This window comes from Vigna unguiculata, chromosome 6 (assembly GCF_037176805.1).
Source record: "Vigna unguiculata cultivar grain cowpea cultivar isolate G323 ecotype 2 chromosome 6, ASM3717680v1, whole genome shotgun sequence".
In the NCBI taxonomy this organism is placed as follows: Eukaryota; Viridiplantae; Streptophyta; class Magnoliopsida; order Fabales; family Fabaceae; genus Vigna; species Vigna unguiculata.
In genome coordinates this window covers 9,777,648-9,849,736 of record NC_140797.1, presented here as the reverse complement: position 1 = coordinate 9,849,736, position 72,089 = coordinate 9,777,648, and the positions used below count along the sequence as shown (strand labels likewise).

The 72,089-nt window shown below is 34.2% G+C and overlaps 1 protein-coding gene across 1 annotated transcript; it reads right to left on the bottom strand.

Moving 5' to 3' along the window:
• Positions 1–36,433: 36,433 nt before the first annotated feature.
• On the bottom strand, positions 36,434–37,108 carry LOC114188352 (AT-hook motif nuclear-localized protein 28-like). The gene has a single exon (XM_028076947.1). The coding sequence runs from the start codon at positions 37,106–37,108 to the stop codon at positions 36,434–36,436; it is 675 nt and encodes a 224-aa protein (XP_027932748.1).
• Positions 37,109–72,089: the final 34,981 nt, after the last annotated feature.

The following is a 72,089-nucleotide window of genomic DNA, read 5'->3' as shown; positions in this document are numbered from 1 at the left end:
ACACCCTTATCTCGTGCTTAATTCGTTTAAGTTCCCCATCCTTACCCCAAGTAAGCGGCCTGGGTCGAACACCCTTAACATACAATCGATTGCGTCACACATACAGCACATATAATCAAAAACCGACATACACAATAACATACAGAACCTTAATTGCATTTAAACATAAGTGCAAGAATGTACCAATGTAACAAAATGTACCAAATATTACAGACATAGGCTCATAATATTCTCGAATCAATTAAAACCGAAATCCTATTCTGCTACATCAGTTGCTACCTCCTCGGCATCGCCCGCCTTCTTCTCGTCCTCTACCACCTTCTCCTGCGCCTCCTCATTCCCATTCTCCTCATCCTCCTGGACCAACTTCCCGTCAATAACATCCTTATTTACATCAAACCTCGAGTCTGTTATGTCCACATCTTGATGGAAAAAAGCCGCCTGCCGTAATCCCTTCTCAAAACCATTGATGTGCTTCTGTATGATGTTGTTCTTCAGATCATCAAGCTCACCAACAGCTCCATCGTACTTGTCCTTCAAATCATCGTAGTCATCCTCCAATTCCCCTATACGTTTATTGAGCTTTTCCTCAGAATCCAAGCAACGAACCCTCCATGTTGCCAACCTTTTCCTCTCCGCTTCCCAGCCTTCCTTTGCCTTCTCCAATGCAGCCTTTTCCTCCTCCAGCTTATCCACCTTCCTCTACAACTCCCCCACCTTCTCCCGGCCACCCTCATTCACTTCCCTCCTATAAAGCGACCCAACACACCGGCTCAAGACTAAAGTCTTGCTTCCAAATTCGACCATTGTTCTCACAATGTGCTCTACATCTATGTTGTCAATAGAATTGACGATGGTATTTGGGAGGGTAATTGAAATGTCCTTTCTCACGGATATCTCTGGCAGCTCGATCAACCCAGCTTCCGGCCCCTTCTCTCCACTAGTCGACCCCGTTCCAAGCAGGGCCGCCCTTACTTTCTTCACATCTTTTGCCTTTCCGAGTCGAGGCGGAAGCTCAGCCTTCCTTTTTGTCTCACCGTGCACGTGCACCTCCACCATCGATTCTTGTAAGTTGGGAACATCAGTCTTCCCAGCCGCCTTGGCCTTAGCGGCCATTTCTTTCCTCAACGTTTGAAAGAGCGCCAGATTCTTCTTTCCAAACTGCGTCGTATGCCCTACAATAACACATCACAACTCGGATCAAAACAACTTAGCATTATTAACACAGTTTAAGTAATAAACAGATACCTTCGATATCTATTATCGGATGCACCGAATTATAAACTCTAACTAAGCCCTTAGTGGGCAACTTATCGACAAACTTCAACAACATCCTCACCACCTCTTTATCACCAGCCGACAACTCCTCCATCCCCATTCTTTATACCGGGAGGGATTGCTGGTCCAACTAAAGGGAAACTTGGTACTCCCATCCGCATTCAAAAAGTGAGCTTTGCCTCCTTCCTTGACGACGACCTTGAAGTACTCATCCTTTAAGTGCTTGAAAGATTGGGAGAAGGCATCCAGTCTACTGATGCTAGGACGACTTATCAAAGATAGCCAAGTAGCCGGTCGCCGAGGTCTGGTGTCGTAAAAATACAAGAAAGCGTAAGGAGTGGGCTCCAAGTATAAGGACTAACACAGAATGCGGAAAGCCTGCAAATAGGCCCAACTATTCGGATGTAGCTGTGTAGGTGCCACATTCAACGCCCGCAATACGCCCATAGCAAAATCATCTAACAATAATCGCACATGAAGTTGAGAAAAGTGGCACATATACATGTAGAAAAACTTTTCGGCAGCCCCCTCCTGCCCATGGCATACCCGATCGATAGCACTAACCCTTTCCAGAGAAACAATGTCCCCACTGACACCCTTTGAGATAACAGGTGTGCAGTTCAACCAAGAGTTCAGTAGACGGGACCACCTGAACAACGATGATTGATCACGAACGTCAGCAGCCACCCACCCATAGCCGCCTTTCGCCGTCCAGTTGCTCTCCTCCAACTCTTCGGGGGGATCCTCTCGAACCTCCCTAACAATCTCCATGGACATCCCACTTGTAACAACCCCAGAACTCGTACCCTCGTCATCAAGTCGCCTATCTTTACTCCTCTCCGGCTCGATACTCTCACTATTACTAGACGTAGACATGCTATCACTACTAGACATACCTAGTTTCATTTTTACGAGAAGATGTTGGTTGATTTTGGGAACTAGTTAGACTGTATAATGCGCACAAGATCTCTGAATTCAGGATTCTCACAAATGAAACAAGTAACCCCTCATCTGTTTTCAAATCCATATTTATAATCCATGATCCCAAACGACGAAAACTCTTCCCGCCAAAATAGTGCCCCAGACCAATCGACACCAACATTGCGAAGGATATGACACTTAAAAACGACGGCGCCAAAACTTTTTCGATTTGACCACTGACACCCCTTCACCTACCTTCTGACAGTTACCACTTTTTAGCCTTAACATTGTTCACCACACTTAAAGGCTGGGGGACTGGTGTATCACCTAGCCGTTTCCGCTAGCACACCAACACATATCACCCTTGACCGATAACCCATATCGGACAAGGCTGGGGGACTGGTGTACCACACCTAGCCAAACTCGACCAAATAAGTAAACAATGTATATATCAAGGCAGCCAAGTATCCAGCCTAGGCCGAGTTAGCCTAACTTGTACCGGTTTTAACCTATACATCTGAAAGAATGACCTACACCTCGTATAACCAATATAAGTTGTCAAGGTAGGTAGCCGGTCCGGGCCACCTACTCCAGGCCGACAACTCTAATAGACTTGGTAAAATAGAAGCCCTCACCTTCAATAGGTCTTAAGGGCCTGGGTTAAGGCCCAGGCTCACTCATGGCCCAAGCCCACTCATGGCCCAAGCTAGGACCCAAGTCAAGGCCCGGCCCATGAGGTAATCAGACATAATTAATGCTCTATAAATACGCATGGACCCCAGTAATTAAAGGTACGCATTCATTAATCATTGATTTGACTCTCTGAGAGCTTTGACTTACTTGAGCTTCGGAGACTCTTTGCAGGTAACCCCTCCTGGGTTCAAGCTAACATGTATCAACCAGGGAGAAACCAACCGAAGAGATAGTGGTCTACATGGTAAGGTGATGCTCGTGCCTAACTCATCTTATTTGTTCTCTGCAGGAACAACACTATTTCATCAAATTACACCATCAATTACACTAAAAATCAATGAAGTACAACGTCAGATCATCTCTTAAGACCTAACCCTTCATTTCCCTTCGAACAAAATCATGTCAAAACGCACAAAATAGCAAAAATTGAGTCACAGACCCATGCCGCCTGGCGGTTCAACCAATCCTACTAGGCCCTTCATCTAGAAAACCCAAATCTGGGTACAATACCATGCGTCGCCTGGCGACCAGGGATGTGCCGCCAGGCGATTCCTCATTGGGAACCCAAAAACAAGCCAAAATGCATGTGTCGCCAATTCTCCCTTGATCACCAATGACCCTCCTTGGTTCTTCTCAATTCAGCCCCAATGCTCCCTTCATGTTTCATGCTGATTAGCATACATAGGACTTGAACCCAAGTCTTCTCACATAACAAAAATACTCTCAACCATTTAAACCACTACTTCTCATGTCATACAAGTTAGAATTTAAACTCATAAAGGCTATCATTATCCGCATTTATTAATTAATTAATTATTTAATTAATTAAATTTCACGGATCTTACATTTAGAGTTTTTCTTCTAAATACGGCACACTTAATATTATTCTTATTATTAATTTTATTTTATTTTACCATTATTATTATTATTATTATGATTATTCTTATTCTTATTCTTATTACTATTTTATTTTACTATTATTATTATTATTATTATTTTTTATTTCTATTATTTTATTATAAGTATAATTATAATAATAATAATAATTATTATTATTATTATTTTTTCTATTATTATTATTATTTAGTATTTTATTTTATTTTACTATTATTATTACAGTTACTATAATTTTTATTCATTATTTTTATTTTGCATATTATTATTAATTTCATTGATTTTATTTTATAATTACATTTATTATAATAATTATTATTATTATTATTTTTTCTATTATTATTATTATTATTTATTTTATTTTATTTTATTTTACTATTATTATTAGAGTTACTATAATTTTTATTCATTATTTTTATTTTGCATATTATTATTAATTTCATTGATTTTATTTTATAATTACATTTATTAGTATTATTATTTTATTTTATTTTACTATTATTTAATTATATTGTTATTATTATCATTGTTTTGTTTTATTGATGATTTTATTATCATTATTATTACTTTATTTTATTATTATTATTATTATTATTATTATTATTATTTTATTTTATTAATATTACTATTTTATTATTATTGTTTCATTTTATTTTATTATTATTTTCATTATTAATATTTTTTTTTATTTGTATTATTTCGTTTTATTATTATTATTATCATTATTGTTATTGTTGTTGTTTTTCTTATTATTATCATTACTACTATTTTATTGCCCGTACGATATTTTGGGGCAATGGTTATGTGTTCTTCCTCGTTTCTATATTGTTTGGTTGTCTAGGATTGTGTGTTGGGTATAACACTTTGTTTTGATAGTTTTATGTGGATTTATTGTGATTCTTCGGGATGTATGAATGCAAGGATATGGTTGTGTTTAATGTATAACCATGTAATATTGTGTAGTTGAGTTCAACTTAATGATATGAAAGTGTGTTTACTTGTCATGGATGCATGTTTTGTGTGAACTGAGTGTCTTGTGTAAATAGGTTCATTGGAACCTATTTTAGAGTGCCAATACAAGTAAATTACCAGTTACTGGTGTGGCGTCTAGCGGAACGGTGTAAACCACCAAGAGATTGGCCACAAAGTGAACTCTAGAGTAAAACCTGAGAGTTGGTGTTTGGCGACAGAAGCGGTCCCGCCAAGCGGTGTGTTGTAGAATTGGGCCTAGACCAAAATTCAGTGGGTTGGTGCCCAACAATGCCAAGTGTTCCACCAGGCAGCCTGGAGCACAAGTTTGCCTAGCGATAGGGTGAGTGGCGTTTGGCGGTTCCGGGTGCAGAGTTGAACTACATGGAGGGTTCTACACCGCTTTGGATGAAGGTCATGAGGCGATGCTTTGTTGGAGGCCCAGTTATGAGTGTAACTTGTATTGGGGTAACACGTGGCCAGTCGAGGTTGTAGCCTGGTGGTTTTGGAAGTCCAGTGGAGTGTGCAAGATCGTGGCTCATACGACTAGGTTCTGGAAGATTGCCCTCTTCAGTGTAACTGATTGAGTTTGGTAGTCTAGGGACAACTACGGACTGCGGTTCGTTTTGGGAAACTCCACTTGGTATCACAGATTGTGGACGTGACAATTTATTCCCGTGTGTGGACTATTAGGTGGTGGCCTATAGTCGGAGGGGCAAGTAGACACTCATGCAACAAAGATCGATCAGTGTACTTATCTAAAGGCATAGAATCAAGATGCGTCAAACAGAAAGTTTGGAAGTGGAGGATTGAGGATTGGGGCTAACACGGGTTATGGTTATGAAATGCTTTAATTATGTCATGTTGTAATTGTCCTTCTTGTATTTGAGCTCACCTATCTATGTGTGTTTGATGATCATGTAACTTGTTACATGGGAGAATATGTTGATGCAGGTGAGCATGTGGATGCTTAGAGTCGGAGTGGGGACCAACTATGGGAGTTTTTACTAGTTTTCTTCATGAACTATTTTGTAATGAATATTATGAACAAATAATCTTTGTAAGAATTGAACGCCGTATGGATTTTATAATTGGCACGTTGAAATAAAGGTTTAAATTTTCTCGCGTTCTAGAAAAAGTAATTATCATAAATGTGGTTTTATACTTATATTCCTATTTTAATTATTTAATTAGAAATATTCGACCGGGATGTTACACATATGTCGGAAAGATGATTTAATATGGGTCGCATGTTTGCTTGGGCTAGGGGGCATATTTTCTTTTTATTCTTGAGTCATGATAAATTTTGAGGAGTATTGATGCAAAGGAGGAAATTTGGGAATGTTATAGTTCATAGAAAAATTGGATTGGGCAGAATTTCTTATCCTTGTGATGCTCATATTTTGGTTGTTGGAATGTGTGAAACATGTGCCTTATTCATGAAAAATGTTGTTTTTTGTTTTGTATTTTTGTGCAATGTGGGGCACTAAATGTTGGCTTCCTAAATTTAGGTAGTGAGTTACTGGACGTTGGGCGTTGGGTGCCAAGTTTAGGGGGCACCGGGCACCACTGATTTGTTTTTCTAGTCTGCGCAATTTTGTATAAACTGAGTTTTCTGGTTTGTTAACTGTTGGATTGAGATGATATTTTGATAATCGATAGATAACATGTTATTCTTCAGTATAACCGATGTGATCTTCGTTTGGAAGTCCATAGTTGGAGATATATGTCACACATGATTGATATTTTTTTCTTGTTGTATTGTGTTGATACTTTTATTTTGATAAATTGTGATAGGTCACAATGTGTAGTATATTGGACGTTTGGGCATGATGTGATATGATATGTATATGTGTACATATGTGATGGAACAATATGAATTCTTTGATAACTGTACATTTTATATTTAGCATACTTTCTTATTTAATGCCCGTTATGTATTTAATACTTTCATATTAGTGTCCATTATATTTTATTATGTATTTATGAATTGTAACAATATAATATAATATGACATTAAATATTTTGTTGTGTTTAATATTTTCATATGTAATGCCTTCAATATATTATTGGGTTGAATATGTTTTTAGTCTGTTTTTAAAACTTTGGACCAATTTAGTCTCATCATTAGAAATGTATGGATTTATTCATTTTAACAAAATTTTGTTAAGTTTACTTGATGTTCAAATGCGTTTCTCAGCTAATATTGAAGCAGAAATGTGTCAAACGATGTAAACAACTAAAATGCTATCATAATTCTATTGAAATATCAAATAAACTTAAAAAAAATTAGTTAAAAAGATTAATCTACACATTTCGAAGAGAGACTAATTCCAATTTTCAAGGAAAGTTAAGGAATCAAAAACATATTTAACCATATACTATTTTATTTTATGTAAGTTATTAATCACTACATGGTAATATAATATGAACTGGAATACTTTATCCTATATATTTAATGCTCACTGAATTATATTGCTTTCATATGTCATTTTAATTATAAAATATTGTTGCACATTTAATTTGCATAGGCCTATTGAAATATTACCAAACTTTTTTTTTTAATTGTCCTATTCTTTTACGATTTTCTGTATTGCAGAAACTATATATGGTTATACCTCAATCTCGGTCGAGCTGATGTATGAGCAATAAAGGATCCAAGAAGCCTAACTACATTATAGCCTCCTTGTCAACACCACGATCACTAAGAGTCTCCACATCTACTCGCACAAAAGATTTGGTGATCATCGAAAAAAAGAAAACCAAAAAGAAACACAGACACAAAGAGAAAGGGTAAGCTAGAGATAAAATAATTTTCACTATATATGTATACAAGCAGATTTTTAAACAAGAATTTCAGTAAGCACACAAAGCATGTGAAGGCAAACAACGCAAGATCCTAAACTCAATTATCCAGATTATACGCTTGATATAGAATTCTAAAGGAAGTTTCCATTTGTGCTGGTTTCTAAACTCTGCAAAGTCTAGACATAAGGGGTTATCACCCAACCACACTATAGGGTTAATCCCGTTATCATCTAAGGCCATTATCCTGCCAAAGGCTGGGACCTCCTACCACTCTCACCACATTTATCATTCTACTCTATGTGAGGGTGAACGATTATTAGAATTCAGGATACCTTCCTCAATCTCGCTCAAGCTAAAGAGCACTCACTTAGGTGACAGGAGCCTCTCGCTTAAGCTAAAAGCTCTCGTTTGGGCGAGATTGCAAACAGGGTGCATTGCAGGTTTCTGCGAGTTCTCGCTTAAGCGAGACCTCCTTGCTTGAGCGAGACTTCCCTCGCTCAAAACTAGAGCAGGAACTTGGGAGAGTTTTTATTATTCTCACCTAGGCGAGACTTGCTCACTTAGGCGAAAACACAACAAGATATTTTTACACCCACTCCAACATCATTCAAGCACCAAGAATATAAAACAGACCAAAAATGAACAAAATATCTTAAAATCATGAAACCCTAGCTTCCCTTACCTGGAAAAAGAAAACTGCAGGGGAAGAGAGCCCTAATAGAAGCTCACCATAGCACAACGACGACTTAAAAGCTGAAAATAGAACACAAGGTCGAGGATGAGGTTCTAGAGAAAACTCAAGACAAAAACTAAAGCACCTAAACTAGAAAAAGAGATAAACATAGGTTTGAGTTTAACTTACTTGGAGAAAAATGAGATCAACTAGCTCAAAGGGGGGACGAGCTTATGCCCTAGCAGAGCTCTCTGTTTCAGCACTGTGAGGGAGAAGTAGAACAATTTCTGAGAAGGGAGACAAAATGAGTGGGTAAGTCGTTGGAAAGGGATCTTGGGGATACTACGTGGGCTGACCCTTGGCCTTCTAATAAGGTCAGGCCCAAACCTTATTAGAGTAGAAAAAAAAGGGTCTTACAACAATTATAAAAAAGAATTGAAAATTTTGATAAATTGAATTTATTTTATGAAATGCAATAGATAAACAAGTTTAGTATATTTGTTATTAGAAATTAATTTTAAATTTTTTATGTAAAATATAAATTTAAATAAACTTAGTCTTGTTAAAAATATTTAATAAATATATCAATTTTATTAAAATAATTGTATATTGTTTATATAAAAATTAAATTTGTTTTCAATTAATCAAGTTAAAAATATCAATTTTAACAAAAATATTTGTATAATGTTTATATAAAAATTAAATTTGATTTGAATTTAGAGAATGACAAAAATATGTTTAGTTTTAAAAAAAAAATTAGGACTGAATTAAAACAAAATAAAAATACAAATGGCATGATAGTGACACGTGGCACTACCCTTGCCACATCAAACTGTCACTACCACGTGACACGATGTTAACTTGACAAATGACACATTTGTATTTTTTTAAAGTTGTTAGTATAGTACTAACAGAAAAGACCTATTTCAACCAAATTTCCCAAAATAGAGACCAAATTAAGATGCATAAAAAAAGGGGACGAGTGGAATGATTTAACCTATTTAAAAAGATAATATTGAGTTCAAAATTCTTATAAACTTTGTAATAGAAATTATTAATGTACAAATAAATATATATATATATATATATATATATATATATATAAAATTAGAAAACAATATTATAATTATACAATAAAGATGGAATAAAATGTAGTCTTCAATTTAAGAGTACATATTGAGTAAGATGAAATAATTTGTATTATTTTTTTAACCATGACAAAACGTGTTTGTTCTGATTAATAGGTACAAATTAATTCAAATATTTTTAAAAATAAAAAAATATTAATATATAATTGTGAATTTTATACATAACACTTCACTTTAGGATTAGACTATTAACTAAAACATTACAAGTTAGTATTAAACAATAAACAATCACATAAATATGTATTGTGTTATGTTTTTAAAAATGAAAACTCATTCATATGAAACTACTACTCCTTACAAAACTTCTAACCAATCTCATTGTTGTCAAATTTTCCATTTGTACTATACTCTATTCATGTATAATATATGATCATAGCAGGTGGACTAACTACAAGACAATAGACAACATGGTAAACTAGTTAAATTGTTAACCAATTACATGTTCAATCAACCACCAAAATGAACATTCCAAAATATATATATATATATATATATATATATATATATATATATATATATATCATCCTTAATATAACATTTATTAAGACATAAATATACTCTAGTCTCAATTTCCAGAATACGTATGTTTTGAGTTGAATACACATGAAATTTTGAACCTATCAAGGAATATCATACTCAATGCATTCCCTAACAATGGACTATGGGGTAATCCTTCTTAGAATTAACTACATTGATACAACACCTCCACACATATATTAAATAAAAAAGTTTAACCTAGTATTTTCATGGCATAAAAACCCAGTCTCTATTCCACCTATTTACCATTAGCATAAACTATCACCTTTTCCATTTCATCTAGTCTCATTCATTCACGAAAAGTTTTTATAAGTTTCGCTTAGCACCACCCATTCTCTATCCCACAAGCCATTATTGAATAAAGGCTCGCCCAATGGAAAATTAGCGCTCAAAGCAAAAGTTCAGCACTTAGTGCTAAGAAGCTAGTGTCGAACACGTAGGCCACTAGAGCTCTGAAGATATAAATTTCTAGGCGATGCTTATTTGTTCTTAGGTGGTGGCTAGTGCCCCAAAATCTTAGAGCTCACTAGAATTTAGTTCCAGTTGGCGGTCAAGGCTATTGATAAACCTCTTGTTGCCTAAAGATTTAGTCAAACTCAATTTCCTCACTAATACTAATTAATATAGCAAAGTGGTCAACAAAGGATTAATCCAAAGGATAGCCAAAGACAAATGAGTGATTTATCGAACTCATCTTGTGGAAATGAGGAAATCTAATAAAATGTATTCAAACCAAAGTTGAAACAAACTTAATATGCTATGCAAAATGAGGAAATGCAATTTTTCGATGAAATGCCTAAGTGAACTAAGATGCTCCTAAGGTGTTTGACGAAAAGCTAACACTAACTATGTATGTCAATGTACGAAAATGCAATGCAATGCTTCTTAATTCAATCTAATGATGCAAATTGTTTCTAATACCTATATGAAACCTAAATGAACTACTGGGAATGATTCAAACCTCAACTATCTAGAATTCCAAAAATTTGGAAATTCTCTCGAGAGCACTTCACTTGCACAGATACAGGGAACGTCTAAAATCAAATTCTAGTAAAAGCTTCATCGAGATTGGGTTTCATGATTTCATTTAAAGTAAAAACAACAAACAATATATTTCTATTTCCTTCTCTCACACTCACATTGTTTGTTACATGCCTCGATTATTTCGTAAACAAGCCTAAACTAGAATAATAAAAATGTCTAGCAATTTTTACTATTACGTTCACATTAATGAAATCAATAATTGTTTTATCCTACTCAGGTTTCCCAAACTATCTTTTGGATCAGTCGGTACTCCCACATATGCACCATATCTAGAACATGTAGTTAAAGATCATAATATGGGTTCCCAAACTATCTTTTGGATCAGTAGAGACTCCTGGATGTTGAAAATTCATAGATTATGCAGTTAATATAATAATATTGAATGTAGAATACAGATAGAATTAAGAATACATTACACCCAACCCCGTGAATGAGGGAGTTAGTTACTCTTAAACATAATGAATGTTACATTGATGATGAAATCAACCTTCTGAATGTCCTTCTACCTTCAAGTGTATAGATATCAAGTTTCTTTCTCTCCAAGTACGTGTTTCACCTTTGTAAAACCTTCAATTTATGGATTTTCCAAAACGCACAACTCGCTTGGTGAATTTATTCGTTGGGCGAATTAGGCATCATTCGTTGGACGAGTAGTTTTTCATTGGGCAAATGGCACCAAACTGAATGGGGCCTACAACTTTGTACTTCATTTTGCACTGGAATTTCTTGTTGGATTTATCCTTTTTAATCTTATAGAACTCCTTATTCACGAAATATCTTTCAATTTTGCTGACTTGTACTTGAGTAACCAACTTTGTGGATAATTGATATTGTTGATAATCTTCAATTAATCAATATTCAACTCACTTTGTTGATAATCTTCCCAAATCTTTATGATTTCCACTTATTTACAAAATATAACCCAAACATATATCCTTTCTACTTTTATTGAATAACACCTAAAATATTAAATAAAATCCAAAATAAAATAACAATTAAACATAAAAATAAATAAAATAAAAACATGATAATGTCAATTATGAGAGGCAGTTCCACGTGTAAGTGTCTTATATTAAATTTAGTCCCATATTTGTTATTTTTATTCCATTAAGTCTCATTTTTTTTTCAATGGAGCAATTTTGTCCCTCTCCAAATTGAGACCAAATTTAATGTTTATATAAATGTTATACTCATATTTTTATTAAATTCACATTTTTAATAAATATTTATGAAATTTGTTTAAACCAACTCTAACTACATTATTATGATATAATTGTTGAATTTATGTTTTATTTTTGCTACATGTAAAAAATAGGGTTAAAGTTGGTTTAAAAATAATGAAGAATTTTTCTTCTAATTTTAAACTAACTCTAACCTTTTTTCTTAACATAATGAAGACTTACATAAATCTTATAATTATATTCTAATGATATAATGAATTTTAATAAAAATATCAATGTAACATTTGAATAAAAAGTTAAATTTGGTCTCAATTTTAAAAGAGACAAAATCTCTCCATTTTAATCAAAATATCAATATAACATTTATATAAAGATTTAATTTAGTCTCAATTTGGAAAGGAACAAAATTGTTCCATTTAAAAAAATTGGGACGGAATTGAATCAAAATAAAAAATATAAGAACTAAATTGAATATAAGACATTGACACATGACATTGCTAGTGACATATGGCACGATATTGATTTGACATGTGGACATTTTTTTAAATACAAAAAATTAAAAAAAATGGAGTAAGCAATTATGTATTGATGCTCATAACACATACATACATAGATGATCAAAAAGTTGAAACTTCATATTGGACAAAACAATGATTACTACATTTAGTGTTGTCATGATTGTGGATGTTAAATATTATTGCATTCACTTATAAACATTATCAAATTGATGCCTTTTACAAATTATCATCACTATTTAAAAACTAATCATATTTATCATCACTATTTAAAAATTATATCTATTTTTAACTTCTTAATTTACTTCAAAATACTAAGAAAAACAAAATTCGTTTATTTTAAAAATAGTAATACTAGTGTAGGGACTGAATTGAATATAAGACGCTAACACATGGCACTACCATTGACATGTGGCACGATGTTAACTTGACACATGGACATTTTTATAAATTAAGAAAAATTAAAAAATTTAATAAAAAACAAAAACACCACAAACTAACATGTACCATACCTTGTTCACATGTTGTTAACTATTTAAAGGGCGTTAGCAAAAAAGAATAAAAATTGACCAAAATTAAGAAAAATTGGGACCTTATTGACCACGAAAAAAAGGACCACATTAAATAAACTCAACAAAAATAGAGACTAAATTAGTATTTAAGCCTTAATTTTATGAGTTATAACTTTAAAAAAATTATCTTATGATAATTACATTTTTAAAAAAGAAAATTATCAAGCATTCAAATCAAATGAAAATTAGAAAATAATTGATGAACGAACTATTTGATTGAATGTGAAACACTACTACTCTAACAACTCAAATGCAGAAGCATATTGCACAAAGTTTTCTTTACAAGACAATTGTGAACGTTGAAGCAAGAGCATAATTCAAATCAAGTTTGAGCTTATTCATAAAAGGAAAGAAAATATATTGAAGAGCCTTAGCAGATTTATATTGAAGTCATGAAGAATGACATTCAAGATTCAAGCTAAAAAATCAAATTATAGAATTGATTAAATCAATACATATCAAAAAGATTATGATGAAACACTACAATACAAATTCTCAATGGTTATTTAATGCAACAATTATATAAGGGATGCAGAGCCACACAGGAAGAACAACAAAAAAGAGCGAAGCTATTTTACAAAAAATCAAAGTGCTAAAAATTTTTCATATCATTATTGATTAGTGAATTGGGTTGAAAGCTTTGTAAATCCTTCACTGAGTGAAGTTGTAACTTGTGAGTGCACTCCTACTTTAGAGTGTTTTCTAATTATTCATTATAAATCTCAAGTGGGAGATTGAGAAGGATACCTAGAGAGATTGATACTCAGTGTAGTCTAGAATGTTTGGACTCATGTACCTAGAGTGTTTGAAACTCGTGTAACCCGAAGAGGTGATACTCCTTGCTTGTTAAAGGTATTCATTAGTTGAATTTCTTAAATAGGTTGTTTAAGAGACTTGACATAGCCTTAGGTGTAGGTTAACCAATATAAATCATTTGTGTGTATTCTCTTTATCCTTACTTTTTACTTTGAATAGTTTGCATGTTTGGTTGTTTGTGTGTGCATTGTTTAAATTTGTTACAACTTTATTCAACCCCCCGTTCTACCCACATTACACCAACATAACTTCATGGCACAAAATAACATGTAGTGGTAAAAGTAATATAAAAATGAACTAAAATGGTAAAACATAATTAAGGAAAGTGAATGAAAAACTAAATAACAAAATGAAACTTAGAACTATAGTGAAAACATTGAAAAGTAGTGAACTCAAATGCTAAACCAAGGTGTTTGATTAAATGTCTCAGTGAAACATAGTGTTGAATAAAACTGTTTGATGAAATGTCACAATGAAATTATGAATGCACAAAAGTGTTAGATGAATCACTTAATGAACTAAATTAGAAACTATAATATAAATGGCACAACATAACAATATAAGAATGAATCTAAAAGAGTAAAAGAGAACTAAATAAGCGAATCAAAACTGAAGAAAAAGGGTAGCAATGTAAACCACTGGCTGAAACACTAAAAATAATGAGTAATGTGTAAAAAATAAAAACTAAAACTAAGCAACTTGAAATTGAGTTTAGAACTAAATTAGATTGACTAAACCTAAGTTGAAAAACCAATAAAGAATGCCAAACATAATATGAAACTAAAAAATAGAACTAAAGCCAAGTGTAGAATTACAAAGCTAACATAAAAACTAAAGAAGCTAACTTTATAAATTATGTAAAATTGTAAAACATAAACAAAAATCAAATTGAAACTATGATTGAGTCACAATTACTAAAACAAAAAGAAAAGTAATGCAAAAAAATTGAAATTGAAATACAAAAATCAAAATCAATAATCAAGGACAGGGTTGGAATGAAAATACAATGGAAAATTGAATTAACTTTGAATGAAAAACATTCACTACAAAAAAATCGCGTAAATTGTGGATGTTATGTTTTTATATTACGACTATTTGAACCACCATAATTTACGCTAGTAGCGATTTCGAAAATTGTCATAGATCTTGATGCTAGAAAACATAATATAATAATTTGTAATGCCGCCATAGCAATCGCGATTTTATACATTGTATAAAGTGGCATTTTGTAGATGTAAATAACGACAATTTTAACTACCATAAATTTTTTCTTAAAAACAATTTCAATGTAAATAAAAATACTTTGAAATGACATTATTCTCAATATATTTTGATATTTTTAACTATCAAAATTTAGCAATTAGATTATTTATAATTGTTCACCTTCGTTTATAATTTCATAATATAATAAAATCTACTTTTCATCATAATAAATAATTTTTAAATGTACATCGATAATCCATTCACAATTACATATCCATGTCAATTTGTCTTGCTTGTTTGATCCTATTACGTTATTGGAGATTGTTAGTTTTGAAATGGTGATTTTAGCCAAGAAGGGGGGTGAATTGGCTTTATAAAACTTTTTTGAAAGCACAAACCTCTTTTCAATTGAATCTAATAGACTGGAAAGTTTGAATGTAAATGTTGCAAACCAATACACTTTCAGTCGATTAAAATATAAAACAGTTGACTAATTTGTTCTTGAAGCTATAAAACAGTCGATTAAAAAGACAAATCAGTCAGCTAAAATACTAGAGAATTATGCAGAATGCAGAATTCGCAAATTCAACTCCCACAACAACCTTTTACATACAAGACTTGTTCTAATCAATGTTTTTAACAAGTATATAATCTCATATTACACAAGAACGCATTAAATCACACAAAAGATCATATTGCTAGCTTTTCTTGAGTTTTTAAAGAGTTTCAAAGTGAGTGAGATGAGGGAAAGAGAAATGCACAACTGTTTTTATATTGGTTCACTCAATCACAAAGCTACATCATGTTTACCAAGACAACCTGAGCCTTGTTTCCACTATATTCAAAAGTTTTATAAATCAAACACCAAGATTACACTTTTGAACAACAAAACTCACAAGATATATGACTCACACAAAAATCTAGACACACACGCTGCAAGAATCACACTTACAGACCTGAAATCACATCAGGCAAACCAACCAGAGGCACAAAAACATCCAAACCTGATGGTGGTTGTCCCTAGCCAAACCATACATGTGTTCTTCAAGCTACTCACAAGCTAAAATGCCTCCAAGATCAACCAAAATCAACCAAGATCTTCAAAACACGAGTTGCAGTTGTGTATAGCAGAGAGAGCTTTTCAAAGATGAATGACAAAGTTTCGTGCTCAAAAACTCATATCCGTATCTTTGCTTGCGAAAACACAACTAATATAGTATGGTTTAAGTGAAAATAGTCGATTGAATTTTCTGTACAGTCAGTTGATTTCACTTGACTTAAGTGAAATCAGTCGATTGAAAAATAATTCAAACTGACTGAATACATTCATACCAGAAACTATATACAGCAAGCCTTTTAACCTGTTAAAACCCATTTTAACATATTAAAAGAGATACACTAAGGTACACAAGGCATCTAACCTATGTCATATAGCCTACCAACATGATATAACACTAAACCTTTACATTTATCATGTTATTTTCATATTTAACACACTAAAACATGATCTTTAAAAGGTTCTTCATCAATCTTCATCAAACACCTATGATCTTCATGCACACGGCTTTATCAATTCTTTGCTTCAAGCTTGCTTGTGCCAACAATCTCCCCCTGAATTGATGAAGTCAACATCCTTGAGTTAAATTGATGAGCTAAGATCCATAGAGAAACCTGAAAAAGCTTTTGCATACAAGATACCAATATTCGAAACACACAACCAAGAAAAAGCACACAAGCATACATACCTATCACATATGCATATGCTCCCCCTATCATTAATAATGTGATTTAACTTCAGATTTTAGATTAAGTTTGCAGTATTATATGATTCAAATCTTAACACAATTTTACAATTTATTTCAGATTTTAGAATTATTTCAGATTTTCCAATCTTAACACAAATTTACACATTTTAACTCATTTCTCTCCCCCTTTAGATTCATCAAATGAAAGTAAATGCATAGAGCATTAACATAGGGATGTATCAGAGCACCTGATACGAATACAAATACACTAGAACAGAAACAGAAATGACAGATACATCATCAAGCTGAAAACAGATATAATCAGTCGACTGAAATGAGAAAATAGTCGATTAAAAAACTGGAACAGACAGACACACAAAATGTAGCACGAAAATGCAATGCATGACCTATAAGCCATTCCCTTCACTCATTCCTAGGGTTGTCTTTGTTGTAGACATTGGAGAGGAGGTCATGAACATTGTGGAGTTGGTCATCCAAGTCTTGGAACCTTGTTGTGCAGTATGCATGATGTGCATTTTGTACCATGTTGAGGTCTTGAAGCTGGTTGAGAACCATTCTCTCAAACTAAGAGTATGCAGGTCCAGTATTTTCAAGAGGGTTATAAAGCTCAATTATCATGGGTTGTGGTTCATCTTCCCCTTGGTTTCCTCCACTAGTTCTAGCTTCATGGTCATTTTCTCCAACCTCAATATTAGCACCATGATCTCCTTCAACCAAGAAAATGTTGCCAATCTTGGTGAATCCCATCTTATGCATATTCAATGTTGAAACATGATTTAGAAGCCCAATAGACTCCTCAAGCTCTTCTTCCACATCCACACCAAAATGCTCAATAAACTTGGAGATGAGCACCACAAATGGAGGCTTAAAATCTGTGAGCCTCTTTGCCTTCATCATGTAGTCACGAATTATGTATGTCTAGTCCACCATCACACCATTTTGAATGCAGTACATCACCACAAGATCACCTTCATTCAAGGTTGCATGATTACTCCCCCTAGGCATGATGATTTTTTTCACCACCATAGCTAGCAACCTTTCCTCCACACGAAGCCTTCCCACATGGAAATTTCTAGTTTGCTCACCTTGATTACGTACACATTGGTTGAAATATTGCACTTTTTTTAATTCATCCACTACACTAGTTTCACCCTTACGAACTTGCACACCTCTTTGCCTTAGGCCAACCACATCCTCCCATGTTGGCCTAGTGATTTCCATCTCCACACCTTTAACACTTGTTTTGAGAATGCCATTGTTGAACTTAAGGTTGGCATAGAACACTTTCATCAAGTTCAGATACACCTTTCCCGAAAGTTCAAGGAATGTCTTCAATTTTTGGGTTTTGAGATGTTGCTCAATTGCCAAAATTCTCTGCCCTCAGCCATGACATGCGAATCACCTTAGGAAGGATGATTTACTTCCTATTGATCTCAATCAAGAAGGTCTAAATTTTGTCTTCATCGCCTTCAAACCATACCTCAAGCCTTCCTTGATTCATGGTATTTGGAGAGGATGAAGTAGGTGGGATAGAGCTTTCATCATCTGAAGGGGTTGTTCGTGATCTTTTAGGCATGGTGAAATGTAGATTAAATCATGCAGATATTCTGGTTTAATGTAGTACAGGAAATCACAGCAATTCAATGTGAGGGAATCTGTATCAGAGATGCAGTGATGTGTTTCCCATGCGTTTTATGAACAATCCACTCACAAATAGTTCACATCTAATGCATGCTCATTGGAAATCATGTAATTAAAACACTTTATGGTCAATGCAATCAGAAAAGTTGATTTTAGCTGATGTAGTAGTTGTTACATGTTGCTGCTACAGTCCAAAAATAGTCATGTGATGCATACTTTGACTGGGTGAATCAATTAAAATCAATTCAAGCAAATCCATATCAGCATAAGTGATTTTAACACATAAAAATACAGAGTTAGTCGACTAAAATTGTACCAGAAAATTGATTTTTGGTGCAATGACAGTTTTAAGCGAAATCTATCTGTTAAATTTACAGTTTTAGCTGACTAAATATTTCAGATTAGACAAAATTCACACCAGACCAATTTAAATGAAATATATATGCTGTTTTGTGAGATTTAACAGATTGAAACAATTCCATAACACAAATGATGCAGATTTTGACAGTTTAAGTGAAATCTGTGTGTTGAATTTGCACATTTAGCTGACTAAAATTCTAGTAGTTTGAAAATTATACAGATTTTTATCATTTTAAATGCATCACACATGATTTAATAAGATTAACAAGCCAAAAAAATATCAACATATATTCTTCATGTCAAGAATACCTAACTCAGTTCTAAGCTTATTAAATCTATCACGTGCAAGTGGTTTAGTGAATAAATCCACCAATTGATTTTCAGTTTTAACAAATATGATTTCAACATCACCTTTTTGAATATAATCTCTTATGAAATGATGCCTAATATCAATGTATTTAGTTTTAGAATGCTGGATTAGATTCTTAGTTAGGTTGATTGTACTTGTATTATCACAATAAATAGGTACCTTTTCTAGCTTTACACCATAATCCATAAGTTGATGCTTCAACCATATGCTTTGAGCACATGCATATCCAGTTGCTATGTACTCAGCCTCAATTGTAGAGAGTGCTACACATGTTTGCTTCTTGCTATTCCATGAAATTAGGCTTGATCCAAGTAGATGGCATGTACCACTTGTGCCTTTCCTATCCAATTTGCACCCTGCATAGTCAAAATATGAAAAACCACTAAGAACAATGTTAGATTCATTAGGATACCATAATCTAACATTAGTTGTTCCTTTCAGATACTTGAGAATCCTTTTGCAGCTTTGAAGTTCGATTCCTTTGGATTGGATTGAAACTTGCACACAACCAAACACCAAATTGTATATCCGGCCTACTAGCGGTTAGATATAGCAAGGAACCAATTAACCCTCTATATTGGGTTGAATCAACTTGTTGTCTAGCTTCATCTACATCTATAAGGCAGTTTGTAGCAATTGGAATGGCATCAATCCTCAATTTTGAACTTTTTCAGTAGATCAAAATACTATTTTGACTGGCTTAAAAATGTCTCATGCTTGTGTTGCTTCACTTGCAGCCCTAGAAAGTAGGTTAGCTCACCCATCATAGACATCTCAAATTCTCCCTGCATAGCTGCAACAAACTCTTCACACATGGAGTTATTATTTAACCTAAAGATTATATCATCTACATATACTTGAACAAGTATTACATCACTTGCATGCTTTCTAATTAAAAGTGTTTTATTAACATCACCTCTAGCATATCCTTTAGATAAAAGAAAGTTTTTTAACCTCTCATACCACTGTCGTGGTGCTTGTTTCAAACCATATAAAACTTTTTTCAATTTGAAAACATTATTAGGATAGAGGTGATCTTCAAAGCCAGGGGATTGTGATACATACACTTCTTCATTTAAGAAACCATTCAAAAATGCATTTTTCACATCCATTTGAGAAAGTTTGAAATTGCACAAGCATGCATATGCTAACAATAACCTCACAACTTCTAGACTAGCTATAGGTGCATATGTTTCATCAAAATCAATGCCTTCCTCTTGATTATAACCTTTAGCTACTAGCCTAGCCTTATTCCTAACAATGTTACCATTTTCATCCATTTTATTCTTAAACACCCATTTTGTACCAATCACATTCACTACATCAGTTTTAGGAACAAGAGACCACACATCATTCCTAGTGAATTGATTAAGTTCATCTTGCATAGCAACAACCCAATGACTATCACATACTACATCATTCACATTCTTAGGTTCAATTTGAGAAACAAATGCAACATATTGAAAGAATGCAAGTTTGCGTCTAGTGGATACTTCCTGTTCTATGTCACCAATTATGTTGTCCTTTGATAATCCCCTGGGTTTAATCCACTCCTTTGGTAAGTTGTTGTCTGCAGCTTTCTCAGCCGACTGAATTTTCTTTTCAGTTGACTCATTTTTTGCAACAGATTCTAGTTCTGCAGCAGATTGCTTTTCCTGCATTGTATCTTCTTCATCTGCAATCTTAGGCACATGATCTTGCAATTTTGGGTTAGTTTCATCAAATACAACATGCATAGACTCTTCAACAATCATCAATCTCTTATTATAGACTCTATATGCATGACTTTGTATAGCATAGCCTAGAAAAACACCTTCATCCGCTTTTGCATCAAATTCAAGACTTTCTTTGCCATTGTTTAAGATGAAACACTTACATCCAAATACTTTTAGGTCACTTAAAATAGACCTCCTCCTTTTTGAAAAGTTCATAGGGTGTTTTCTTCAAAATTAGCCTAATCAACACTCTATTTAAAACATAGCAAGCAGTGTTGATTATATCAACCCAAAAATACTTAGGTAGTGAATTCTCATTTAACATAATTCTAGCTAGTTCCTCAAGTGACCTGTTTTTCCTTTCAACAACACCATTTTGTTATGGGGTTCTTGGTGTAGAAAAATTATGCTTAATGTCATGCTTTTCATAAAAGTGTTCAAATTTATCATTTTGAAATTCTCCACCATGGTCACTTTGAATGGACATTGTCTTGGAACTCTTTTCAATTTCAAGCATCTTGGCAAGTCTTTTAAAAGCATGAAAAATGTCATTTTTGGTACCTAAGAACAAAGTCCATGTGTACCTAGAGAAATCATCAACTATGACTAATGCATACAGATTGCCACCAAGGCTCATGGTTCGAGATGGACGAAATAGATCCATGTGAAGCATCTCTAAAGGTCTTTCAGTTAAAACAACATTTTTGGGTTTAAAAGAGACCTTGATCTGTTTTCCTTTTTTACATGCTTCACACACTCTATCCTTCTCAAACATTGAGTTTTGGTAGTCCTTCAACCAACTGTTTCTGTTTAGCCGATTAAAATGTTGCATGTGTATGTGACAAAGTCTCCTATGGCATAACCAAGTGTCATCCTCTTTTGTAAGCAAACAATGGATGTTGAATGATGCATGATGTAGATCAAGTTGATATATATTGTTGACTCTTTTTTCTATCAAAAGAATACTACCATATGCATCATATATAAAGCAATTATTTGGTTCAAACATGACTTTAAATCCTTTGTCACATAATTGACTTATACTTATCAAATTATGTTTTAGCCCTTCTACCAGCAACACATTCTTGATGTTGAAAGAGGATCCATTGCCTATGACTCCATTTCCAAGGATTCTTCTTTTGTTGTTGTCTTCATAGGTTACAAATCCTTCCTCCTTCAATTCCAACTTTGCAAATTTGGTCTCCTGTCATGTGCCTTGAGCAGCCACTATCTAGGTACCACAGGTCCTTCTTTTCCTGTTTTATGACCTGCAAAACAACATAGTATTACATGGTACCCTTTGATAGTTTGGGTCCAACATGGTTATGCCTTTCTAGATCCTTTTGGGATCCATTTCATAAATCCCTTAGGTACATTATACTTTCTAGCATAGCAATTCTTAAGAACATGACCTTTCTCCATACAATAGTTGCAAGAAATGAAGGGCATAGCATTTGGCTCACTCTTGGAAAAGAAACTTGCCTTCTTTTCATGGATAGGTGTATAACCAAGTCCAGCCTTCCCAAAAACACAATTATGAGAGCTAAGAACAACTTCCAGGTTTGCTTTTCCTCTTGTGAACTTTGCACAAGTTTTCAAACAACATTTCACTTGATTTTTCAAAGTAGTGCAGTTTTCACAAGGTTTTATAGCTAGCTATTTTTCATAACAATCGACTAAATTATTGTAAATCATTTCCAAATGTTTGAAATTAGTTTTTAAGTCGACTATTTCTGATTCTAGTTGGCTAACTCTATTTTCTAGCCAGCTATTTAATCCTTTTAGTCGATTGTTCATGACAACAATTTTGTTTGCCTCACTATGCAACTCTTCAAAGTCATGCAACAATTGAAAATAGACATTTTTATCCTTAGATGACAAGGAACTTACTTAGCCTGATGACGATGATTCATATCCGGCCATGAGGCATAAATTTGCTTCCTCACTTTCTTCTTGAGATGAAGTGCTTGTTGAATCATCATTGTCCTCCCAAGCTTTGTAGGCACGTCTTTCCTTGGCCTTTTTCTCCTTTTTCCTGTCATCAACCTTCTCCTTCTCTTTGTTAACATTAGGACATTCAATCTTGATATGTCCTTGCTTTCCACAATTATAACATGAGAATTTAGAAGAATTACTTGAATCATTTTGTTTAGAAATTTACCTCCTTTGATTACCTTTGTTGCCTTTCCTCTTGAGATACTTCCCAAACCTCTTGACTAGTAGATTCAAGTTCTCATTATCACTTGATTCAGCAGCCTCTTCCTCAGTTTCATCACTCTTCTTGGAGCTAGCCTTCAAGGCTATGGTTTTTACCTTTTTCTCATTTGATTCAAGCTCACTTAGCCTTGGCATTTAAATCTCATGCTCTCTTAGTTTGCCAAACAGTGCAGCTATTGTGATGATGGATAAATCCTTGGATTCAGATATGGCAGTCACCTTTGGTTGTCAATTTCTATCAAGACACTGAAGCACTTTGATGTTTAGCTCCTCTTTGTCAAATTCTTTGCCTAGACCCACGAGATGGTTGACTATGTGAGTGAACCTCTTTTGCACTTCAGCTTTGGACTCTCCTTTTTGCATCTTGAAAAGCTCATACTCTTGAATCAAGGCATGCTTCCTTGCTCTTTTCACTTCATTCGTCCCCTCATGTGTAACCTCTAGAACATCCCACATTTCCTTTGCATTTTTACATTGGGAGACCCTAAAAAATTCATCCATACTCAAAGATGAAGTGATGATATTCTTGGCATTGCAATCATATTGAGCTTTTCTCCTTTCTTCATCAGTCCATTCACTCCAAGGCTTGTCCACCTGCTTATTTTCAACAACATATTTAGGAGTATATGGTCCATTAACTATTGCATCCCAAATTCCTTTGTTTATAGATTCAATGAAAATTTGCATCCTTATTTTCCAAAACTGATAGTTTAGGCCATAAAACATAGGTAGTCTATGAATAGAGGCACCTTCAGCAAAAGGCAGTTTACTTTCAACCATTTCAAAATATTTTTAATCAAACTTGAATACCTTTCAAGAACCTTGCTCTGATACCAATTGTTAGTTTTGAAATGGTGATTTTAGCCACATAAAACTTTTTTCGAAAGCTTAAACCTCTTTTCAATTGAATCTAATAGACTGGAAAGTTTGGATGTAAATGTTGCAGATTTAGTCGATTAAAATATAAAACAACAGATTAATTTTTTCTTGAAGCTATAAAACAGTCAATTAAAATAACAAATCAATCTGCTAAAATACTAAAGAATTATGCAGAATGCAGAATTCGCAAATTCAACTCAAACAGTAATATTTTACATACAAGACTTGTTCCAATCAATGTTTTTAACAAGTATATAACCTCATATTACACAAGAACGCATTAAATCACACAAAAGATCAAATTGCTAGCTTTTCTTAACTTTTTAAAGAGTTTCAAAGTGACTGAGATGAGGGAAAGAGAAATGCACAACTGTTTTTATACTAGTTCACTCAATCACAGAGCTACATCCAATTTACCAAGACAACCTGAGCCTAGTTTACACTATATTCAAAAGTTTTACAAAATCACACACTAAGATTACACTTTTGAACAACAAAACTCACAAGATTTTTGACTCACACAAAAATCTAGACACACGGTGCAAGAATCACACTTACAGACCTAAAATCACATCAGGCAAACCAACGAGAGGCATAAGAACATCCAAACCTAATGGTGGTTGTCCCTAACCAACCATACATGTGTTCTTCAAGCTACTCACAAGCCAAAATGCCTCCAAGATCAACCAAAATCTTCAAAACACGAGTTGCAGTTGTGTATAGCAGAGAGAAAGAGCTTTTCAGAGATGAATGACAAAGTTTCGTGCTCAAAAACTAATATTCGCACCTCTGCTCGCGAAAACACAACTTATATAGTCTGGTTTAAGTGAAAACACTCGATTGAATTTTTCGTACAATCAGTTGATTTCACTTGACTTAAGTGAAATCAGTCGATTGAAAAATAATTTAACCGACTTAATACATTCATACCAGAAACTATATACAACAAGCCTTTTAACCTATTAAAACCTATTTTAACATATTAAAAGAGACACACTAAGGCACACAAGACATCTAACCTATGTCATACCACTACTTAACTTTAGTAACTTCAGTATTCCCAAGTTAATAGTAAACAAACTAGTTAGGGTTAAGATAACCCTGAGCCGTCTCTCAATGAATACGGAATTGATTTCAAATATTTGAGTTTTATAAAAATATATCCTAAATGCAGTTAAAACTAGAAACTATAAAAATATGAGGTTTTGATATGCAAAGACTAAATGACATGCAAATAAGAGACTGTAAACACAGGAATAGTAAATAGGTCAATTCCACTGCTTTTTCAAAATAGGATTCTTCATCGGTTATCTAGAGATTATTGTTAAATTAATTATTGTTGTTGATTTACACATTAATCAATGTAAAGTCTCAATTAATTTGTTGTCATTCTCACTTTTAATCAAAGTACAATCTCAATTAAAAGTGAGAATTTTTAGATTATCCATAGTAAATTCAACCAAAGTATAGTCTCAATTAAATTTTACTATGCCTAATCATGTCTATTCCTTTGTTTCCTCACCAAATACAAAACTTAACTAATCAAAGTAAAGTCTTGACTAGTTTTAGTTAAAGTGATTACCTTTAATCAAAGTACAGTCTCAATTATTGACAAAAACTTATTTAATCACATGAAAATTTCTAAATAAAATCAAAGTAAAGTCTCAATTAAATTCAAAAACCCTTTCACTCATATGATTAGCATGCATGTAGATTTAAAATCATTATTTTCTATTCAATTAAGAAGCAAAGGACATAAATAAACAAAAACCACAACAATAATCAAAATAACAAATACATAAATTCATCTAACCTCAAAATCCAACTAATAAATTATAGTGGAATCAACCCTAAAAGCTTAGCCATCCATGGCTTTGATGGAATACATGATAATATGATGAAAGAAAGAAATATAAAAAGAAAGGAAGAATTAGAGATGTGGTGGATGACGGTATCTGCAAAAACTTGAGAGTTGCTTAGTGTCCCTCTTCTGCTCCCTTAGGCCTCTTTATATAGGCTTCAATTGGACTTGGACTTTATCTGTTCGGTTGCTAAAATATTTTATTTTTATTTAATTAATTAGCAACTTAATTTTTGTCCAATTTCCAATTCTGCCCCTCTCGTTTAACAATTTTTACAATATTAACCAAAATTTGACTAGAGTTGACTGCTGCTTTGACCAGTTGACCAGATTTGACTATTAACCAATTGACTGTCCTATCAGAGGCTGACACGTGGCAAAGTGTTCTCTCTCCAAACTAGGGTTTCTGCAGATGCAATGGAAGCTTGAGTGAGGCTGGAATGGTGACACAACGGCTGCCATAATGGATTGTGATGACTGCACTTCCGACGAGGCTAACGGCGAATGTGCGGTGGTCCGGCGTGGTGAGGAACGAGAGTGCAAGGACAACGTTCATGGAGGCTGCTGCGTGGAGGGTGGATTCGCGTAGTGCAGATCTGCAGTTGCAACTTCTTCGCATTTCTGGTGTTCTTTCGACGTGTGAACTGCTGTAGAGATGAAGCTGATTGCATGCTGCCATGGTTGCAGGATGAAGATTAGCGCAAGTTTCCATGGCTGCAATTGGTGTGTTGCTGGTTCGAACAACTGCTACTTTTGCTTTTTATAGGTGTGAAGATGCTTTCGTTGTTGTTGCAGTGTAGTGGTGAGCGTGGTGGAGGACGATTCTGTTACTGTTTCGCAGTTCAGGTGCATGAATCAATGGTTGAATGCATCATCAATGAAGATGATGGTGGTTCATTGCGAAGAAGATGCAGTTCTGGTTTGTTCTCGCTGCTTCCATGGTGGTTGTTCGAATAGCTTCGCGAAGAGAAAGGAGGAAGCTGCGTGAAGGTTACTGCCATGGTGGTGCGGTGCAGCTGAAAGGTTGACAGTGAGAGTTGTGGCTGCCGCGGCTGCCGGCATGGTGATGGTGGGAGAGAAGAAAAATTAGGGTTAGGGTTTCATTTTGGGAGATGGTGACGTGGCAAACTCTGATTGGTCAATTTAATGAGTGGACACATGTCATCATGTGGTTGGACAGATTTAGAAGGTGAGGATTGCCACATGGCATAATCTAGTTGAGATGGTTTAAGTGGTAGGAAGGGTGTAACTTAGTAAAAACTCGGGGTGCAAAACAGGTTTTTGGGGTCCACTTGCAAGAGGAGTGTGTAAAATAAAATTCGAGGTGCATTTAGCTCCTGAATTATTCTATTCAGAATTTGCTGATTTTGGACTTATTTTGTAACTTTGAATATTTCAAATCCACACCTTTAATGACGAAAATTAAATTTCAGCTGCATTAACAAACAATAGAATATCTAATAATATTTTATGCAACTAAAATCAATTTTTTTTACGCCATTTTTATCTTACGTACTCAATAAATCCAATAATCACAAATCCTAATTAAATCAATCTTTAAGCACAAAAATTTAATTAAATCCCCAAATTTAAACATTAAATGATGGCAAAAATTTGAAGTCATCATCTACCAAAATGATATAACACTAAACCTTTACATTTAACATGTTATTTTCATATTTAACACACTAAAACATGATCTTCAAGAGGATCTTCATCAAATCTTCATCAAACACATATGATCTTCATGCACATGGCTTTATCATTTCTTTGCTTCAAGCTTGCTTGTGCCACACAAATATGACACATCACTTTAAATTTCTAGTACCTGTAATAAATAAGAAATATAAGTAATATTTTATTGAAATAAATTAAGATAGAAATATAAGAAGTTTACGTCATTTTCTTAAGTAAATTATAACTCATTAAAATAGTGATGTGTCAAACCAGCAACAATTGTAGCAAGGTATTCTGGAATTCTTTAGAAATACTGTAAGCAAGTAATGTTTTCATTTGGTACTTGAGTATACATCTAGCATTCTTACATTTTTTAATGTTTGTAAAAGAAATAATTCTTTTACTTTTGACAATGAAAGCAAAGATGGCCTAAATCTTCCTTTATCATCTGGCCAAAGTATCTTCCTTATACCCATTACTTTAAAAACCTTTCAGGCTTTAAGATTATCTTTTGATTTCTTAGGATCATTAAGTAAAGTGTACAAATCATTGTCGCATAAGTTCTTCGCAATATGGATGACAACTAGACAATGACGCTACAAATTGGTTAAAAAAATATACTTCATTTTCTCTATTGATATTCTACAACAACCTTAATAGTGTTTCGTCCAGCCATATTACTTGTATTTGTAGTTTCTAATGGTTTTTCAAATGTAATATTCAGATCCTCAACTTGTTTAAATATGTTTGACCATAATAAAGGTATTGATGCATCCCTTAGTTTAGTTTTTCTATTAAAAAGAGTTCGATTCAACCTGAACCTATGGCCTTTTGATAAAAATTGATAATGTCCTATAAAACAAAATATGCCCCTTTACAGCCAACAAAAGTATGTATCAAAGATAGAAATAGGGCCAGTAAGACTAGTGTGCGTCTTCCATCCAAATAAACTTCTTATACTAGGAAAGTCACTAATTGTCCACATCAAAGTCGCTTGCAATATAAATATTTCTTTTTCCGAATAGTCAAATGTTTACACTTCTTTCCATAACTCTTTCAACTAAGTAAACATCAATGTCATTCTTGTCATTTGTTTACTAGGATTTATCATCGAGAAGATAAGGAAGTTTGCTTCATACACTCCCAATGAGGGTGATTGTGGGGGAATGAGGGCCACTGGCGATAGACTATGACTTGTACTCAAGTTCTCAAAAGGGTTGAAATCATCAATAAGTAACCCTAATCATACATTTTAAGGATCATCTACAAATTCTGGATGCAATATATCAAATGTTTTCCAAGCCTTTGAATCTCTAGGAGGCCTCATGAATCCATGTTGGTTATTTTTGGATGCAAGCCATGTCATAGAATTGGTAAACTTAGCATGTTCAAATGCGTTCTTTAACAAGTCTAGAATCATTGTCATTGCTTTGTTGATCATTCCACACATGCACTTAATATGATACAACTTTAGCATGAATGCTAATTTTGAATACTTTGTACAACCTTCATATAATGGTTGGTTATTTTCCTTCATCATGCACTATATTATTTTGCATATCATCATCTTTAGTAGCCCCATCAAAATCATTCACATTATGCCCCGTAAACCCAAAGGCATCATTCAAAATATTTGCCATTGGATTTTGAGATTTTAAAAGATTTTCAACCATATTTGCACTTTTAGCAACCATAGTCTCGCTTACACTTTGTTTTTCACCATGCAAATACCATTTTTGGTAGTTTTCAGGGAAAGTTAAATGTTTTTCAACTACATCCCTAGTTTGCCATTTTTTTAAACTACAATTTGAACATGGAAAGTTAATGATAAGACCATTAGCATGTTAAAATGAAAAACCCAATAATGAGGTTCAACCCATTTGCATATTCAATGGTTTTTTGTGTTTAGAAATCCATGATTTATCTATTGGCATGACTACAAAACTAATACAAAAACAAAAATTAATTATTTAGCAAATATTGGTCAAAGGTTGGTGAGTGAGAGAGAGAAAGAGAAATTTTGAGTGTTCTAACAGAAATATGCACATACTAAGAGAAAAACAAACCAATATCTTACGTACCAATACATAAACATATATATCTAAAGTTATGAGTCAACTTCTTTTTCTTAACTATTACGAACTTCTTTGAAAAGGTTATTTAAATCCAAAAGAAAGTATAATTGTGAGAATATTTAGTTAATAGAGTATGTTAGAGAGCGAGAATGGGTTGCAATATAAATTATAAATTAGGGATGTAGTTGATCAAATAAATGTTTTACCTTGTGTTGATGAAGCATTTCAACAATTTTAAGAAATTGAAATGCATTTCATTTGAAAATCTTGCAATCGAATTCCCTTCATTTTCTAAATAATTTGTTTAGATAAAGTGATTGGAATACCTTACATTTTAATTTCTTGTTTAGATAAAATTGTTGACATGTGAAGCCTGTATGGTGTGTTTCATGAAGATTTGATGAAGCTTTGTTGAACTAACTTGAAGCCATTGCTTTGGAATCATACTACATTGGTGGAGTTATGGAGATTTGATATTATTCATGTTGAACAAACTTTGAACATGTGCCCTCCACATGAATCAATCATTAGGAAAGAATGCTTGATGTTTGTAATTCACATTGTAGACCTTGTAGCATTAGTTTGGTGTATTTGGTCTTTATTGTGTTTTTTAATCTGCTGAATGGATTTTCAACAAGTTAAAAGGTTGGTTGTAGTAGTTTTAAACTGTGACTTATTCAATTAATTGATTTATTTTTTAATCGACTGATTTCACTTAAGTCAAGTGAAATCAACTCATTGATTTAGAAATCAACCTGTTGAATTTTGTAACAGTTTGACTATAAGTGTTGTGATTTTCGAAAGAGAGGTACCAAAATCATTTTTTAGCGTGAAACTGTTCTAGAAACGTGTGAATTCTCTCTCTTTCGTGATCATTCAGATTGCAGTTGTTGAAGATTGATCTTGGATCAATTTTTGGAGCTTTGTGCTTGTGTTTGAAGCTTGAAAAAGGTGTTTGTGGTAGGAAGAGTTGTGCTACCATTGAGGTTTGATCTTTCTCAAGTTTTGTGTGTGTGTGCCTAGTGGTTTTCCAAGTCTACAAGAGGTGTCTTGTTGTGCTATTGTGATTCTTGTGTGATTCAAAAGTCTTTGGTGTGTGTTTTGCTTATTTTGAAAGTGTAAGAATGTAAACTTTGTAAATCTTTTGAAGTAGTGGAAAGTCAGACTCAGGTTGCCTTGACAAAATGGATATAGCTCAGGTTTGAGTGAACCAATATAAAAATCTTGTACTCCAATCTTTTCTCTAACCCTTCTCTATTGTATTGTGATTTAAAGATTAAAGAAATTGGATTTTAAACCATCTTTTTTATATTCTTGACTATTTTGATGGCATATGCAGTATTGAGCATCTTTGCATAATCAATTAGAACTTGTCTTGATTGTTCTTTTACATTGTTCATGCTCTAAATCACAAATTAGCATTTTTGCATTTTTTCTAGTATTTCAGTCGACTGCTTTTTTGATTCAATCGATTCATTATACCAGTTCAGGTTCTGTCTAGTAAAATCAATCGACTAACTCTATTTTTGACGGATTGAAAGTATATTGCCCAAAGATTTTTGCATCCAAACTTGGTGATCCAATTGATTCAATTAAAGATAGTTTTTAGCCATTAAAGATTGTTTTTTTAAGTAGCCAATTCAACCCCTCGCCCCCTTCTTAGCATTTCAACCATTTCAAAATTTACAAAAATAATTCAATTTCTCTTATGAGATAAAATTTTATTTTAACAATATTTATTTTAATATATAAAATTTTGAAATTAAATTTAAAAAATATAATTATCAGCTTAAAAGGTTTTAGTTCGGTCAAATTTTGATCGAATCGACTAGATTGAATTCGATCAAAGTTTGGCCAGCGTAAACCTAGTCCAATTTGGCCAAAATTAGGTCAGGGTGGATTTGGCCAAATTTGGTCAAATCTTAGTAAGGCCAACTCCGTCACATTCGGCCAATTTTGGTTGGGGACGACTCGGTAGGATTCGAACAAGTTAACTCGATCGAATTTCGATTTGGTCTACTTGGCTGAATTTCGGTCGTTGTAGACTCGACCAAATTTTGACTAGGCTAACTCATCTAAATTTTGCCAAATTTCAGCTAGGGTGAATTTTGACTATGGTGAATTTTGACGAATTTCAGATGGTGTAGCCTTAGTCGAATTCGGCCAAATTTCGGTCGAGACCGACTCGGCCGAATTCGGCCAAATTTTGATCGAGACCGACTTGATCGAATTCGGCCAAATTTTGGTCGAGACCGACTCGACCGAATTCGGCCAAATTTCAGTCAGGATCAACTCAATCATATTTGACCAAATTTCTGTTGGTGTTGACTTGACCAAATTTTTCCAAATTTCGGATGGGGTCAACTTGGCCAAATTTGGCCAAATTTCAAACAAAGTCGTCTCGGCCAAATTTATCTCGAGGTCGACTAGGTCATATTTGGCCAAAATTTCGGTCAAGGCCAAATTTTGATCAAGTCGGCCTCGACTGAATTCGATCAAGTTGGTCTCGACCGAATTCGGTCAAGTTGGTCTCGACCGAATTCGGTCGAGTTGGCTCCAACCGAATATGATCGAGTTGCCCCGACCAAATTTGGTTGAGTTGGCCCCAATCACGTATTTGGCCAAACTTTCTCGAATTCGGTCTGGTCAATTGTTGGCCAACTCGACCCTGACCTTTTTTCATCTTGAACAATGAGGAATTTCACAAATTGTGAAATTTTAATTTTCTCATTTTTGAGTGAATTTCAAATTTTACTATTTTAGTTTTTTGAAATATCTTCTAAAAATTCATCAATTTCAATTTCTTCTTAATTTTCTCATCCAAACAAGTCATTTTACTTTAAAGAAATTCAAAATCTCCAAATAAATAAATTACTCTCTTAAATTGTCTCATCGAAACAATATTTTTTTAATCACGTTGAAATATGCATACAAAATGAAAGGAATAAAGATGAGATGAGTTACTATCAAACATAACAAGTATCGTACATGAAAATATCTACAACTAGATAAGCAATTATATGGCATAGTGGCGTTACCACCCTCTTTTCCAATCACACTACACATTCGTGAATAACTCCAACTATGGGATTAAGTCGTAGGACATTAATATAAAAGAGAAGTAAATTATATATACTAATAATAACTTAAAAATGATTGCAGTAATATATAGCTTAGAACATAATAGAAAATAATTATTTAGATGTAAATTTATATTATTATAATTGTTGAAAATTTAAAATGTTTGATTGGAATAAAAACAAAATCTTAGTATTTAAGTGAGACTGTTTCATAAAAGTAATAACCGTATTTAAAAATAAAAATCAAACAAATCATAACAATTTAATCCAAAGCATTTTTATCATATTAATAACCATGTTCACATTTTAAATTCACATATTCAGTTGCATTACCATCCACTAACCAAATAATTCATAAAAATAACCAAAACCGAGAGAGAAAAAAAGTTATATTAAGAGTCTCACTTTGGATAAATGAGTTAAAATCTTGACTAGTATTAAAGTCCAAATTTGTTAACAGTTCAATTATATGGATGAGCTATATTATCCTTAAGTGATAATGTAGCTACACTTGCCTACAATAGATAACAACTAATACAAAGAGGTGCAAGAATGGGAAAGAAAAAAGTGACAGCAAAAAAATTTCAGTCTCATAATTTATTTTCTACTTTGCTATTCTTAGATGATTTTCAGCAGATAATAATGGTGAAAACGTATCAAAGTATCTAAAGATGAAATTGACGAGTGAGTTGTAGAGGATTGTTAAGATTTTCTATGGTCAAAAATTATCTCAGATTTCGAAGGAAAGTGCAAAGACCTTAGGGCTTGAATTTCTTATCTCTTTCTCCCTAATTTCTAACCTTTCTAACCAAAAGTAAAAGAAACACATAACAAGCGAAATGAAGGAAATTTCAGAGCCATACCTTTGCCTGACCGAGATGAGTTAGTGCAAATATAAGAGTGCCAGACTGAGTGAAAAGGTTGAAATCATTCTAAGATGAAAACCTACCATGAATCAAAAGCCTCAAAGAAACCCACCTCTGCTCAAACATCAAAATATAACAAAATAAAAACCTTAAATCATTTTTTTTTTTGTTAAACTTACCAATTAGCGGACAAATTCAAGATGGAATGCGAGATTGACTCAACTAGGTAAGAGAATAAGTTTTGGGAAAGAGAAGTCGAAATGTAGAAATAAGGTTTAGGAACATAACAAGGCTACTGAACTTTCACTCATCTAATTAATAAACTTGGAGGGAATTCGAACCCAAGAAAATTTTCATTGCTGAAATTTATTAAAAGATATAAAATCTGATAAATCTACATTAATGAAAATGACGGCTAAAACTACCGTATTTTATATATATAAATATGGCGATTAAAAAAAATATTATATTTTAGTGTAAAAAGCGACAATTTTAAATAATTATTCTATTAAAACCATCACAATTTATTAAAACCAACATTGTAGTGATGGTCTATCGATAAAGACAATTTATTTGTTTTAAGATGAGTAACTTGTACTTTCAAGAATAGTCAATAAGGTTAGTCAAGAGTTTTAACATCTTAAAAAAATACTCCAATTTTTATCTAAAAATGATTCGGTGCTAAAGAATCTTTGGCAAGATGGCAAGATTGATCAGACATAGCTATGATCCAAAATAATACTTTTAAAGAATCAGTCAAGAATGAGTATAATTCGAAAGAATATTTGTTTTTACTTCACGAGTGTAATTTGTTAAGTTGAACTTAACTAGTTGGTCAAGAACTGAATAGTCCATAATATCTATTCAACTAATTCAAACAGAAAAGTCTTTAAAACTCGACAAAAATCCTTTTGAGGTCATAAAACATGCATAAACCAATTGTCTAATAACAACACATTTTCGTACAATATTCACAAAAAAATGTGAAAAAATTTAAAAACACAATTCAACCATTCTCCTCTTCTAACTTTTTCTTCTTTCTCACAAAATATTTTTTTTCAACATGTAAATGCCAAATTCTAACTATCAGATATAGTATCCGTTTTTAATTTTTAGATGAAATATTAACCACCCCATATGTCATTTTTTTGAACGTACATGAGATTATCTCTCTTTCCCTCTCACACGAAATTAATAAATAATGTGATACAAAACGACAAATCTTTTAGTTTTAAGGAAATTTTAAATTAGACCTATTAAGCAATTTCTGCTTCATTTTTAAATATTAATTTTTCAAAACTTTATTTCTAAAGTAATATTTAAAACATAAATAGACGGATAACATTCTAGAGTAACATTGAAGGTAAATGATATTCATATTAACGTTCCAAAAGTTGGATTGTATATCATTGCATCACAACTTTTTGAAGTATAGTACATTATTTTATCATTAAAATAATTATTTTATCATCAAATCCCTTTTGTAAACCTAATAAGTGGCATCAGAGCCGATGATTAAAATCGGTTCAGACGAGTGCAATATGGTTCTTGTATCTAAAGTCTTCTTGGCAAGGATTCCAGGTAAGCGTGTCCCATTAAGAAGAACAGTGGTACAAAAAAGGCAGAAAATGATTACTCGTTATTGGGAATACTTCCACCGGAGGGAGAGTGTACCAATGTAGTTGAAGGGATTCACACTTGAGGGGGAGATTGTTAGAAATCCAAGTGTGACTTTAAGTCCCACATTAGCTAGAAATGAGAAAGTAGAACACTATATAAGGATAAAGACACATAAATCATAAACCCATTGTCTTAAAGTTTTGGGTTGGAAGTGATGTCAATTTCTTATATGGTTGGGCTCAAATCTCATTAGTGTTATATTTTCCTAGTAAAACTCCATCAGTAAACCTAAAAGTGAAGTACATATGTTCAAAATTTGTGGCTTGTAGATCATTCTAGATACTTGAGATGATCTGCACAAACAATCATATAGACATTCATAGATGAATATGATGCACGTGGATTTATAAGAATACTGGTATTAAATACAATAAATTCATCTTGCTTTTTAATTAATGAAAATAATCTGAAATAAACCAGGCATAATATAAAGAACTCATGAAAATGAACAAAAATTAATTATTTAATTAAATGCATGATATTTTTATATTCTAAAAGAAGTGTAAAGGGGTTGTAAACACAAAGAAATATAACATGCAACTCATCTTCTTTCTCTTTCATTTATCACCATTAAAAACAAAGCAAACACAACCATTATCAATTGAAGTAGTTCATTTATATATTGATTGAACAAGCTTAAAACGCTGTTAAAATAAAGGAAATTTATTTAAATTAGAAAAGTTGCAACAAGCATGCCTATATACATACACACATAAAGAAGCAAATAAAACGATGTGGAGAACTTCTCCACCTCTTATTCCACTCCAACGACACATTATACATAATAATTTCAGCTAAACAAAACAAAACAAACCAACAGAAAAAAAAAAAAAAAAAGTAAAACATTACATATATTGAGACATCTTTCTAAATTATTTGTTGTGTCGTTGTTTCCCTGTCCTCACTTTCACATCATTGATCACCCTCGAACTCTGCAACTGATTATACTGAACCTAAGTCGTTGCGACCCTCTGTAAGATCATTAGGGTTGTTGCTAATCATCGTCGCTGTTATTCTCATCACCTTCTCCACTTTCAGCAGCGTACTTCAAAATATGAGGATTCTTGAAGGTGGAAACTGTCAAGCTGACGCCCTCACCTGCGACGACTCTGCCGCCGACAACGCCGGTAAAGATTTCACCGTTACCGGCGGAGAGGTTGATTCCAAAGGATAAGGGGCGGGGAGGGGTGGCTCCGAGGTGAAGGGTGTATTCGTTTTTGTACAAGTAGGAGCCAGTGAGGGAGAGTAATTTGAACGGCCCATGGAGGACGAGGGATGGGGCACCATGGGTTGAGTTGCGAAGGGTTACACTGTTGATCATTCCGATGGCACTAATAATGGAGAGGCTCACGTGGTCTTGGTGAGCAATGTCGAGGATGCACTCCATGATGTCCCTGTTTGGTTCCACAGTGACAACCAGAAGCTCTACGGAGGGCTCAGTTGGTAGGGGAACTGGCGGAGGGGTGGACTTTGTCTTGTTCTTGGAACCTAGGGGCCTGCCACGTGGCTTACTTGAAGATGGGTTCGTGACATGCTGATCGGTGGAGGTGGGTGGTGGTGGTGGTGGTGGTAGCGCCGGTGGTGGACTCGGTTGGGAGGAGGAGCCAATGTGGTGGTCCTCGGAGGAAACGGGATCTGGGTTAGCGATTGGCGTTGGATTGTTGCTCATTGTGATGATACAAGTATGAAGATGGGTGTGCAAGGTTTGTGGGGGATTTTATAGTGTGTGGTTGTGGCAGTGACTTGTTGAGGAGAAAAGAATCAAGGGGCCTTGAGGATGGTTTCATGAAAGAAAAAACAGTGTGCTGATGTTGGCTTTGTAATTGGATATACTTTAGGTGAACATAGTTATATTTTAACTATTTTTTTTTACTCACTTTTAATTTATTATTCTAATCATTTTTAAATTATCATATTATATCATTATAAAAAAATCAAAATAAATAATTAAAAGATGATTAAAATAATATATTAAAAATGAATAGAAAAAATGAGTCAAAATATCATTATCTTAAACAAAATGTAACTACATTAATAGATGAAAAAATTTTATGTATAAAAATGTAATATAATTTATGGTTGATTAGTTCAATATTTTGAAAATATTTATTGGAATTTATGAGTGGAATAATATTATATAAGAACTATATAGATATATTATTTCTTAATAAAATTTTATTCGTAAAAATGTAGTATAATTAATGGTTGATTAAATAAAAACATTTATTGTAATTTATGAGTGAAATAATCTGATATAGGAACTATGTCATAGATATAAATATTTCTTAATATAAAAGGAAGAGTGGTAGTGATTACTCTCTTTAATATATTATTTACTTAGGTTAATATATAATTTAGACCCATTAATTAATACAAGAGGTTGTTCTATCTTTATCATGAATCTCATATTATTTTTAATATTTTAAAAGTGGTGTTGTCTCACGTAGTGGTCCCACCCTTTAATACAGGTGTTTCAATATCTTTTACCTTTTATAGAATATATCTTTAGTATATATATTCTTTTACTAGCCATTATATATTAATTGAGTGAAACACACTATTTCTTTTTATATTGATGTAAAATTATTGAAAAGTATTTGTTTGAACTTATATCTCATTCGTACAAAGAGTGTTTTCAATGAAAATGTTCGACATTCGTTATCTGATATCAGATCTAAAAACAAGTACGGTGACAAATTTATATTCTTTACAAGTTTTTCATATTGGTTGTCCTGTAATTGATATTAAAATACAGTTAACCATCACTTATCTTATAATAGATGTTGTTATTTGTTTTGCAAGTGATGTTGAAAATATATGTATGTATATACATAGAAAGTCTTTTTGACGAACAAGTCGTTGTTATCAACAATTACGAAAATACATGAACGTAATTTCTATAACCTTTTAGTTGTGAGAAAGAACAATGGTTTTGCAAACTAAGAGAGTCTAAATATTATAAACATTTCAAAATCGCAAGTATGAAAACATTGTTAAGATCAATTGTCCGTGTTTTGGAGCTTGGAACTCTGACACAGTTTTTTTCTTAAAGATACTTCGAAAGGTAGAGGGAAAAAGAAGTAATTAAACTACGTTTATGTGGGACTATTGGGTGTATTAGAACAAGCCCCCTAGTCGAGGGCAAGAGGAGTTGTCATCTTCACAAACGGCGGCAATGTTCCGACCACAAGTCTGACAACATCGTTAGGATCAATTGTTTGTGCTTTGGAGCTTGGAACTTTGTCACGATTTTCTGCTTAAAGGTGTCTCGGAGGGTAGAGGGAAAAAGAAGTATTTAAACTACATTTATGTGGGACTATTGGGTGTACTAGAACAAGCCCCCCAGTCGAGGACAAGGGGAGTTGTCGTCTCCATAAACAACGTTAATGTTCCGACTGCAAGTCCGACAACATCGTTAGGATCAACCACTACGTTCCTGAGGTATTGTCCACTTCGGAGTGTGAAGCTCTGTCATGGTTTTGTTCTTAAAAGGTGTCTCAGAGGATGAAGGGAAAAAGGGGTATTTAAACTGTGTTTGGCCTCACCTCCTAAGAGATGTGAGACTATTAGGTATATCGGAACACATACATTATCCTCTTTAGTGAGAGTAAATTGTTATTATTTGATTACAAAAAACATATATATTTGTGTTGATGACTAACTTGTTAAAAGAATACTTAAGTAAGTCAAAAGTGGCTTATGAAAATAACACTTAAACGATACCAGCAAGAGTGGTTGAGAGTCCAAAATAAAAATACTCAAGTTGAGTAGGAGTGACTTCAGAAGTTGCTAGTGGAAAAAAAATACTTGAATGAGATTAGTAAAATGAAGGCCTTCCTCCTAGCTCCTTCAAGACTTGCATGAAGATGGATGGCTCCATGGACAAATATTGATGTAGAAGCTTTGAAATGGTGAGGGAATTGGAAACAAATGGTCCGGCTAAGGTGTTTTTCCTTAGGAGAGATGAGATCAACTCCTATGAAAGGAAGCCTAGAGTAGTCTAGAAGAGGGACTAATCTAGAGAAGGCTCAAGTAAGTGAATGGCACAACAATTGGGTAGCATTTCTTTACCAAACTCAAGCTAAAAGTTACTTGCAGTAGAGGCCTTATTGATAGGCCAAGAAACCATAGAGTGATCTCCAAAAAGGAAAGCCAATATTTAAATTCAAAACTTTGAAAAATTGAGCCAAATGAAATATGTTTTTGGTGTGACTTGCCGTGGTAAGGTCACTTCCCATGTTTTGGAATGCATATGGATAGTCAAATCCATGCTTGCTCTCCAAGCTAGCACATATCCTAAGGTAAAAAACCCTAATTCCATGTTTCTTACTCAAGGCCCATCTCCTTCAGGCCCAAAACTACACTGCTAGGGCCAAGCCTAAACAAGGCACAAATACTTGGCCTAAAAGATAAGAGCTTGGATCCACTCAATAGTTGAAGTTCACTCTTCTTGTATGCACTAGTCATGGTTGACCCGTTTGCCATCATCCCCTCCTTCTTGAGAAGGAGTTATCCTCAAATTTACATGTTTCTATATGACAACAACCATTTTTATTGCAATTGGTTATGTGGTGGCCTCCTCATCTAGGATCAAAGGCCATTCTGCAACAAACACTAAGCAAGGAATTGGCATAATGGAAACAAAGAACTTGATTAAGAAAATTATCAGATAAAAGCTTCATTTGGATTGGGTTTCATAATCCAATCCAAAACAAAAATACCAAACAATATTCTTCTAATTCCTACTCTAGCATTCACACCTTACGTAAAAGGTTCTAATGTCTTAGCGACAAGTCTAAACTTTAATAAGAACCCTAATGTCTTAGACCTTTCTTTATTAAAAGTTTGCATTAATGATCAAAATTATGATATTATGAATGACTAATGATGTACTCTATATCTAGATGCACAATCAATTAGTTATCTATTCTAGTCTAGGTTTTAATATCGTGTTCAATAATTAGATACCAACAAATATGCAATCAATAATTATCATGCAGTTAAAGCAAGAGTATAAAATAAGAGTAATGGAAAAGAATTATATTGATTAGTGCAATTCATAGAGAATTAAGAATATATTACACCCAAACCTCATGAATGAAGGAGTTAGTTACTCCTAGACATGTTGAATACAAGACTGTTGTTGAAATTGAATGCATCTAGCCTTCAGAATATCATTTTACCTTCAAGTGTAGAGATATCAGGTTTTTTTCTCTCCAAGTATGTTTTTTACCTCTGTCAGGCCCTCAATTTATAGATTTTACAAAGTTGGTAGTTTGTTGGGTGAACTAACTCACTAGGCTAAAATAACATGATGATTTGCTAAACGAACTAACTTGTTGGGCTAAAACAACATGATTCGTTGAGTGAACTGGCTCGTTGGGCGAAAACAACGTTATTCACTGGGTGAGATGTGCTTCTTTGGGCGAATGGCTTGAATCTGATTTGGGCCTATAGCTTTGTACTTGATTTTGTACTAGAATTTCCTGCTGGATTTATCTTTTTCATCTTCTAGAACTCCAGATTTTCTAATTATTTTCAATTCTTCTCTAACTTGAACTAGAGTAATTAACTTTGTGGATGACTAATGTTGTTGATATTATTTGATTAGTCAATATACCACTTATTTTGTTGATAATCTTCCCAAATCTCTGAGATTTCACTTATTTGTAGAATTAACCCAAACATTTATTTTTTTCCACATTTATTGAATAAGACATGAAATACCAAATAAAATCCAAAAATAATATAACAAATAAAAATAAAAATAAAATAAAATAAAAACACGATAATGTCAATTATCAAGCACTTAAAGGAAAATATAATATCCTCAAAACACAAAACAAAGTAGATTTCAAGTTTTGACAAAATTAAATTCTCAAGAGTTTATGACATGACTAAACATGACTTCTAGACACAACATATGGATCTTAAAATGTAAATGACTAAAAAATACAGCAAATTCTCCAAATAAAATAAGAAATACTCATGCAAATAGAACACTTTGGGTGTGACTTGCCAAGGTGGCAATGTCACACTTCCCGTGCTTTGGGACGTGGAGAGCTAAACCTTAGCTTGCTCTCTAGGCTCGCACATATCCTATAGGGTAAAAAAGCCATAATTTTATGCGTCTTAATCAAGGCTCATCCCCTTTAAGCCCGAAACTACACTATTAGGCTCAAACTCAAACAAGGCTCAAATACAAGACCAAAAGAAAACCCTATACTTCTTGACCTGAAATACAAGGCACAAAAGAAACTTATTTACAAACAATGTTAACCCAAAATATAAAAGTTTGGACCCACTCAAGAGTTGAAGCTCACTCTTCTTATATATACTGACCATGACTGAAATGTTTGTCATCATAAGAAGTGGCTGAAACTGTATGAATAGAAACACATTTGTCACCCACAAACTTTACTACACAAATAGAAAATAAATAGAAATTAGTTGTAATTTTTATTATGAAATATTTTCGTAAAACATATTAATTTGTTTTTGTGAGGCTTATTTTCATTTGCATAAAATACCTACAAAAGTTTTTTTTGAATAAGATTATTCATTCAAGATCATAGTAATACTTGTAGATATTACTACATATTTTTCTATCAATCATTTTATAGAAAATATATATGGTTTTTCGTGAGAATTTTTTATTATGAGAAATACCTGTAGATTTTGTTTTTTGGTGAAAAGCTTTCTGCAAGTAATATTATGCAAACTTTCTTATACAAAATTACCCAAAACATTATTTGTACATTAAGTATACTACACGAAAATATTCAATTTTTAATAGATAATTACTCACGAAATAGGTTTAAAGTTTCTATATAAATTTATTATAAAATATTTATATCTAATATCATTACCGACCATAAAAGAAATGCTAGGAAAAATATATTAACAAAGAATTGGTAAGGTTGGTGCCTAACCAAGAAGTATGGATAATACTATTTAATCATGGCTAAAATTAAGATCTAAAATGTAAGATTATTGAATAAATAAATCTTAAAATACTTTTATTTTATAATTGAATTTCTTCATCTAGAATTATTGTTTTGTTTCTTTAAATTACAATAATAAAATAAACTGCATACACATATAAACTCTCCTTATTCGCAATTTTCCTTTCTTGCATCATAGATTATTATGCATATAGTGATCGAATCTTGTGGTCCTCTATTTTGATAATAATGTCTTCTTCTTTTTTTCCCTTTTCTCTAACTACACCGCATGAGATGTTACTGGCAGAAATTGAATACTTCCACAAAAGGGTAATTCATAAACTAATTCTTCAACTTACCAAAATTTGTAGCTATTATATTAATCTAACCAGTAACTAATAGCATGCATTTGAGAATCTCCCTTTGGCAAACATTTATTGCCTAAACAAGCTGCATGAAAATAGACCCATTAAACAAGTTTTTTCCTTTTGTATCACACACAATATGTCTTTCATAGAAGACAACAAGAGCATTATCGGTAATCTTGATTGAACTAGATTTCAGACTTGTTAAATAAGTTGATAAACAATAAACATGCTTTTCACAGGAGAACATGTATATATAGTACCGGTGTTCGTAAGCATACCAACTTGACGTGAAAGTTACAAGGTAGAATCATCGTAATTGTTCTTTCTAATTTGAGTGTTGGAAAATTTTCTACAAGTAGAAGTAGTTTTTCTTTCTGTCCGTGATCAATCTTTTTACGGAGGATCACACACTATTTTCCGTTAAGAACAATAGTCATTCAAAGAAGAAGCCATGTTAGAGGTTGCTGAGTAATTTTCTCCATTCCATAAATGGTTGATTTGAGAACATGACAAGCATCCCAAAGCCTTGAACCATTTGCCTATCAAAATGGTTACTTGGGAATGAAAGGACTGGAGAGAGAAGATGACCTGGAAAAGGAATATGATGACGGACATGAAGGTAGGGGAAAGGAAGGATTAATGGAATTCATTGAATCCTTAAGTGAGGATGTTGTAGAATGTTCATCCAAAATAACTCAAGAGAAAGTTATTAAAAATACTTATAATATGAGCAAATACTGAGTCAAGAAATGGAACATTGTCTTTGTCTATTATGTTGCTCTCTGTTGATCCTGCGTATCTTCCTATTTTCTTGTATGTTGTTCCATATATGCAACTACTTGTTTATGTGTTGGCAATGACCATGCCTTGCACATCAAAATTCAACAACAACCAATGCTCTTTTGCCATACACTATGTATATAAAAAGCAAACCAAACCAATTCCAAAAAAAGAAAATCCCAATACATCTACGATATTTTTTTCATTTATAGCCACGTAACTGATTTTATAATTTGAGAAGTGGACAATGACATAGAAATATATGTGCAATGTCATAGAAAAATAGTAGGGTCATCTCCCACCCAAATAGTTTTATAATACTTCTACCTAAGTATTTGACAAGCAATACATCAACCTGAACCTCACTTTTGTATGCTTATAATGCATGTCATTGGACCATACTAGACACCTTAGAATTTAAAAACAAATATTGGATAGTTTCATCTTGTTCTTTGCAAAGAACACATGACTTACTTGGTACCACTATTCCCCTATGTTGAAGGTTACCTCTAGTTGTAATTTTGTTGTGGCCCATTTTCTGTATGAAGTGTTTAACATTAGGGATTACATTTGTTCTCCATGGTAACTGAAAATATTCATCTTTTTCTCCTATATATTATTTTGCAATATTTTCTATCCAAATTAGATTGTATTGGCATTTGTGTCTTCTCCCTTCCATATCCAATAGTATTGACCTTGTAATTTTGGTGAATACCTTGTTAAGTCATTCCTCAAATAGAATAAAGTTAATCTCTTGATAATTCTCTCCAATTTCCATTTAGATTCTAATATATTCCTCCATAAACTTATGTTTTTTGTTGCATATCTGCATTTCCACTTTGCAAGTAATGCCTTGTTAAAACTTAGTATATTTTTTATGTCTAATCCTCCTAATTTTGTTAGTCTAAAAATTGTTGACTAATTCACCCATGCTATTTTCTTTTCTTTAGTTCCCCATCCCCATAGAATTTGTCTTTGAATTTTCCTAATTTCCTTTGTCATTATTTTGGGGCTTTGTAAAAAAGATGGAAAGAATCGAGGTAGATCAATAATAACTAATTTAATCAAACATACCATTTCCAGCAAATGCTAATTGTCTACCCTTCTAATGTGTTAATCTCTTTTTTATTTTTTGTATCATGTTGTCCCACAATCTAAGTTTTCTAGGATTTCCCCTAATTGGTTTTCCCAAATATGTGGAAGGTATTGACATTATTGTGCAATTCAAAATAGTAACATATATACCTATCCAATTGACTATCATTCACTCTAATCCCTCAAGTTTACTCTTAATAGAAATTTACTTTGAGGTCGAATGTAACTTCAAAACATCTTAATACAACTTTTAATGTTAAGATATTTTGCAATTTGTCTTCACATATGAATAGAGTATCACATGTATATTGTAACATATCTACTTCTAGCTTTATTCTCCTTAGTTTCACTCTATGTAGGTTGTTTAAACCTTTAGCTTGCCTTATAATTCCTACTAATCCCTCAACTACAATAATGTAAAAGGCTCAGCTTACCAAATTCTCTTTGATGGTTTGAATTCATTTGTGGGACTTCCATTGATAGGTATTGAAGTAGTTGAAAGTAAACAATTTCTAGCCCAATTAATTTGTTTCTTACAAAAGCTTAGTGTTTCATCATATAATATATGAAGTCCTACCTAAAAGAGTCATAACTTTTTTTCAAAATAAACCTTCATAATCAAACATCTTTTCTTCCTACATCTTATCTCATCTACCACTTCATTTGTAATAAGCACAATATCAAACAAACTTTGTCCTACAAGGAATGTTGATTGGGTTTCCTATCTATGATATTTGGTAGTATATTCTTTAATCTATTTGCTAATATCTTAGCAATATGTGACTCTTTAACTATAAAAAAAAAATCATTTTCCTAAAGTATCTTCATTGTTAACTTGACAATTTTTGTTTGCTTAATTTTTTATTCCTTAAAGGACTAACTTGGTGTTCGTTAAGAATAAGTGGTAGAAAGGAATATTCACAATGAGCTCTTTGTGATGAAGGATTGACCCCAACCAAGGATGGAGGCACATGTTTCAGAAGACTTAGCATGTTTAGAAAGGAAGTTGACTAATCCTTCATCCCTTTCATTTGTGTTTGTTATTTTTGATTCCCAAAGTTGACTTAGTTGATTCAACTTTAGTTGACTTGTTGACCTTTGACTAGGTTTGACTTGTTGACTATAGTTGACTTGAATTAAGCCAACATGCTAATCGATGCTTATTTGCTTTGTAGGTTAATTAGGAGTAAGAAAGCAATGCTAGGTGGCGCATGGTGATTGGGGAGCATAAATGATGTGGAGGAGAGAGTAAAGCAAAGGCATAAAGCATAAAGTAAAAGGCATGAAGCAAGTGTACCTATGTACCTTTGGTCTCCTTTGTTTTTAGCACACTTCGGCCACTTTTTGGAGACATATGAGACACATTCTTTGTCTCCTTTTGTGCTAGAACGAAATTAGCCTTGCACACACACCATAGTTAGCTCTTTTGTCTCTCATTTTTTGTAACTTTATTTGACCTAGTTTCTAGAAGCTAGGTTTAGGTTTTTGTAGAGACATCCTTATGTATCTTTTATTTGCTTAGAGACCCCTAAGTTCTTCTATATAAGGGGTGCTCCTAGACATGTAAAAGGGTTGAACATTTTGAAGTAAAAACACTCTTGTGTCTCAATGTGAGAGTTTCCTCCCTTAGGAGTGAATACTTTTAAGCCTTATCTTGCATAGCAAGTGGCGGCACACATCCACTCATCTTCAAGGTTGTCATGGCTTCTAGCCTAGCCTTGTAGTGGCGTGCTTCTCACATTTTTACCATTTCTTTCCTTTCCATTTTATGTTCTCTTCTTCCTTTAATTGTTCTTGATTTTCTATGGTTTATGTGCTTTCCATTTCCTTTTTGTTTTGAATCAATCCATCATCTTCTTCTCTTGAGCTTTGTGAAAGGAACCTTCACATCTAGATAGCTTACTATCTTAATGTCTAGTGGGGATTTCACTTAGCTTTCTTAATCCACTCACACCATATTCAATAATCTTAAAAAGGAACAAGATAATCCTTCATCACTTTGTATACTATATGTATACTATTTGTTGGATTCAAGGATCCATACCCTAGTTAATTTGAATGGAATACAAGGATTTTATATATATTAAAAGTCATTTTGTGGATATGTATATTTAATTTTTGAAAAAATTGAATGATTTAAGTTCTTTTTATAATTATAGTTATTATATATTTTTCTCATATTAATACTTTTTACTTTTGTTTATAGTAATTGTGTGAATCTTGTATAATTAGGTTTAATTTATAATACATTTATTATTATTTTAATTTTCTAAGTTAGTTGTGTGCATTTATTATAATTAAATCTCATTTTGTTTCCATTGTAAAATTATTATAATTTTCAGCTTAAATATGTTTTTAGTCGCCAAACTTTGACGTGAAATTGAAATTCATCTTTGTCTCAAAATTTGATATAGTTTGGTCTTCAAACTTTAAAAATGAATACATATAATTCTTCTAACCAAACTGCGTTAAATATTTTTAACATGTAAAACAAAATTACAGGCTGACATTTGAATTCTTTATACCCTTTCACACATTCTAGTTGAGATGTCAATATGAAACTCATTTAACACGTAAATACATTTAATATTATTAGGTTAAAAGGACTATGTCTATTCATTTTTAAAGTTTGAATATCAAAATTTATCAAAGTTTGAACATAGATAAATTCCAATTTTGCATTCATCTTTAGGAATTAAAAACATATTTAACCCTAATTTTGCAAGATAAAGTGATAATGTCATTTTAGAAATTTACAAGATTTGTTTCATGTATTTTGAAAAATACATTATAGAAAAGTTATTTTTTAATAGTAGTTATTTTTTAACGGTTAAATAAACTTTGGAAATATCTTTATTTCTATTAGTTTTTTTAATAGTCACTATTTATTATTATTATTATTATTATTATTTCAAATAAAATAGTTATGACATTAAATTAAACCCACATTTTCTATGTACTCTTTTGCTTTTCACCCATGTTTCCTCCATCAAGCTCCTTCATCACGCTTGTCCATTGAACTCCTCGTCAAGATCCTCCGTTGCGTTCCTCTATCACACTCCTATGTTGTCTTGTTCTCTTTCCTCGAGCTCATTTGTCATCTTATTCTCCTTTGTCACGCTTCTTAGCCGTCTTTTTCTCTTCAGTCATGCTTCTCCTTATCTCGTGTTCCTCTATGATTCCAATTTGTTGTGCTATTCTGTTTTGCTCATTTGTTTTCATGAATCATACTTCTCTATTTTGCTCACTCAATCTTCACATCAGTATCTTTAACACGTAAGTCTTTTCTGTGCTTTGGGTTTTCTACATGTTAGGGTTTTTATTCAGTGATTTTGTGTTGTATGTGGGTTTTTGTTGGTTATTCATATGCAAATTGGATGCTTGTTAGGTTTTATTTGCAACTTAATTTAAAGCCAATATATAAATAGGTATATAATAATACAACCACTCCAAGATGATAACGATTCCATTAACTAAATATTCTATAATGCCTTATCATTTTAAATAGTTTTCCAAACTTAGAGAGATGAAATTGAAGCAAGATTTACAGGAAAATAAATATGATGTTGTCAAGAGACCTATTCTATGCTTTCTTAGTAAAATGATAGTAATATTTTATTCAATTGAGCCATTTTCAATTTAATATCATGGTTTGTAAATTCCAATTCCATTCATTTCCTTCATTTTATCAAAACCGTAACTACATCTAAGTATTAGTCTATGGTAATGCATTATGAGTCAGATTCAACAAGGTAAGGTTTCATATGATGGTGAAAGCCCACTAAATGGCCTAATATAGTGGAGGTGAATATATCATTACCTACTTAATTATATTCTAGAACTTACTAAATGATCTTAGCGAAGGAAGCAACTTGAGATTTTGTTTCATTTGTCTACTGCAAGGGCCTAATGAACTCTCCTCATATACTTCCAACCATCAAAAAACATTTATACATTCTCCAAATGTTAGTGGAAAAATAAAGTTTGACAGGTACTAGTGTTGTGTTTATTGATACCTCTTTGGAGGAATAAGTAATTGGTTGTTCTTTTGACTCATAATGCTCAAGCTAAGCATCTGAAGGCCAGAAGGAAAACATGATAACATACGACATACTAAGGGTAAGATTTATACATTAAAACCCATCTTTGATCATTGTCAATCCATGTAATATTTCGTTTAAATGACTCTTGTTTCTTAGATATGCATTTGTAGATTTTCACACACACTCTATTGTTACTCCTGGTGCAATGAAATTTTCACACACACATACATACCAACTTGTCATTTAAAAAAACATCAATCATAAATATATAGTAGCTAGCCTCACTTTGCTCTCCACTTCTGCATAATTTTACCTTTTGTCTCTTAAATTCATTATTATTCATTCCTTTCTTCCATTCTGTCTATTATTTACTCTTTCGTGCTTTAAAAGAATGTTCATGTGTAACAATGCATTTATGATAAGTTTTTCGCTATTTTAATTTGATGGATTCAAACAGTTAATACTAATTAATGCTCACAAGTAAAATAAGTCTATTACTTTTTCACATTTGTGTATTGTATGATTTTTGACCTTTTACTTATAGTGTGTTACTTTATTTTTCTGTCTAAGTACATTAGTGTCACTGCATTCTCTAATAAAGTTATGCTTGGGAGATATAGTACAGTTTGTGACACATACTAAAAAACTCATGCATTCAAAAAGTAATAAAAAACATCATAGTGACCGACTTCTCTTAGAGAATGTGATCACTCTATGCAGCAAGAAAATGTGATTACTTTTTTCTTTTTGGTGGTAGGATATATTGAGGAAACCTCATGGTTTGTTGCTTATAACTACAACTTGGTACTACCTCATGATTTCCACTATTTTTGTTATGCATTTTTAACATTGAAACATTCATATTGGTAATTTTCTATTCTATTATTTTATATCATTGTGTTTCCTAAATTAGATGATACTTTAGGTTAGGAAGAAGGAAGGGGATAAGATACTTCTATTACTTAAATATATATTTGTAAATACTACAACTTCCAATAAAGAATGCCAACACAATCATTTTATCAACACAGAAAGCAAAGCTTCTCTTTCTTTTCTACCAATTTAGTTACCATCTTGAGACTTTTTGTCTCTTTGTCTTTCTTGTGCCTTTAATTCCTGAATAACAATGAATATAATATAGAATGTAGACTAGGTTATCAAGAAAGGGAAGATGGAGTTTGATCTTGAAGATCAAACCTTTATTGTATCAGAACTCTTTGCCTTTGAATGATATCATATGTCGTCACCAAACATTTTAAGTCTGACATTTTTTCAGGTTTTTTCTTGTGCGACCATATCTCTTATTCTTCAAGTGAAGTTATGTTTACGCAATAGGTTCTTTTCCCCCTCTTCGTGTCACATTTGCTATATTTTTTTATGTTTCTTCAAGTTCAGCTTGCTTACAAATTGGACCCATTTTGTAGCTTACCTTGCTCTAAACTACATGTGCACCATAAGTTCCATAAATGTATACCATTACTTTTGACTCCTTTCTTTATTCTTATAACAATTGTAATTATAATTACTAGTTTAACAAGAATAATTGGACTCCAAATCTAATTAAAAAAAAAAAGTTTACTCTCACTAGTCCATGTTGCCAATGATATCCTCCAAATCAACACTTAGCAAATTCTATAACAATTATCATTATATACTAATTTCTATTTTTTAGAAGTTGTTTTATTTTCCATCATCCAAAAAATTTGCTCTCTTTGCATGTTAAATAAGTATAGAAATGGAAACATGAATTTGTGGAATCATAATAGCAATAGCTCACTTTCAAGAGAATAATTAATTTTCAATGTTCTTGATGGTATTCACAAAGATCAATAGTCTTCATTTGATGAGTATCATCTAAGTGCAAAATATAAGGTAGTTTTAGTAAATAATTGTTTCAATAATTGTTTTTGATTATTTATTTTAACTAATAAGTTATTGTTGTTCATGAATTATGTAACAATTTGTTCCTTTGCAAAGATTTATTGTACAAGAGGATTAGGAAGGATGAATAAGAGGTGTTTTATGTGTTCCTTTCGAGGTGAGGGAGGGGGATGATGAGTGAGGATTAGCAGGAATCCTATGAAATGTCATCCTGTTATTGATAATGTAGATTTCTACCATTATTTTGGCTATCTTTTGCTAACAAAATCAACTCCTATTGAGCTTTTTACCCACTTAATCATCACTTTTATTTTGTTTTTGTGAATAAATACAATATAGGTTACATAGATCTAATTATGCCACTAATCCCCATTTTTGTGACCAATTTAATGATGAGAAGCTTTTGTCTCAAGCAAAAGAAGTTGTCAACCAGAGAAGAAAGAAGAAAAAAAGGCCAATGCATCCATAAATTACCAAATTAATGCTTATTACTCTTCAACCCCAACATGACCCATAAATCCCCAAAGCTACACGCAATTCACATCATGATCATAATAATGTAATTATAGATACCCCAAACACATCAAAATTCACTCGAGTATAGAACCAGGGATCATCCATGCAACATAAATCAACACAAAACATCAAAAGTCAGCGAATCAGAGAAACCAATTAGCGTCGCTTGGCGGACAACGTTCATATACAATTCAATGAATCAAGAAATGATACAACACACATAAAATAGATAATACAACTCCCCTAACCTAGATATTCCTTACTCAATTGAGAATTGCTTAAAATTCCTTTCTTTTGGTTATTGACAATGTGCCTCCCTTAGATTAGCTTCCCTACACTGTAAGAGTCTCCCCAATTCAGTCCACACGCTCAGAATTCTTCTCCCTTCAATGCTCACACCTTGCTAGACTCCTTTGCACTCTCTCCCTCTAAATTTCCTCTTAAAATCAACCTTAATTAGACTTGATGGAGAAAAACGAATTTGGCATTTCAAGGCTCATTTAGGAGTGATCCTTCCAGCCTCTTCTGGCTGCCTCTTCGAAGCTAGGGTTTTGGTGTCCCTTCACTTTCATGCCAAAAATTGATTTTAGCAAAAAGAAAGTTATTTTGTCCAAGCCAAGGTTTGAACCCACTACCAACAATTCCAATTCAAGTGCACAACCAACTCAACCAAGTCATCTTTAGTGATAATATTTATAATTTTAGGAGTTTATTACTATCTTATCACGCCCAAAACACATCATCATAAAATAATAAAATTAAACAACACACAATTGGCATACTTAAGACTTGAACCCAAGTCCTCTCAACACCACTAAGTACTCTCAACCACTTGAGCTAATACTATTCCACATCACACAAGTCAGAATTAATTGTCATAAAGGCTTTCACCACCCGCATTTATTAAATAATTATTTATTTTATTATTTAAATTTAGTGGGTCTTATAAGAGGCATAAGAAAACTCATTTTGGAGAGCTTGGAGGTGAGTTAGGGCTTGTAGGAACAACTTCATCATCCTTTTTGTATCTATTTCTCTTCCATTTTGGAGAGCTTGGAGGTGTGCTAGGGCTTGTGGGAACAACTCCCATTTTTGTTGGGGTTAGATGTAGCCATTGAACTTTTATGTAATTGCAATGCTTTGAATATATAAATACCTCTTTCATGGAATGCTAGTCTTCTTGTTTCTTCACTTAATGGTTCCATTGATTTAGCCATCCATTGCATGATTTTTGGTTCATTGGGTGTGGAAATATCTTTTGAAACCTTGATTTGGAACAAGAAAACTCAATGGAGTTTGTACCTAGGAATGGAGATTGACCCATTGGTTGTCTTAAATCCTAGTGCATAAAGCAAATTTGCTTATTTAGAGTTGAAGGAATTGACTCTTAATAAGGAAATTTAGGCTCAATCCATTAAGGAATTAGGGTTTGAGTAAAATTGTTGGTTGGCATTAGCATATTAATGTAAAGGATATCAAATTGTAGTTGCATGAGAGCATAGTTGGTGAATTCTAACCCCAGCAGTATCAATTCATATCATTTCTAATATTTTCCATTCACCAAGTGCCTTTAACTTCCAAAGTTCAATTTTAATCATTTATGCAAAATTTAATTTTGTACATGAAACTCAAAATATGGATTCATTCTTTAGTTTAAATTAGTCACTAATTACACAATTATTTAGCATACACGAGTCTCTTGGGAAACAATATCCCAGTCTTACTGGTTACTACTTGCGTGACCTGGTACACTTGTTAGAGTCTTAACAGTTATACATGATGAGATTAGAGGGTGATGCAGGAAAAAGGACTAAATTATCCTCGTCATATTTATGTTTTCACTAAACTACACTCGTCATATTTACATTCCTTCACGTGTTAACACAATGAAAAGCAATGCGTTGCTTGCTATATTTTGACTTGAGAATGCAACGAGATTCTTAAGTGCCCAAGAAAGATGCCTAAGCAAACATTACCACATTTTTTAATTTTGTTGACTGCGTAGGTGAGTGAGTTGATTGATGTATTAAATATTATTCATTATAGATTTTGTTATCATCAAAGCCTACTTATTATTAGGCTCGTTTAATGGGGTTTTCAACATTTAATGTTAACAGAGTTAATCCGGTATGAAGGTCGAGATGAATCAACTTAGGCCGAAGAATCATGTCTAGTTGTCCAAAGGTTGAAGGTCAAGTTGAGTCAGATTGGATTGAGGGTCAAGTTGAGTCAATCCAGGCCAAATGTCAAGCAAATTTGGCCAGAGCTGAAGGTCAAGTCAAGTCAACCTAAGTCGAAGATCAATTTGAGTCAACTTAGGCTTAAGCTTGATCTAAGATAGCTCGGGTTATGGGTCTAGCCTAGTAATCTCGAGCCTAAGATTGAGTCGAGTTATCACAAGTCCAAGTCGAGCCAATTTAGCACGGGTCCAAGTTGAGCCAAGCTGATCTAAGACCTAGTGGAGCTAGGTTGGCATGGGCCAAAGTAAAGTCAAGTTGTTTCGGACCTAGGTGGACTCAATTAAGCTTTGGTCGATGTTGTGGTGAGGTGACTAATGTTAGTTTGAAATGGTGATTTAAGCCAAGAAGGGGGGTTGAATGGGCTATTTAAACTTTTTTGAAAGCTTAAAACTCCTTTTGATTGAATCAAATAGACTGCGCATTCAAATGCAAACGATGTAGAACATTACACTTTGAATCGGTCAAAAAATAAAACAGCTGACTAATTTGTTCTTGAGCCTATGAAATAGTTGATTAAAATTTCAAATCAATCGGCTAAAATCTTGGGAATTTATGCAAAATGAAAAATTTGCATATTTAACTCAAACAAATAACTTTTACACACAAGACTTGTTCCAACAATATTCCTAACAGGTATGCAACATCAGATTACTGATAATGTCCATTTTTACCTCTTTTTATGTGTTTATTGTCATGAATAAATCAACTCTTTCCTAGCTTTTATCTTGTTATATCCTCAAGTTTAGTGTGTTTTGTATTGTTTTGTGTTTTAGTTGTTTTATGCTTGTTTTTCCTCTAATCTCTCTTTTAAGTATGTTAAATAAGTTAATAGGAAAATTTTGTGGTGGAAGAAAACAAGCAAGAACTCAAGGGAGCATGATTCGACAAGAAAAGATTGATTTTGAAGCAAATACCCGCGTCGGGCGCCACTGGAATCACGTCCAGTGCTTCAAATACATAATGTTGTCAAACTGTCCAAGGCTGAGCGGTGGAAAACTGGGTTGAGAACCACAAGGCTGAGTGGCGAAAAGTATGTTGAGCGCCATTCAATTCGTAAATCCTGGCGCTGAACGCTGCTAAGACAAAGCTGAGTGGTGACGTCGTTCACATGTCAAAAAACGGGTTTTTAATCTTGTTTCTTGCGAGGGTTTGTTGAATTCCTCATTTTGATGATAAAGAAACATGTTTGGGTGCTTGAAGAGCCTCTTGGAGGTTGCTAGGAGTGTTGGGAATCTTTCTCACTCCTCCGTGGGTCTTCTCCTCCATTCATGGTGATTTCCCCCTTTTTGGGGTTGGAGAGGAAGATGGGTTGTGAATTAAAGATGGAGACGCGAATGGGAAGCGCATTTGGAGCATGGAGCAGTTGCCAAGAACCTTGGGAGAGGGCTTGCCTCTTCTCTTTGGTTTCCATTTCTTCCCTATCTCTTCAATTTGTAAAACCTAGGTTTTCCACCATGGAGAGCTAAACCTATTTGTTGAGATTAGATGTAATGAACTAAATTCTTGTGTATTGTGTGATGTTAATCCATATGCTTTTCTATTTCTATGTTAGTATTTGATTTCGATGTTTAATGCTTGCTTTGGTTTGGCCATCCATGCATGATTTGTGGTTCTTTAGGTGTTGGAAAATGTCTTTTGAACATAGAACTAAAATTGAATGCCTAATGGAGCTTGTATCTAGGGATAGAACATGATTCATTAGTAATATTAAGACTCTTGATCTTAATGCATGATTTCACTTGTTGAGTATTCAAGGAATTGGAACTTGATGGGTTATCATAGACTCAAAGTCACTAGGAATAGGATTTGAGTATTCTTATGAATTGATTTTGACATGAAATTGGAATTGAGATGTTTGTGAAGGATTATCTTGTTCCTTTTTAAGATTATTGAATATGGTGTGAGTTGATTAAGAAAGCTTTTTGAAAATTCCCACTGGACATTAAGATAGCATGTTATCTAGATGTGAAGGTTCATTTCTCAAGCTCATGAAAGGAAGAAGAGAGTTGGATTCAAGCTTAAACACACATGACAATAACAACACTTAAAGAGCAAAATGAAAGAAGAAACAATAAAAATGGAAAGCATAGAAGATGAATAATGGAAGAAGCACGCCACTCATAGGGGGGATCTAAGCCAACCAAGCCCTAGAGATGAGTGATGGTGTCGCCACTTGCAAGCAAGATAAGGCTAAGGTGAGTTCACTTCTAGGAATGAGAGCTCACGAAAATTGGTGGTTGAATGCACAAAGTTTATAACAAAATGATCAACCCTTTTACAAGAGAAAGAGCACCCTTTAAATAGGAGTTCATAGGGATCCTTTAGCAAATACAAAAACATGAAAAAGGATTAACTAGCAAACCCTAAACCTAATGTGAGAGTGAGTCTTGGACAAGTGAAGGGAGATGATTGGTGGAGGCATTCCCATGAGGATTCTAGGCCAAAAGAGGAAGGAGACCAAGTGACCTTCTAAGGCATAAACCACAAAGGCAAAAGGAGACAAGGTACATGTCTACTTTTGCTTTTGCTTTATGCTTTATGCTTTTTGCTTTCCTCTCTCTTCCACTTCATCCAAGTACTCCAATCACCAAGTGCCACCTAGCCATGCTCTACTTTCTCTTAATTACCTACAAAACAAGACAAACAAGGATTAGCATGTTGGTTTAAGTTAATCTAATCTTGGTCAAAGGTCAACTTTGGATCAAAGTCAACAAGTCAACCAAAATAAATCAACTAGAAACCAACTTAGGGAATTCAAACTAAAGTAATGCAAAACAAAGATAAAGGTGATGGAATAGAAGACTCCCCTCTAGACATGCTTCTAGTGATCCTTCTTGAGGGAGCTTCTAAGGAGGTGCTCACGCCTTCATCATCCTCCCCTTCTTGGAGAGAATTCGACCACGAATTCTTAAACCCTACTTCAAAAGGAGAAAGGTCACAAACATTAAATGAGTTACTTATGTTGTAGCTTGGGGGTAAGTCTAACTCATAAGCATTGTTGTTAATTCTCCAAATGACTTGAAAGGGGTCATCCCCTCTGGGAGGAGCTTAGACTTCCTTTGAGTAGGGAATCTCTCCTTTCTCAAGGGAATCCAAACCCAATCTCCCTCTTGGAAGATGACTTCCTTTCTTCCCTTATTACCATCCTCTTGTTGTTTCTTAACTCTCCTCTCAATGGTTTTCTTGACTTGTGAATGCAAGTCTTGGATGTACTTGGCTTTGGCCTCACCATCTTGGCAAGTCCATGCCTCATGAGTGGGTAGGGGAAGGAGGTCTAAGGGGGTTAGGGGATTGAACCCATACACAACCTCAAAAGGGGAATGAGAAGTAGTGGAATGCACAACCCTATTGTAGGCAAACTCTATGTGGGGAAGAAGTTCCTCCCATTCTCTAATGTTTTGCACTATCATACATCTTAGCATTTTCCCTAGGGTTCTATTAACCACCTCGGTTTGGCCATCACTTTGGGGATGACAAGTGGTGGAGAAAAGAAGCTTGGTGCCAAGTTTACCCCACAAGGTTCTCCAAAAATGGCTTAGGAACTTGGAGTCCCTATCACTTACAATGGACCTAGGTAGGCCATGTAGTCTTACCACTTCCTTGAAGAAAAGATTTGCAATATAAGTTGCATCATCAATCTTATGGCAAGGAATGAAATGGGCCATCTTAGAGAACCTATCCACCACTACAAAAATGGAATCCTTACCTTTTTTGGTCCTTGGGAGGCCTAAGACAAAATCCATAGAAATGTCAACCCAAGGCTTGGAAGGGATAGGCAAGGGGGTGTAAAGACCATGGGGTTGGACTCTAGACTTGGCTTTCATGCATGCTATGCAACCTTTGCAATGCCTATCTACATGCTTCCTCATGTGAGGTCAATAAAAGTGTTCTTTCATGACTTCCAAAGTCTTGTTTGGCCCAAAATGCCCCATTAATCCTCCCTCATGTGCCTCTCTAATGAGTGAGGCTCTTAAGGAACCTTGGGGAATGCAAAGTCTCTTACCTTTGAAAAGATATTGATTGAGAAGGTAAAAGTCTTTGTAAGCCTCTTGGTGGCACTCACTAAGAGTGGGGGAGAAATCAACATCCTTTGGATACAATTCCTTAATATGATCAAAACTAAGAAATTTAGTTTCAAGAATGGAAAGGAGGGAATGCCTTCTTGAAAGTGCATCTGCCACAATGTTAGCCTTTCCTTGCTTATGTTTGATCACATATGGGAATTGTTCTAAGAACTCTACCCACCTAGCATGTCTCTTGTTTAACTTGCCTTGGCTTTTCAAAAATTTGAATGACTCATGGTCACTATGTATCACAAACTCCTTTGAAAGAAGATAGTGTTGCCAAGTTTGCAAAGTTCTCACAAGAGCATAAAGCTCTTTGTCATAGGTGGAGTAGTTGATGTGACTCCCCTTGAGTTTCTCACTAAAATAAGCTATGGGGTGCCCCTCTTGGAGGAGCACGGCCTCAATGCCTACATTGGATGCATCACACTCAATTTCAAAAGTTTTGGAGAAGCTAGAGAGGGCTAAGAGTGGTGCATTGATCAATTTTTGTTTTAAAGTTTCAAAAGCCTTTTCTTGATCTTTGCCCCACTTATAGGCCACACCTTTCTTGACCAATTCATTGAGAGGGGCGGCTATGGTGCTAAAGTTTGGCACAAACCTCCTATAGAAACTAGGTAACCCATGGAAAGACCTAAGCTCACTGACATTCTTTGGGGGAGGCCAATCCTTGATGGCCATCATTTTTTCTTGGTCCACATGGACCCCATGTTGATTTATGTTGAAACCTAGGAAGATCACATGATGCATCCCAAACACACATTTCTCCATGTTAGCATACAAGGATGCCTTCCTTAAGGTTTCTAACACACTCCTTAAATGATGCAAGTGGTCATCTTGAGACATATTATAAATGAGAATGTCATCAAAGTATACCACAACAAACTTGCCTAAGAACTCTCTAAGAACATGGTGCATGAGTCTCATGAATGTACTAGGTGCATTGGTCAAGCCAAAAGGCATGACTAACCACTCATATAATCCAAACTTAGTCTTGAAAGAGGTTTTCCATTCATCACCTTCTTTGATTCTAATTTGATTGTACCTACTCTTCAAGTCTATTTTGGAAAATATGGTTGCACCATGTAACTCATCAATCAAATCATCTAACCTAGGAATGGGATGCCTATACTTGATGGTTATGTTGTTGATAGCCCTACAATCTATGCACATTCTCCATGTTCCATCCTTTTTGGGGACTAGGATCACGGGCATTGCACAAGGACTCATGCTATGTTGCCCCCACCCCTTTTCTAACAACTCATTCACTTGTTTTTGAATTTCTTTAGCCTCCTCGGGACTAGTCCTATAGGCTGGCCTATTAGGCAAAGATGAGCCTTGTATGAAATCAATTTGGTGTTCTATACCTCTTAGGGGTGGGAGACCCTTTGGAGGTTCTTGAAAAACATCTTTGAACTCATCTAAGACTAATGACAAGTCTAAGGGACATCTAGAGTGAGGGTTTTCGAAGGAGGGGGAAGATTCACTAGGATAAGCTAGGAAGATGGCTTTTTGGGCAAGCATTACCTTCTTCACCCCCTTGAGGGTGATCATGCTCTTCTTGGACTCATGCCCTTGCGCCTTCTTTTGCGTCTTCTCTTCTTTTCTTTTCTTTAACATTTGAATTTGGTCCTCATTGACTTCTCTTGGTGAAAGAGGTAGTAATGTAATCTTTTTGCCTTGGAAGCTAAAGTAAAACTTGTTGGCAAGGCCATCATGAAAAGCTTTTCTATCTAATTGCCATGGCCTTCCTAGTAAAATGTGAGTTGCTTCCATAGGCACCAAGTCACATAACACCTCATCTTTGTAGTTTCCAATGGAGAAGTTAATAAGGACTTGTTTGTCCACTTTGATCTCACCTTCCTCACTTAGCCAAGAGAGCTTATAGGGCTTGGCATGAGGGATGGTTTTCAAGCCAAGCTTGTCCACAACCCTTGTGCTAGCCACATTGACACAACTTTCACTATCAATTATGAGGGAGCAAGTTTTGTTGTTGATTTGGCTCCTTGAGTGAAAAATATTCTCTCTTTGATTTTCAAATTCTTTAGGCACTTGGCCTAGCATGTGCCTAACCACCAACAAACCTCCTTCATTAGGTTTGATTTCATCCTCACTTGAAGATTGGGAAGAAGTGTGGGAGGAAGAACTTTTTGGGGAAGGGGGAGAAGAATGTTCACTTTTAACCTCTCCTTTAAGGTTCAAAATCATATTTCTTTTTGTTGGGCAATTTGAAGCAATGTGACCATAGCCCAAACACTTACAACATTTTATGGAACTAGTTCTTGAACCTTGGGAAGAGTTTGCACTTTCATGGGAGGTTCTAGATGAATTGGTCCTAGGTGGATGGTCTTTGGAAGGAGGTTTCTCATCTTTTATTTCTTTTCCTTTCCGAGTCCTAGAGTAGTAGTCATTGTAAGGAGTACTCCTCTTGGCCTCTTGTTTCTTTTTCAATTGACTTTCAACTTTTAAGGCCAAGTGTAAAATTCTGTCAAGAGTAGAGTACTCATACAACTCAACTACATCTTGAACTTCTCTTCTAAGACCACTCACAAATCTAGCTACCTTTTCTTCTTCACTTTCAAATTGGAGTCCTACTTTGAGAAGCATGGACTCCATCATTTTAAAATACTCATTCACACACATGGACCCTTGTTGAAGCCTTTAGAGCTTCAAAAGAGTCTCCCTCCTATAGTAGGAAGGAACAAATCTAGAAAGCATCAAAGTTTTAATGTACATCCAAGAGGCCGCGGGTGGCTCTTGATTAATATTGTCCATACACAATTGATGCCACCATGTCATGGCATAATCCTCAAATTCTAAAACTACTAAGTCTATTTGTTCTTGATCACTAACTAAATGAATATTAAATATTTGGTCCACTTTTTGCTCCCATTCAATGTAGAGGTTTGGATCATTCTCCCCCTTGAACTTTGGAATCTTGATTGGTGGAGGTTGTCATTGTGGGAGTTGATTGCGCCTTCCACCACCATCATGGTCGTGCCTTCTTCTTCTTCCACCATGGCTAGAGTCCTCGGAAGAGGACCTCCTCCTTCTCCTCTCATCTTCTCTAAGCTCAAGTCTTTGGATATGCTCTTGTAGGAAGATCTCACTTTGTCTCCTATCCACCCTCAATTGATCAAAAGTTTCCCTTCTACTCACTTCCATCTCACGTAGGATGTTGGCAAGGGTGATTTGTTCACTTTCTGGGGCCATAGGAGTCACCATGGGAGGGGAATAAGGTGAAGCCGATTCCTCCTCCTCTTCTACCTCCAAGATTGGATCCATATTCATGTTCCTACACCAAAACTCACCAAAACCTGAGACAAGCAAGATGCTAGATAATAAAACAAGCCAAACCCGAGACCAAGTGTGGTCTTCACAAGCACCCAAGTGTTTTTTATCACACTCCCAAAGCACACAAGCAAGGCTAACACTCAAAAATCCTTCCAAACAAGTGAAAACACCTTAAAAAAGATGAAAACCTTTCAAAGGCAAAGCAAGTGGCTCGGCCACAACACTCTAGGAAAACAAGGAAATGAAAATAACTAATACAAAAAAAGGATTACCTAAAGACAAGCAAGCAAAGCTCCAAAACAAGAAAGTTTAACTTCTAAGGAAATTTTGTTTTAAAGAGAAAACTTGAACAAGACTAAAGAAATGAAAAGCACTTTTAAAGACTCTATGGAAAGCATTTGAACAAGCCAAGATTATACCTCAAATTATGCAAACACCAAGAAAGATCATAACTAAGTTAAAGCATGGAACTAATTTGCCAATATCACCCAAAATCCAAGTATAAAATTTGGTAGCATAACACCTAGTAAAAATGGCCAAATGGATTCACCAAGCAACACAATAGCTCTTCGCCAAACTGCTTTTGGTCATGAAAAAAAAATTTGTTTTCAAAACTAGGTACTTAAGATGATGAGAAGGATATTTTGGGGTGTCTTGAACACTTAGTTCCCACAAAAATTAGGTCAAAATCAATTTCAAGACGCATACAACAACAAAAGGCATAGATCTCATGCAATAGCTCAAATACTTAGAAACAAGAACAAGAAAACTCAAAGAAGCATATCACAAGAGACTCAAGCAAAAGTTAGACACATTTAAAGACTCAACATGACATACACAAAGACACAAACATGTAGCTATCATGCATTTAAACTCATGGATTTGAGGCTCAATGACTAAGCATCCAAAGACATGTTATCCAACCACATTTAGGAGTTTAAAGAGGTGCAAAAACCGTAGCCAAACTGCTACAACATAACCTAAAAACCTTGATTCCCGTATTCTTGGCAGATCTGACCTTTGCTCACTAATGTGATCATAAATTTCTCCACAAAACTCCAAATGTGTTGGTTCTTTTCTTTTTCTGGAAACTACACTCAAAGAGCTTTCTTTTGACACCAAAAACGTAATTTTTGGACCGCTGAGCTGGTGCGGTTTAATGTTTTAAAATCGTCACGTTTTCTGCCAGCACTGTTTTTGTGTGTCATGGAAGTGGATTTGAACCATAACAAGATAGCTACAACAAGAAAAGGTTAGCACATTAAAAACACCATATTCAAGATAACCTAGGCTCTAGATACCAAATGATGAAGGATTATCTTGTTTCCTTTTAGAGTTACGAATATGGTGAAGTTGTTTAAGAAAGCTTTTTGAAAATTCCCACTAGACATTAAGATAGCATGCTATCTAGATGCGAAGGTTCATTTCTCAAGCTCATGAAAGGAAGAAGAAAGTTGGATTCAAGCTTAAACACACACGACAATAACAACACTTAAAGAGAAAAATGAAAGAAGAAACAATAAAAAATGGAAAGCATAGAAGATGAAGAATAGAAGAAGCACGCCACTCATAAGGGGGGATCTAAGCCAACCAAACCCTAGAGATGAGTGATGTTGTCACCACTTGCAAGCAATATAAGGCAAAGGTGAGTTCACTTTTAGGAATGAGAGCTCACGAAAGTTGGTGGTTGAATGCACAAAGTTTATAACAAAATGATCAACCCTTTTACAAGACAAGGAGCACCCTTTAAATAGGAGTTCATAGGGGTCCTTTAGCAAATACAAAAACATGAAAAAGGATTAACTAGCAAACCCTAAACCTAATGTGAGAGTGAGTCTTGGCCAAGTGAAGGGAGATGATTGGTGGAGGCATTCCCATGAGGATTCTAGACCAAAAGAGTAAGGAGACCAAGTGACCTTCTAAGGCATAAACCACAAAGGAAAAAGGAGACAAGGTACATGTCTACGTTTGCTTTTGCTTTATGCTTTTTGCTTTCCTCTCTTTTCCACTTCATCCAAGTGCTCCAATCACCAAGTGCCACCTACCCATGCTCTACTTTCTCTTAATTACCGACAAAACAAGACAAACAAGGATTAGCATGTTGGTTTAAGTTAATTTAATCTTGGTCAAAGGTCAACTTTGGATCAAAGTCAATAAGTCAACCAAAATAAGTCAACTAGAAACCAACTTAGGGAATTCAAACTAAAGTAACGCAAAACAAAGATAAAGGTGATGGAATAAAAGACTCCCCTCTAGACATGCTTCTAGTGATCCTTCTTGAGGGAGCTTCTAAGGAGGTGGTCACGCCTTCATCAAAAACCAATCTTGTAAGGGTTCAAGATCTAGTTTATTGGATTGTTTACTTTGATTATATTGGTTGGGTGTTTGTAAAAACTTTGATCTTAGTAATTGGATGTAGCTCTTTGATATAGTGAACTAGTATAAAATTAACTATGTACATCTCTCTCTCTCTTTCTCTCTCTCTCTCTCTCTCTTTCTCTCTCTCTCTCTACTAGTTGCTTTTTGGATATTTTTTCTTAACTCGATTTTTTGCATTAAATTGAAAATGACCAAATCCTATAGTTGACTTGTTTAATAAATACATCATACTAAGTTTTGTGAGAATTTAAGATAGTTGAACTCACACCCTCTCTTGAACGCATCCCAATTTAACATTGTTAAGATTGCATGTTATTAAACATCTACTAATTTAAGAAAGAGAGTTTTTGTAATTGGGTTTTTAGAGGTCTTTGATAGATAATTTGTCAAGTTAAAAACTATTGTCTAATTGTGCATCATCAAACAATAATTGAAAAAAATAATAATACAAAATTCAAGCTTCCTTTCTTATGTATTTGTCTTGTTTTCACGAGAACGGTTCTAACTAAGAAAGAAATGGAAATTTTCAATCATTCACAACCACATGCAAGTAGTCATAAAACACTAGGTGCAATGACACCTATACAATTATATATGTTTTTTGAAGACTTAGGCAAGGCCAAAAGCATCCTTTTATTTTATGTTAAAGGGATGGTTTTGGTATTCTCATATGATATGTCTATCACTAATATAACTTTGATTGATGTAAGTAAGCTTTAACAGTTGCTAGAAAGAAATTAAAATCCATTGTCCTGAATGTAAGTAATCCATCTCATTAATATTAATTACAGTATTTAAATTATATTACATTATTTGTATTTAACTTATAGTGCTCAAATTAATTAGGGCACAATGAGTGCAGGTATTATATGATAAGGATTGATAGCAGTGACCCTATAAGCCTTGGCCCAAATACTAATGTGGTGGAAGAGCCAAATGATGCCAACAAAGGAAATATGAGAAATAGGCCCAAAAGGGAGCACAAGATGCCAAAGTATCTTTGTGACTATGTAACTAAGTAGAAATATTTATAAGTCATTTGATATTTCGTATTTTGTTAGTATTTCTTATAATTGTTGAGTTGTGCATTCTGTTATAGATTCCTTTCAATATGCTATATTTTCTATTTCCGCAAATCACGGATAGTCAATCATTGACAACGTGATTTTATTAAATACCAAAGGCATGAAATGAATGAGGGCAGCATAATTTTCATCTTCTTTCTCTGTTATTTATAGGAGGTCCCTTGATCCTCGAAATCAAGGCAACTTATTACGTATCATCTGATGCTCTCGTTGATCTTCATGTTTTACCCATTAGTGGTGCGGATGTGGTGTTGGGCATCCAATGGCTTAAACCTTTGGGCCCAATTGTGACTACCTATTCTACAATGACCATGCGTTTCATGAAGGAAGTTCGTATGGTTGAATTAAGTGTCAATACACCTTCTGCACCTGAAGACATTTCAGCTCACCAACTAAAACGTATTTTCCAGACCGATGCAGCTGCTGCTTATTTCCACATACAGATTTTACCTATTCTTCCCCATCTCAACCACATACAACTACCTCCCTACTCACTCATATCCCCAGTTTTCCTCCCTACTCCACAAATACCAATCACTTTTCCTTCCCCCTACATCTTTACCACCACCTCGTCCAACTGACCATCATATACAGCTTTTACCCAACTCTTCCCCTATCAATGTGCGCCCCTATCGTTACCCTAATTTACAGAAATGTGAGATTGCGAAAAAAATTGATGAACTTCTCCACACGGGGCTAATACAGCCGAGCCACAACTCGTTTTCTTCTCCGGTCCTACTTGTCAAAAAAAAGATGGCACTTGGAGGTTTTGTGTGGATTTTTGGGCCCTAAATTCTATTTTTGTAAAAGATAGATTTCCCTTAGCACTATTGATGAACTTCTAGATGAATTAGATGGTGCTAAGTGGTTTTCCAAGTTGGATCTTTGTCAAGGATTTCATCAAATTCGAATGAATGATGCCGATATCCACAAAACTGCATTCTACACCTATTAGGGCCATTATGAGTTTCGGGTCATGCCATTTGGCCTTTGCAACACCCCATCAACATTTCAAGCAACAATGAATGAATTGTTGAAGCCCTTCCTTCGTAAATTTGTCATCGGTTTCTTCGATGATATCCTAGTTTATAGCATTACCTTGGCCGCTCACTTGAATCATTTGGAGAGCATGTTCCAGACCTTGCTTCATGGTCAATTTTTTCTCAAAGGTTCTAAATGCCTTTTTGCTCATCAACAACTTGAATATTTGGGTCACATTGTATTTGCTCGAAGGGTGGCAGCAGATCCTTCTAAAATTCAGGCAATGATGCAGTGGCCATCTCCAACTTCCTTAAAAGCTTTATGTCGCTTTCTTGGTTTGCTTGGATTTTATCGTCGTTTCATAAAGGGCTACGCTTGTATCGCTGCTCCATTGACAACCCTATTAAACAAAGATCACTTTGATCGGAGTCCAACAGCTCAATCTGCTTTTGATAAGCTCAAATAAGCAATGACAGAAGCCCTTGTTTTGGCTCTTCCAGATTTTACGGTTCCATTTCAACTTGAGACTGATGCATCGGGTTCTGCTATGGGTGTTGTTCTAATGCAGCATGACCATCCTATTGCCTTCTTTAGTAAACCCTTTTGCCCTAGACTACTTCGTTCTTTAACTTATGTCCGCGAATTACATGCCCTCACCTCTGTTGTGAATAAATGGCGACATTACTTATTGGGCCATCCATTTGTTATTATTACGGACCATCGGAGTCTTAAGGAGCTAATGTCCCAAGTGATTCAAACTCTAGAACAACAAGTTTACCTTTCCAAGTTGTTGGGGTATGACTATACTATACAATATAGAGCATGGAAACATAATGTGGTTGCGGACACCCTTTCTCGTCCCACTAATACTAGCCCAGTCATTTTTTTCATTTTTTCTATGCCTAGCTTCCTTTTCTTGGACAAATTACGCCAATCTCTTCAAGATAGCCTTGAATTTGTTTCATTATTGGCTAATGTGCGAAGCAATCCTATCAGTTTCCCACATCACAACATCCATAATGATCTTCTGTTGTATGATGGCAAGATATGGTTGAATCAAGACAATCCTTTTATCCCCTTCTTTTGGAGGAATACCACACTTCACCTTTAGGAGGTCATATGGGACTTTCCAAAACTTTGGCACGTATTCAAGGCAACTTCTTTTGGAAAGGCATGTGTTTAGTTGTTCATACTTTCGTTTCTCAATGTTCAACCTATCAACAAACTAAGTATGAAACTCAGAAACCTGCTAGCTTATTACAGCCCCTGCCACTTCCTCATGACACCTAGGAAGATCTCTCTTGATTTCATCACAGGATTACCTCCTTCCCTGGGTCATTTTGTAATCCTTGTAGTTGTTGATTGTTTCTCTAAAGGTGCTCATTTTGGCACTCTTCCCCCTCATTTCACTACATTTAAGGTTGCCCAACTTTTCATGAACATGGTTTGTGCAAGCACCATGGCATCCTGCACAACCTGATTTCTGACTGTGATCCAATTTTTATAAGCAGATTCTAGCGTGAATTGTTTCGTTTGTGCGGTACAAAGTTGTGCATGAGCACATCGTACCATCCTGAAATAGACAGGCAGACCAAAGTTCTTAATCGCACACTGGAACAGTATCTCCGTTCTTTTGTACACTCCCACCCGTCCTATTGGGGAAGATACATTTCTCTTACTGAATGGTCTTATAACACATCGATCCACTCTGCTACTGGAACCTCTCCTTTCTAGATTACATTTGGAAAACCGCCCCCATCTATCCCTTTTATTTAATGGGTTCTTCTTCTATCGAGGTAGTGGATTCATTGCTTACAACTCGCCAGGATCTCTTAGCTCAATTGCGCGCAAAACTGGTGAAAGCACAACTGACCATGAAGGAGACTGCTGACCGTCATCGTAGAGACATATTTTTCAATGTGGATGATTGGGTCTATGTTCGTCTACGACCATACTGACTACGTTCTCTCCATTCTCATACTACCCCCAAGTTGGCAAAACGTTACTACGATCCCTTCCGCATCACAAAACGAATTGGGCTTGTTGCCTATCAACTTGACCTTCCTTAGAATTCAAAAGTTCACCTTGTATTTCACTATTCTCTTTTGAAGCTGCATAAGGGCCCAATTCTTACTACACCTGCTCATTTCCCTCTTCAGACAAAGGATAATAAACCCATTATTGAACCACTTGCAATTCTGGACACAAAAATGGACTCTTCTATTTCTCCACCTACAAAGTTTGTTTTAGTCCAATTGAAGGGTCTGGCACCGAAAGAGACAACTTGGGAGCATTGGGCTGACCTTGTTTTTGACTATCACCTTGAGGACAAGGTGTCTTCCGTAGCGGTGGGTATTGATAGCAGTGACCTTATAAGCCTTGGCCCAAATACTGATGTGGGGGAAGAGCCAAATGATGCCAACAAAGGAAATATGAGAAATAGGCCCAGAAGGGATCACAAGATGCCAAAGTATCTTTGTGACTATGTCACTAAGTAGAAATATTTATAAATCATTTGATATTTCGTATTTAGTTAGTATTTCTTATAATTGTTGAGTTGTGCATTCTGTTATAGATTCCTTTCAATATGCTATATTTTATGTTTCCGCAAATCACAGATAGTTAATCATTGACAACGTGATTTTGTTAAATACCAAAGGCATGAAATGAATGAGGGCAACAGAATTTTCATCCTCTTTCTTTGTTATTTCTAGGAAGTCCCTTGATCTCGAAATCAAGGCAGCTTATTACGTATCAAGAAACATGTATACAATCATATTCACAAACATCAATGACTCATGGAAGGATGTAATATACAATTAAATTAAATATTTAAATTTTAGCTTAATCTTAAATCTGTGTGGTAAAAGTAACTAACTTGTCATTAAAGAATGTAGCATTATATATTTAAAACACTAGCCATAATTTCTATTATTTATTTATTGTAAATGATATGTTACGAGTAATAACTTGGTATATAATTAACAATTTGCGTACAATAAAATATAATAGATTTTAAAACCAATATAAAAAGATATTTTTTATGATAATTTTACAACTATTATAACAAATATAGATTTTTTATATTACTTATATCCATCTCGATTAAACAATATATTCTACCATGATAAAAAAAAATGTATGCTATATTATTGTTGGGAAGTAATACGTTAAAGTTAAAAAAGACGTGTTACTTATGATGATTAAAGTGATAAATTGGTTATATTATTCTCATAATTTAATTGAAAATTAACTTAATTTAACATATTTTACACAAAGTTACGAACTTTTCAAAGTTTGGAAGAGTAAACTAAAAAAAATGAAAACCGAAATTATATTTTATGCTTTGATTCGTAGACACCGTTTATTTATGGTGATCTGAGATGAATTTTGAGAATTTGTACATGTGATCGAAGTGATTTGTGGATACTTATATTGGACATTCTTCACTTTGAGACCCTTTCTTTGTAGTTTCATCCCTGGAGACGAAAGCAAAAATAAAGTATAAGATGAAGAAAAAGTGGTGAATTGTGGGAATTGTTTAGTAAATTACTAATATACCCTTATATATAAAAACATTTTGTTTTCCTTAATTTTTTTGTAATAATTATTAGAAATTAATAAACAATATTTATAAGAAAGAAATATTTTCATTGTAAAACTGACTCTTGTGAAACCTAAGTCATCCCCCTTTCAAAACACTATCACCTTTCTTATTTTTCTTTTTTTTTTCTCTCTCTACATTTCTCTCCCCCACTTCAACTTTGCTTTAATCTCCATTTTTTCTTTGAACCTTCACCTCTTCTCTATGATAGAGACAAGATTGGAGACCCTGCGGAGTCCTCTTTTGATCCAACTGATCGTCCTCTTACTTTGAGTAAGTTAAACTCCAATTTTTGTTCTTTTTCTGTTCTTCTAGTCTTTGAGGTTGTGGTTTTGCGTTGATCAAAGCCTCATTACCTTTATCCTATACCTTTATGTTGCAATTTCTTAGGTTAACTTAGGATTCCAGTGCTCTTTTCGCTTAAGGCTCTCTTCTAACCTAGTTCGATCCCCGTTCGAGGTAAGGGAAGCTAGATTTTCTATAGTTTCAAAATGGATTGCTTGTTTTCATTTTGGATTGTGTTGGATATGTTTGCTTGATGTTTGTATTGAATGGGGAATGATTGCATGTTTGTTTTGAACTAGATTATGGGTTTCATGTTGTGAGCAGATGATAACCTGTTATTCTCGCTCAAGCGAGAGCCTCTCGCCTAAGCAAAAATAGCAGAAACTTACCTCTGCTCTTTGCTCGAGTTATTGCCTAGGCAGAGGAATTACCGCTTGAGCGAGACTAGTCTCCCCTAAGCAAGAAAGCTTAGCCTAAGTAGAAACTCGTTGATTTTTAACAGTGTCCACTATTCGAGTTCTCGCCCAAGCGAAAATGTTTTGCTTGAGCGAGAGAACCCATGTCGCCTGAGCGAGATTGGTGCAAAATTTCTTTAATTATTTAATTGATTCTATGATGTACTAATTTACTCTTTAAAAGCATGAAGTACGAGTCTATGCATGTATTATGTGGTGTTTTGAGATTAAATTGGCGTGCTTAGTGATGAAGGATTGACCCCAACCAAGGATGGAGGCACATGCTTAAGAAGACTAAGCATGTTTAGAAAGGAAGTTCACTAATCCTTCATCTCTTTCATTTGTGTTTGTTATTTTTGATTCCTAAAGTTGACTTAGTTGAATCAACTTTAGTTGACTTGTTGACCTTTGACTAGCTTTGACTTGTTGACTATAGTTGACTTGACTTAAGCCAACATGCTAATCTGTGTTTATTTGCTTTGTAGGTTAATTAGGAGTAAGAAAGCAATGCTAGGTGGCACATGGTGATTGGGGAACATGAATGATGTGGAGGAGAGAGTAAAGCAAATGCATAAAGCATAAAGAAAAAGGCATGAAGCAAGTGTACCTATGTACCTTTGGTCTCCTTTGTTTTTAGCACACTTTGGCCACTTTTTGGAGACATATGAGACACATTCTTTGTCTCCTTTTGTGCTAGAACGAAATTAGCCTTGCACACACCATAGTTAGCTCTTTTGTCTCTTAGTTTTGTAACCTTATTTGACCTAGTTTCTAGAAGCTAGGGTTAGGTTTTTGTAGAGACATTCTTAGGTATCTTTTATTTGCTTAGAGGCCCCTAAACTCTTCTATATAAAGGGTGCTCCTAGACATGTAAAAGGGTTGAACATTTTGAAGTAAAAACACTCTTGTGTCTCAACCATTTGTGAGAGTTTCCTCCCCTGGGAGTGAAACTTTTAAGCCTTCTCTTGCATAGCAAGTGGCGGCACACATCCACTTATCTTCAAGGTTGCCATGGCTTCTAGCCTAGCCTTGTAGTGGCGTGCTTCTCACATTTTTACCATTTCTTTCTTTTCCATTTTATGTTTTCTTCTTCCTTTAATTGTTCTTGGTTTTCTATGGTTTATGTGCTTTCCATTTCCTTTTTGTTTTGAATCAATCCATCATCTTCTTCTCTTGAGCTTTGTGAAAGGAACCTTCACATCTAGATAGCTTGCTATCTTAATGTCCAGTGGGAATTTCACTTAGCTTTCTTAATCAACTCACACCATATTCAATAATCTTAAAAAGGAACAAGATAATCCTTCATCATTTGGTATCTAGAGCCTAGGTTATCTTGAATATGGTGTTTTTCATGTGCTAACATTGTCTTGTTGTAGCTATCTTTGTATGGTTCGAATCCACTTGCATTACACACAAAAAACAATGCTGGCAGAAACTGTTCACGATTTTAAAAGATTAAACTGCACCTGCTCAGTGATCCAAATATTACGTTCTTGATGCCAAAAGAAAGCTCTTTGAGTCTAGTTTCCAGAAAAAAAAAAGAACCAACGCATTTGGAGTTCTGTGGAGAAAGTTATGATCAAATTAGTGAGGAAAGGTCCGATCTGCCAAGAATACGTGAATCAGCATTTTCAGGTTTTGTTGTGGCAGTTTGGCTACGGTTTTTGCACCTCTTTAAGCTCCTAAATGTGGTTGGATAACATGTCTTTGGATGCTTAGTCTTTGAGCCTCAAATCCATGATTTTAAATGCATGATAGCTACATGTTTTTGTCTTTGTGTATGTCATGTTGAGTCTTTAAATGTGCCTAACTTTTGCTTGAGTCATATGTCATATGTTAACTTAAAGTTTTCTTATTCTTATTTATTTGAATCTTGCTTTCACTTTATGTCTTGCTTGATGTAAGCTCCATGAAATTGATTTTGGCCTAAAACTTGAGGAACTAAGTGTCCAAGCCACCTAAAACTCTTTCTCACCATTTTATGAAACTAGTTGTGAAAGAAGAAAATTTAGCACCAATTTTTGCCTAAAAACCAAGAGCAACCTTGCTCCTTGGTGAACTAAAAGTGTGTTTTTGACTAGGTGTTATGCTACTAGTTTTCATACTTGGGAATTGGGTGATATTGGCTAACTAGTTCCATATTTTAACTTGGTTATGATCTTTCTTGGTGTATGCATGATTTAAGACTTGAAGATGCTTGTCAAGTGCTTTCCATAGAGTCTTTAAAATGTGCTTTTCTTGTTTTAGTCTTGTTAAAAGTTTTGTCTCAAACTTTTCTTCTTTAGAGTTTAACTTTCCTTGTTTTTGTGCTTTTCTTGCTTGTCACTAGGTGTTCTTTGTTTTGTCTTAGTAGTTTTCTTTTCCTGAAACTCTTGGGATGTTGTGGCCAAATCACTTGTATTGCATTTGAAAGGTTTTGAACAAGTTTTTAAAAGTGTGTGCTTCACTCCTTTGGTGGATTTTGAGTGCTAGCCTTGCCTTGTTACTTTGGGAGAGTGATCTAAACACTTGGGTTACATTTTGGGTTGGATTTGGTCTCGGTTTTCATGTTGTCTAACCTCTAATCCATTTATTTTGTCTCGGATTTGAGTGTTTTTGTTGTAGGAATCATGGAAAGTTCATCAAATGCACCTATA

Bases quoted from the DNA above. Each gene is read 5' to 3' on its own strand.
- LOC114188352 (XM_028076947.1), bottom strand. From the start codon at position 37,108: ATGAGCAACAATCCAACGCCAATCGCTAACCCAGATCCCGTTTCCTCC.